The sequence below is a fragment of the Setaria viridis genome, chromosome 8, assembly GCF_005286985.2.
Source record: "Setaria viridis chromosome 8, Setaria_viridis_v4.0, whole genome shotgun sequence".
NCBI lineage: Eukaryota > Viridiplantae > Streptophyta > Magnoliopsida > Poales > Poaceae > Setaria > Setaria viridis.
In genome coordinates, this window is record NC_048270.2 from 1,492,054 (window position 1) to 1,550,183 (window position 58,130).

A 58,130-nucleotide genomic window follows, 5' to 3' on the forward strand; every position below is an offset into this window, starting at 1 on the left:
GTCGGATGCTGCTTCCTGATCAATAACTCCACAGATGTAAAGACTAACGTGGATTAGTGTTGCTTTCGAGGGTGTGCCTGTCCTGGATTTGGTTCATTTATTTGGTGGCCTGTTCGGCAGTTGCACAATTGTAATTTTTTTTCGTTTTAAATTTTTCTCTTCAGGGTAGGATAAGGATATATATGCATGTCTCGTAGGTGACTCAGGTCGTGAACCACAACAGGGCATTTCCAAAAGGACAGAAGCAGAGGAGCTTCATTACACTTCACTCATGGAAAAAATAACACATTTATTCTATTCTGTAAAGTTAACGAAACAGTGTAATTAATTATAAGCTTGGATATATATATGTGTTGTTAAACTGAAAACAAAGTATTTTATTAGCTAAAAAAATCAATAAACTGGATATATTACAACAAAGTAACATGCACTAGCAGTAGACTTTTTCTTGCTAAACTTGTGACGTCTCTATCATATAGAATTTCAGCCAACCATTACAATATTTTTATCAAAGGGAAAGACTCAGGTTGTTCTAGAATGGTACCATGCAGTTGCTTTCCTGACAAACCCAGCCGATTGAGACTAGCTAGTAGAATTTGACACAATTTACGTCGATATTTTCTTGTCAGATGCAAACAAAATTTGAAGTGGATTTGACATGTAAGGTCTTGTTTAGTTGGCTAAATTGGAAGATGCAAAATTACTGTGCCAGCACTGTAGCACACTGTAGCGTTTCGTTTGTATTTGTGAATTATTGTCCAAATATTGACTAATTAGGCTCAAAAGATTCGTCTCGCAAAGTACAACAAAACTGTGCAATTAGTTTTTAATTTCATCTACATTTAGTACTTCATGCATGTACCGCAAGTTTGATGGGATGGAGAATCTTCTTTTTACATAATGTCAAAGTTGGAAGTTGGAGGTAACTAAACATGGCCTAACATACAAAGTCATGGATGCCCCCAGACTTCCAGTGAAATAATTGGCAGATAGTTGCTGGTCCCAATCCGGCCACAGCTTCTTTTCCAACAGCATGAATTCGAAGTCACACATGTTGCTGTCAGGCATTTGACCTTAAATTGGTCCCGAGGTTTGGTTTGCATGAGTCCAGCATTTGTCACTGACTGATTCAGCACGGAAGACTTTTCTTTCCTAAACTTGTGCTGTGCTAACACGGAAGAACCGTGGCCACCTCCGATCCGCGGCCTTCCTGTGGAAGCTGCTGCTGCTAACATTGGAGCTGGTCGAAACAAATTCACAGCAGTAAGTACAGATCAAAGTAAATGAAGAATTTGGCTCAATCAATGTACCTGTTCTCCCATATTGCGAAATCGTTCTCGCTTGTGGTCACCACGAACTCTGGGCCAGAGAACAGTCTTGCTGGCATTGAAACCAAGTGTTTTAAATATCCGACTAAAGGTATTTAGCAGATGACCACTAAAATAGCTATAGCTGCTAAGTTGTACATAAACACAAATAGATTGATCAGCCTGCAAACAGCGGAGATTTCAAACCTTAGTGGTACCTAGCTCCAACCTTGGCTGCCACCTTTCCATCGATCTCCGCCATGTAGGCGTTGTCTTGAGGGAGCAGGATCTGCAGCGAGCTCGTCGGCCCGATCTTGTTCTGCGTCCAGATTTTTATCATCGTAGCTGTCTCGTCTTTCATGGTCGGACCAAAGAAATGATCGTAGAACTACACCGCCAACAAACACATTACATCCATATATCATGATAATATTATAGTAAATAAATAAATAAAAGATAAATGATTCAAGGACGTAGGATGTGAGAGGATGTAGGCGTAGCCCTGCAGGACCTTCTCCAGCACGTCTTGGACCCGGTGTCGGTGTAGGTGTGCACAAACACACCTGGGATTTGCACATAATTACTTGTAAATCAAGAGTTATATACATAAAGCCGCAACTGGGATTTGCGCATAATTAGGTGAATGAGGACGGGGAGCTCAAAAGGTACGAATCTGAGTCATATAGTCTTACAAGTACACCCGAAAACAAAAGATGCTCCACAACAAGCTCACAAGACACAAACTCAGCAACTGAACTTGCTTTTCACTGAATGAACGATTTAATATCACCACAGGTTTGAGTGCACCGTCCATGTTGATTCCATTTTAGCATCGAAGATTGATGATCATGGCATTACAGTACAGAGTTCCTTGAGATGGCTCAACTGAGAAGAAACCGTTGGTGAAAGATTTCTCTACCTGACAAATAGGTAAATACTGGTGAAAGGAACTCAAATACTGGTGAAAGGAACTCGTTCAGGTTGCTGGAAGAAGAAGCATCTTTTAATTCAACCCCTTCGATTAACATATTTTAATTCAACTCAAATACTCGTGAAGAAAGATTTGTTCTGGTAGCACTCATAGATTAGCATTTTAATTCCAGGTCAGTAGTGAAAGTCTTTCAGGGTCCAACAAAACCCATTTCAATTCGTTGCTGCAGGAACCCCATTCGATTGCAATTGATAGGAACCCAAACTGCCTACAGGTTTGGGAAAGTAAACCAGTGCTCAGAGTATGAATTGAAGGAGTTTCAACAATCCATAAAATTTTAATTATCTTTTACACTCCATTTGGATGTCAGTAATGGAGCTCGGAATTGAGAATTGGAATTGAATATGGTGAAGACCGTTGTTTGGATGTCTATGGAATTGAGAGTTGGTATTACGAATCCAATACCGTGGAATCAACCCACGACTAACATAACGCTTCATCAAAACCAAGCCTTCCCCCTTCGTATTGGGACGAATCGGCCCGATTTCTCCTCCAGATCCCCTCCAACAGCTAGCCGCACCGCCATCCCCTGCCTCCCTCCACCGGCGGGCGCACGCCATCCTCCCCTGTCTCCCGCCGCTAGCGCCCTCCTCTCCCTCCCTCCTCCGGCGGGTGCACTTCGTCCTCCCCCACCTTCCTTCGCCGATGGGCCGCCCCTCTCCTCCCTTCCTCCACCGGTGGGGGGGGGGGGGGGGAGGGGGGCGCAGCAGGAAGCACGAGCACAACAAGGAGGAGCTCTGCAGTGTGGCTCCATTTCTCCAAGCCATGCACCGCTCTTCTCCTATTCATGAGCAGCGGCAAGAGCTCCTTGGTGGAGATGAGCAGTTCCTCCTTGCTTCCTTTGCCAGCGAGTTGCGCCTGGTCGCCTTGGAGAGAAGAAGATGTGGAAAGGAGCAGTCAATTATCAATTCCAGGATATAAACTTTCAAACGTGAATTGGAATTATTTATCTCATAAAATTCCAGCTAGTCTGATTTGGTATTGTAACTCAACACCAACACTAGTCTGATTTTGTATTTGACCCAATTCAATACCAAGGTCTTCAATATCGACATCCAAACGAAGCCTTAGATAATATATGATACAAATTTGTATGGGAGCTCACATTTTGTAACATCAATGCTTTATGTAAAAGATTTCGCTGTGAATATCCTTGTCTTTCTGAGCATATTCCCCGAAGTGTGATGAGTGTGTTGGTTTGTGCACATATGTCTTAATCATGAGAAGATTGGCTCCATGAGGCCGGCACACCTATTCTACACTTTGGTTCACTCTTGAACCTGATCAAAATGATGGCACACTTTGCACTCTCTCTACTCTAGGCCTACGCTAGCACTAATCACTCTCCTAAGTTTGTGCTAAGCCTTTGATAAATCACTTACGCACTTTTAGTAACTTGATGTGTTCTTAATGAGTCTTGGTCTCCAATGTATACCAAGACACTCCAACAATCTTAAATGGGGAATGGTTGGGGTATAAATAGCCCAAAGATCCAATAGAGTCATTGCGTCGTCTTGAGGGAGCAGGATCTGCAGCGAGCTCGTCGGCCCGATCTTGTTCCACGCCCGGATTCTTATCATGGTAGCTATCTCGTCTTTCATGGTCGGATCAAAGAAATAAACGTAGAACTACACTGCCAACAAACACATTACATCCATATATCAGAATAATATTATAGTAAATAAATAAATAAAAGATAAATAATTCAAGGACGTACGATGCACGGGATGTGACTTGTGAGAGGATGTAGGCGTAGCCCTGCAGGACCTTCTCCAGCTCGTCTTGGACCCGGTGTCGTGGATGTCGACGAACGTGACGCTCTAGGCTGGGCACAGGCCAACCTGCAGCCCTGGGCGTCCTGCATCCTCCACATCTCGCTGAGGTTGAGCGCGGCCTGCAGGACGCCCTTGGTGGTGTAGTCGAACGTCGCCACGGAGCCTCTTCAATCTCGTCAGTGTTGGAGGTATGCCCTAGAGGCAATCATAGAGATGATGATATTCCATTTGTATCCATGATTTGTATGTTGTGTTCATTGAATATCCATTGAAGACTACTTGAATTGATTTGCAATTATGTGAATTGTATGTGAAACTCTTTACTTGTATGGTTATTCTAAAGTTGTCCCTAGTCGGAGTTCATGTGAGGACACACATGAATATTAGACTAGCACATGTATTAGTTGATGACTATGTTTCACAAGTCATGGACATGGAGATGTTGAACTAATAATGTGGACACATGTGGAGACATGTGCTAGGACTGACCTAACACGAGAAGTAGTTCTCTCTTTAAACAACATATACGCTTTGTCCTTAGACCTGAGATTGTCGCATGTATTCTAGATGTGGATCGACCTACTTAGGGGCTATCAAACGCTACGCCGTAACAGGGTAGTTATAAAGGTAGCTTTCGGGTTTGTCAAGAAGCATGCTATGAGACATGGTCAATCAAGATGGGATTTGCCCCTCTCTGATTGAGAGTGATATCTCTGGGCCCCTCGAGTGATCGGATCCGAAAATGCATGGCCATGCTACGTACGGTTAAGAGTTAACCTACAAAGGGATTCCGAATCACAGGATCGAGAAAGAGCGGTCGGCTTGAAGCTAGACCAAATATCGTGAGACAAAGGGAATAGCATGTATATTATGTTGTGATGGTTCGTCTGATATGATCTTCGTGTGCGTATAGGAGTTGGCACGTCTTGCTAGAGGCCGCTACCGACTATTGGGCCGAGTAGGAGTACTCGGGCCATGTCTATACGTATCCGAACCCATAGGGTCACACACTTAAGGGGCTGGAAGCCCAATTCGGATCAGATCCGAGTTGGATTAGGTTTAGAAGTACTAATGGGCCTCGGATCCAGAGGCCCATCAGGAACCTCTATAAATAGAGGGGTGGGGGCGCCCTAGGGTTCACACCCTTTTGGCGAAACACACCTGCCGCGCCTCCCACGCCCTCGCCTGTTGCAACTCGCGGATCTAGCAGTCCGGCTTGCGACGCTTCCTCCCTGCACGTGTGGATACCTTGGAGGTGTTGCGCCTGCAGCACTTGGATGAGCCGCCGCCGAGCCACGACGAGCCAACGACGAGCCGCGGTACCGGAGACGATCTTGCTGCACGTGGACGAGCTGCTGAGGAGCTGCTGGACGTGATCGACTACGTACGACTACGTTGATCGACTACGTACGACTACGTGATCGTCTTCACTGCATCGACGCATATCTACATCTTCCGCACCAGTAGTGCGTCGAGTGGTAATCCCGTGATCCTTATACGGCAGTTCTTCCTGGTTATACGCGGTAGAATTTTTGAATTGCGCTAGTGTAGCCTACCTTGTATCCCAACAGTTAGGTCATCATCACAACTCATAACTGGTGAGAGAGACGACGGCATTCATGGGAGGGAGAGTACTCGGATGTTGTGGTTGATGCCGATTTGGCGTAATCCTTTATAATCTTCTTCTGTGTCACCACAACATCCCTCATTGACATCCTTTGATGAGGTGAGCCACTCGAGCATATCAAACCTAACTCAAATATTCTGTAGCAGGCAACAGAGGGAGCATCTTGCAGCTGCAGGAGCTGGTCGTCCGCAACATGACAATCTCTGATGGAAATGATTAAAGAACCCACTGCCTAATGCTCAGATCACCAACGAACATGGGATCCGTGGGCCTCTTGCTAGTGAATACTTCAAGAAGCATGATCCCAAAGCTGAACACTTCGCTCTTGCGTGATGCTTCCCGAAGGATCCATACTCTGCTCCAGAAATTTAGAATACAAAAATGTTACAACGATTAATTGATCAGCCAGGATACACTGCATTACTGATAATATCCCATCAAAGGTATAGCGATAGTACACAAGTTGAAGTACCTGGTGCCATGTACCCAAGTGTTCCAGGCATACTAGTAGTGATCATGGAGCTGTCATCACCCAATAGCAACTTTGCAATGCCAAAGTCTGCCACATGTGCCATCATGTCGCTGTCAAATAGCGCGTTGCTAGGCTTCAGGTCACAGTGCAGAACAACCTCATAATGCTCGTGGTGCAGATATTCCATCGCCATCGACACATCTAGCATGATCTCCACCCTCTTAAGGAACCCCAAGTTCCTTCTAAATCCAGAGTTCAGGAGCTCGTCTAAGCTGCCATTGGGCATGTACCGGAGAACGAGTGCTTTGAAGTCTAGGTTGGAGCAGGTGTGAAGTACCCTTATTAGGTTGCGGTGCCGAGCCATGCGAAGCACACCACACTCAGCATCAAAGCTTCTAACGGCTTCTTCCAGCCGCATGTCTAAAACTTTTATTGCAACCACCAAACCTGTACTCAGTTGTCCCTTGAATACTTTTTCAAAGCTCCCAGTTCCCAACAGGTGGTTGTTGCTAACAGGGTGTTTAGAAGACAGGAAACTTTAGCCCCTGTCACATCGGATGTTTGGACACTAATTAGGAGTATTAAACATAGGCTAATTACAAAACTAATTGCACAACCCCTAGGCTAAATCGCGAGATGAATCTATTAAGCCTAATTAGTCCATGATTTGACAATGTGGTGCTACAGTAACCATTCGCTAATGATGGATTAATTAGGTTTAATAGATTCGTCTCGCGATTTAGCCTAGGGGTTCTAATATTAGTTTTGTAATTAGCTCATGTTTAGTCCTTCTAATTAGCATCCGAACATCTGATGTGACGGAGCTAAAGTTTAGCCCCTGGTATCCAAACGCCCCCTTAGTTGTCTGTGGCATTAACAAGGTCATGGTAAGACAGTAACCTATGGTTTATAATGTCGCTTGGATCAATGACAGAAGCTCTGACTTCTCTCTTGTTGTTCTTAAATTTCATTCTGACAGATAGGTAAAGGCACTACGGGGAACAATAGGTTTGCCGAGTGCCAGGGCACTCGTTGAAGTCTAGAGAATACTCGGCAAAGGGTTTGTCGAGTGTAACACTCGGCATCTAGCACTCGACAAAGTTTCCAATGGCAAACAAATTTTGCTGAGTGTCAAATATCGGGCACTCGGCAAACCCTTTTGCCGAGTGTCAAAAAATACTCGGCATACTTGAACCATCGGCCAAAAAGGTTTAATGGACGGACACGGTGACAGCGCATTTGCCGAGTATTACTTTGCCGAGTGTCAGGACACTCGGCAAACTAATTAAGCTTTGCCGAGTATCAGGTCCAAGACACTCGGCAAACTAGTTAAGCTTTGCCGAGTGTCAGGCCCAGACACTCGGCAAATAGGCGTTCACGGACAGAATTTTATGGGCTTTTTGCTGAGTGTTAACGCCAATACACTCAGCAAACCCTATACACTCGGCAAAAAAGTTTCAAAAATAACAGGGTTAGGTCCCTTTGCCGTGTGTTATGATCAAAACACTCAGCAAAGCTCCCCTTTGCCGAGTGTTACACTCGGCAGAGTGACCATATTGACCCTATTTTAATTGTTTTGTTACGTATAAAGGATCCCTTTCAAACAAATATCACAGAGATATATTAGGCATCACAGGCATAAATTAAGCATCACAAGCACACAAATAACATTGACACACACAAATAAGCGCCCTCATCATAATATCCGCTCACAATCGCAAGTATATGTTTAAGACAAGTAGCCCACAAGTATAGGTTCTAGTTTAACCACAAGATACAATCAAAGTTTCCAACAAGTCATTGAGGAGGTCACGATGGCCACTGCGACCAAGCTGATGGGTCTGATGGTTGATTCGATCCCGCCGACTGATTCTGCACAAAGGAGTAGAGATTGCATAAGTCACTTTTGTATTGTGTGTTCTGCAACATACATACCACGATGTTTCTAGTTTCTAGTTTGTTTCTAGGGTGATTGTACAAAAACTATAAACAGTGATTATAAGGTTGACCAGAGACTCACAGGAGTAGCTGTAGGAGGTGGAGGTGGCGGTGGAGGGAATAGGTTCTATGGCAGAGGTGGCGGAGTTTGTCCCATAATCTCAAAAACACTCTGCATGTACTGGTACATCTGCTATGTCCTCAGCCTTTCTGCCTCCCGTTCTGTCGCGATCCTTACCGCTAGGTCCTCCCGTAGCTTTCGTTCTGCTTCCACTTGGGCCTACAATATTTCATCCCAATGTTAAATTGCAAAGCAAAAGGTACATAAAAATCAACGAATGATGAACAAAACAGAAATAACTTAGAGAGCCTGCATCTGGAACTCCCTAGACACTGCAACAATTTCAAATGGGCAAGTGGTGGGGGTATAAATAGCCTCAAGAGCTCATAGAGCTGTTGCTCCAATGGCTAGTAGAAAAGCATACTGTCGGATGTATATTTTTGCCTGCATCAGAACATCCGGTGCAACTAGCCATTGGCTCCCCATGCCTGAGTTCTTCAAATATTTGTCCAACAGTCTTGTCCGATGCCACCGTCGAATCTTCCAGTGCTAGTGTCCAGGTCACATAGCCGTTGGACGTGCTGACGCCATTGCTCCGATGCTTGCTCTGACGCTTCATTCGATGGGCTGTAGGATCATCCGGTGCTGAAGGGTTTTTGCCCAAAACCTTCTTGACCTTCACAAAGTAAATATGCTTTGTCCGACGCTCCCTTCAGCCTACCATCGGATCGTACTGTGCTGCTAGGTTTTCTTGATCTCCTAATCCTTCTTCCCATAATTTGTCCGACACTACTAGAAAAGTGACCACGAATAATCCGATGGTGCCAAATTTGCCCTTTGTTTTCGTCGGTCCTTGTTTGCCTTTAATCGTGGTTGCTTCCTTGGACCTAAAACACCTTCAAGGCATGTCCTAAAATACTTTGTTAGTCCCAATGATCACATTGTCGTTGAATCACCAAAATCATGAGCAAATGGCTTAATGAGTCCATGTTCGCTACATGTATGATAAACATTCTTGGGCTCTCAGATTTGTTTTATTTACTCTAAAGATTCTGGATATGTTATTTACTCTTTCTTCGGTGTGATATGCTACATTCCTACATCAATGCTGTTGATGGCCTGGGTTGCTCTTCAACCTGAAGTTGATCTGGGACAGCGAGATGGTGCGGCCTACAATACCGATGACCTAAACTTGCAGCTGTAGTACTTGGAGTGCGCATGTCAATCTCTCAGCAGTGTCATTATTTCTGTAGGTAGGTATCTGCCTATAACAGCTTTCCTTGTGCTTTCCACTTCTAGCAGATCTCAAATGTTGACCAATCAGCAAGCACACTGCAACACTGAACGAACAAGAATCAATTTCCATGCATGCTTGATAACAAGATAGTATCCTGTTCTGAAACGTTAACGGAACACTGTAATTATAAGCTTGGATATGCATTGTTAAACAGAAAACAAAGTATTTTAGCTCAAAAAATCAATAACCTGGATTGTAAATTTGTAACAAACTAATATGCACTAGCAGTAGATGTCGTCCTATTCTGTCAGATAGTCTTTATCATTTTGTCTCTGAAGCGGTCAATTCTAAGTTTCCATATTTTCTTTTTGTTCCCTTTATCCACCACTGCTGGGAAGTTAAGATCCATATAAAGGCAATTTTCTCAGTTACAAGATGCAACAAGGAGTTCATGCTACCCACTGCTACTGGTAACTATCCAGCCAACAGCTTCGTATCCATCGTTAATTCAATAGCCACCATTCACCACGAAAACATCATTTCAACAGATCATGATATACACTATGATTTCGCAAAGAATAATTGAGAAGAAACAAATTTGCGCAGCTATGAAAGAAACATGGGGACATTCATACCCTGTGTTATGTGCATACTAATGAATACAGTTGATCGTTTCCAAAAATTAAAACAAAATGCTGGATGCTAACTGCACCATCATGGCTACACAATTACAAATTCAAAAGTTATTTCAGTTAGTGAGGCGGAAATCACAAACTAATTTTCATTTGTTGGATGCTAACTGTGCACCATCATGCAGAGTTTGGAGAGCAGAGGAAAGACATAATTAGTTTCTAATATAACATGAATGAATCAGTTCGCACGAAGTCCATTCTTTTTAAACTGCTGGAACCCATGTTCTTGATAGTGGGCAACGGATCAAGTATTTGTCCCAATAACAAATCGGCATTCCTCATCAGTGCACCTTCTAGGTAAAACATCGAACGCATGTTGTCCTGTGCAGACACGACAATAGAGCTATCTGAGGAATAGATGCCTGAGAAGAAGACGAGCAGAAATTGCCACGGGCTCTGACCACCGCGCAACCTCCCGGTCGACCGCAAAATCCATGTCATGGCAACCACAGGCCACAGCAGTGGTCTTCTGCTCTGCCTTGTGACCCTTGGCATGCAGCTCGTTGAGCAGACATTCTGTTACTGAATTTAAGAGACACGCTAGTTGGATTGCAGTATTTGAACTCCACCCATGAATCTTCAAATGCATTGGTTTACACAAAATCATATTGGGCATAGGCCAACGGGACAAAACAAGTACTGAAAAATAATTAGTGGATGGAACTGACAGAACAGTTGAATCACAGGGTAGCACTCCTCGTGATTGCTGATATTATTGATTCTGTATAATGCTTCTTAATCTTCTTCAGTGCCACCGTGACATCTCTCATTGACATCCTCTGATCAGGTGAGTCACTTGAGCAGATCAAACCCAGCTCAAATGTCGCCGTAAGAAAGTCTTTCAGATTGCCGGCAGAGGAAGGAACACCTTGCAATAGCTGGTTATCCAGAACAGAGGCAAGCTGAGCTGGAAATGCTTGATGAACCCATCGTGTAATGCTCAAATCTGCGACGAACATGGGATCTGTGGGTCTCTTTCCAGTGAAGACTTCAAGGAGCATGATTCCATAACTGAAAACATCGCTCTTGCGTGATGCCTTCCCGTAAGATCCATACTCTGCTCATGAGACCGGAAACAAAGAATTCGAATAGGACTGAATAAGCACTATGAACCAAATATATACCAACCAAAATTCAGAGTCACGGTACGGAGTATGGACGTACCTGGTGCCATGTACCCAAGTGTTCCAAGCATGCTTGCAGTGATCATAGAGCAGTCATCACCCAATAGCAACTTTGCGATTCCAAAGTCCGCTACATGTGCCGTCATGTCTTCATCAAACAGCACGTTGCTAGGCTTCAAGTCACAGTGCAGGACTACCTCGTGATGCTCATGGTGCAGATACTCCATTGCCGTTGACACATCTAGCATGATGTCCAGCCTCTTGAGGAACCCTAAGTGCTCTATGCTGTCAGATTGCAAGAGCATCTCTAAGCTACCACGGGGCATATATTGAAGCACCAATGCCTTGAACTCCACATTGGAGCAGACATTCAATATCTTTATCAAGTTCCTATGCCGAGCCATGCGAAGTGTGCTGCACTCAGCATCAAAGCTTCTAATGGCCTGCTCCTGCTGCATGTCTAGAACTTTTACTGCCACCGTGAAACCGGTACTAAGTTGACCTTTATAGACCTTTCCAAAGCTCCCAGTCCCCAACAGGTTGTCGTCACTAAAATTACTGGTGGCAAGGACAAGCTCATGGTATGACAGGTGCCCATGGTACATAACATTTCTAGGATCAATGACAGAATCTTCAACCTCTCCCTTATTTTTAATTTTCTTTCTAATGGTTTGGTAGATGAAAATAATAGTACACCCAAATGCTATGGTTACAGAAGGGAGCAGGAATCTTAGAAAGTGCGTCGTATTTGAGTGAGGTTTTTCCATACATGGAGAGAATCCTAAACGGGGTATGCCACAAAGCCCAACATTCCCAACCAAAGATTGCAACGAGATGTTAGAGAAAATACCACCCTGTGGTACCTTGCCTTGTAGATTATTAAAGGAGAGATTCAAGGTTTTCAAGAAGGTTAAATTGGCTAGGAACATGGGAATGGTACCGGAGAGATTATTGGAGGAGAGGTCCAACAACTCGAGGCTCCTCAGCTCTTTAAATGACAGGGGGATAGAATCCTCAAATGAATTGTGTGATAGATTTAGATTAGTCAGCATGCTTAGTTTGCCAAATGATTTGGGGATGCTTCCAAGCAAAAAGTTGAAAGAAAGGTCAATTATATCCACTTGTTTCAACCCACCAACGTCACTTGGTAGTGGACCAGAAAAGGAATTGATAGAAAGATCTAGAAATATAATTTTGTCAAGGCGGAACAAACTTGCCGGTATAGTTGAATTGAATTGGTTGTCAGACAACCAGACGTATTCTAGCATGGTAAGATTTCCAATGCTATCAGGTATAGTGCCATGAAATCTATTTCCATGGAGATAAAGCAATTGTAAGTTTCTGAGCATACCAATTTGTGTCGGGATAGTCCCTGACATGTCATTATTAGAGGCATGAAGCTTAACGAGATTTTGCACCCTTGTGATAGATTCTGAGATTTCTCCTGTGAGGTGGTTGTCGGCAAGATAAATAATCTCAAGACTGCTCAAGTTCGACAGTGAGGATGGAAGCCCACCTGTTAGCTTGTTGACACCAAGTCCAAGCTCAACTAATTGTGCAGACAGATTCCCCACAGTGTCAGGGATTCGTCCGGTGAAAGAATTATAATCTAGTAGAAGGTGTTGGAGTCCCATAGAGCTGGAAAGAGATGACAGGAAGTTAAGATTCCCACTCAAATTATTAGATTGCAGCTCAAGCAAGTTGAAAGTTGGTATGTTCCCAAGTGTTTGAGGTACGGATCCTGACAATATATTTTTAGACAATGCTAGGAAAGTCAGTTTTGATAAATTTCCAAGAGAAGGTGGAATTGGACCTGTTAGCAAATTCATTCCGAGATGCAAATACGAGAGTTCTTGCATGAGGCCTAATTCTTTTATAATCTCTCCAGTCAGGTTGTTGAAACCAAGATCAAGTGCAGTAAGACGGGTGAGATTGCTAAGAACAGCTGGGACAGAGCCATGTAAGGCATTAGCACCCAAGTTTAGATAGGTAAGCATGGGCAGCGAGCCTATTCCTTGGGGTATTGGACCTGATAGGCTATTGTTTGAGAGGTTGATGTGGTTGAGGGAAGGTGTGTTATTGAACAGATACAATGGTATGTTGCCACTCAACTCATTCCATGCTAGAGTAAACCACTGAAGGTTTCTCATGCTTTGCAGTAACCGTGGTGGAATCTGCCCCGAGAGGGTGTTAATACTTAGGCGAAGAAACTCGAGGCTTTTGAGGTTTCCTATGGTACTAGGAATAGCGCCGGAGAGGCCATTTCCACGAAGATCGAGGAATCTAAGTCGACGTAGCCTTCCAATTTCAGGAGGGATGAGTCCAGCGACACCAATTCTTGTGAGGTTGAGCATGGTGAGGAAGGAAAGATTACCGAGGTGTTGGCTGAGCGGTCCATGGAGGGGCACGTCCACCAAACGTAGAGCCGTGACGCGCGGCCGGTGGTGGCTGCACGAGACCCCGACCCATCGACAGAAGGACACGTTGGATGTCCAGCTGCCGGCGAGGATTCCGAGAGGATCAGAGAGCAGCGATTTGAAAGCCAACAGGGCAGTGAGGTCGGTGTAGCTGCCATTAACATTGGTGACGCTTGGGCTTGGAGATGAAGAAACGACAGCAGGCAATAGGATTGGTAGCAAGATGGCCAAAAACACTAGAGGGACCGGGTAGCTTGCAATGGCCATTGTTGTGTATTTTTGGGCTGATAGGTCATAGGTGGCAATGTTATATACTTATATGTATTTTTGGGTCATAGGTCATAGCTCACATGTCAAAGTCTTGACCCGTGTTTCCTTTATTTATTTGTCACACGGTATATTTCTATGGTGGCAAAAAAAAACAGTGTCACTGTTATCTTGACTCGTGAAGTCAGCAAAGATCTTTTATATTACTAGAAAGTAATAAACATTTAGAGACATTTTGCTAAATGTGAATCCACGATCTCGCTATCTAGCGATCGACATTTCATGAATATTGTTGCCTTTTATATTTACACACACATACAATTCACTGAACGGAGAGTGTGTGCTGTCTCATTGGACGTTGCCAGCTTGTGCGAAGACTAGAATGTTGGCGGTCGTTGCACGGCAAATTCCTGTCAGGTCATTACGGGTTAGACAAGACGTGAAGACGATGATGGGTTGAATATTCTCTAGTACCTTTGCGGCCATAGCCTCGTATAGGCTACCGTCGAATGCTACTTCCTGATCAATAACTCTACAGGCGTAAAGACTGATGTGGATTAGTGTTGGTTCATTTATACGGTGGCCTGTTCGGCAGTTGCATAAATGTAATTTTTTTTCGTTTTGAAATTTTCTCTTCAGGGTAGGATATATCGATCTCTCAGTGCAAAATTGAAGGATATATATGCATGTCTCGTAGGTGACACAGGTTATGAACCGCGACTAACAGGGTATTTCCAAAGGACAGAAGCAGAGGAGCCCATCCTGATCAATGTACAAATTAAATTAGTGACCATGCTTCATTACACTACACTCATGGAAAAAAGAACGCATTTATTCTATTATGAAAAGTTAACGAAACACTGTAATTATAAGCTTGGATATGCGTTGTTAAACTGAAAACAAAGTATTTTATTAGCTAAAAAAAATCAATAAACTGGATTATTACAAAGTAACATGCACTAGCAGTAGATGATGTTCCCATGTTTCAGATAGTCTTTTGCATTTGTCTCTGAAGCGGTCAATTCTAATTAAGTTGCCATATTTTCTTTGTGGCCCCCTTTATCCACCAAATAACTGCTAGGAAGTTGAGATCCACATGGAGGAAATTTAGTCATTTACAAGATGCAACAAGTAGTTCATACTATACCCGCTGCTGCTGGTAACTATCCAGCCAACAGCTTCGTATCCATCGTTAATTCAATAGCCACCATTCACCACGAAAACATCATTTCAACAGATCATGATATACACTATGATTTCGCAAAGAAACAAATTTGCGCAGCTGTGAAAGAAACATGGGGACATTCATACCCTGTGTTATGTGCATAGTAATGAATACAGTTGATCGTAAACAAATTGCTGGATGCTAACTGCACCATCATGGCTACACAATTACGAATTCGAAAGTTATTTCAGTTAGTGAGGCGGAAATCACAAACTATTTTTCATTCGTTGGATGCTAACTGCACCATCATGCAGAGTTTGGAGAGCAGAGTGGAAAGACATAATTAGTTTCTAATATAACATGAATGGATCAGTTCGCAACGGATCAAGTATTTGTCCCAATAATAAATCGGCATTCCTTCTAGGTAAAATATCGAACACATGGTGTCCTGTGTGTTGGAGTTGTTCCAAATTCACTCCAGGATAAAGGCCGACCTTCCCGACCCTTAACACTCAGGGTCGGGCGAGGCGGAGAATCTCCCGACCTCGGCACTCGGGGTCGGGCGAGGCGGAGCGTCTCCCGACCCCTGGACTTTGGGGTCGGGCGAGTCGGAGATCGACCCTCAAGGGGTCAGGCGCATCCGACCCCAGGCTTGAGGTCGGGCGAGGCGGAGTCCCAGGCGCATCCGACTCCAGGACGAAGGACTCAGGGTCAGACGAGGAGGAGTTCCATCCTCGCACGGGACCAAGAGTCCGTACAGCTCAATACCCCCTGTCTGGGGTTTCGGTACTATATATATATACACCCTTGCTAGGGTTTCGTGCGACAGAAGAGATAGAAGAGATAGAGATTATCAGATTCTCTTGTAAGCCGCCATAGGCGTGTAACCCTAAACTCTTGAGATAGTGAGATTGTTGCCGGCTGGTGCCCGTGGTTTTTCCCTTTCACATTGAAGGGGTTTTCCACGTAAATCGTGTGTCTTCTTTTGTGGTTTGATTCTTTACTTCATATTCCATACGCCGTTCGTAACAAGTGGTACCAGAGCTTTGGTTGCTGTTTGGATTTCATGTCGACGTCGATGAAGTTTGATCTATCGCTGCTGAACTACGACACGCGGTTCTCGCTATGGCAAGTCAAGATGAGGGGAATTCTGGCGCAAACTCATGATTATGATGAGGCGCTGGATAGCTTCGGGAAGAAGACAAAGGCCGAGTGGACTCCAGAAGAGATCCGCAAGGATCAGAAGGCGCTCGCCTTAATACAGTTGCATCTTCATAATGATATTTTGCAGGAGTGTCTGAAAGAAAAAACTACTGCAGAACTATGGCTGAAACTGGAATCGATCTGTATGTCCAAGGATCTAACCAGTAAGATGCAGATGAAGATGAAGCTGTTCACCCTGAAGATGAAGGAAGAAGATTCAGTGATGAACCACATCGCTGAATTCAAGAAGATCGTCGCCGATCTAGTATCAATGGAGGTGAAGTATGATGATGAGGACTTAGGTCTTTTACTGTTATGTTCTTTGCCAACTTCGTATGCAAATTTTCGTGACACCATACTCTTGAGCCGTGATGAACTAACCTTAAAGGAAGTTTATGAGGCTCTCCAGTCAAGGGAGAAAATGAGAGGTATGGTGCAGAATGACAGGACGTCGTCCTCCAGGGGCGATGCCTTGCTTGTGAGAGGCAGAACTGATAACAGATCCTCCAATGATGATGGAAGAAAAAACTATGAAAGGAGAGGCCGTTCAAAGTCCAAGCCGCATGGTAACAAAAAATTCTGTGTTTATTGCAAGCTAACAAATCACAATGTCGAGGATTGCAGAAAAGTACAGAATAAGGAGAAGAAGAAAAATAAGTCGGCTGGTAAGGTCTCTGTTGCTGCTGCCGTGTCTGATGAAGATTCTGGAGATAGTTTGGTGGTATTTGCCGGTTGTGTTGCTGGTCATGATGAATGGATCCTTGATTCCGCATGTTCATTCCATATTTGCATTAACAGAAATTGGTTTAGCTCGTATAAGCCTATGCAGAAAGGGGATGTTGTGCGGTTGGGAGATAATAGCCCGTGTGATATTGTGGGGATTGGATTAGTTCAGATCAAGACTCATGATGGCATGACACGCACTCTGAAAAACGTCAGGTACATACCAGGGATGTCCAGAAATCTTATCTCATTGAGCACGCTTGATGCAAAAGGTTACAAATATTCTGGTTCGGATGGTGTTCTGAAGGTATCAAGAGGTAATCTTGTCTGCTTGAAAGGTGATCTCAGTTCTGCAAAGCTATATGTCCTTAGAGGGTGTACGTTATCTGGTTCTGATTCCGCTGTTGCTGCTGTTACTAATGAGGAACCTAGTAAAACTAACCTTTGGCATATGTGTCTGGGACATATGAGTCACCATGGTATGGCAGAATTGATAAGGAGAAACCTACTGGATGACTGCACTTCGAGTAAAATGAAGTTTTGTGAGCACTGTATTTTCGGGAAGCATAAAAGGGTACGTTTCAACACTTCTGTTCACACCACTAAAGGTACTCTTGATTATATTCATGCTGATTTATGGGGTCCTTCCCGTAAGTCCTCGCTTGGTGGTGCTCGTTACATGCTCACAATTATTGATGATTACTCTAGACGGGTTTGGCCTTATTTTCTGAAACAGAAAGATGATACCTTTGCTGCTTTTAAGGACTGGAAAGTCATGATTGAAAGGCAAACTGAAAGGAAGGTGAAATTGCTTCGTACTGATAATGGTGGAGAATTTTGTTCGCGTAAATTTAATGATTATTGCAGATCAGAAGGTATTGTAAGGCATCACACCATACCCCATACTCCACAACAGAATGGTGTGGCCGAACGCATGAACAGATCCATCATATCCAAGGCCCGTTGCATGCTGTCTAATGCCAGGATGAGCAAGCGTTTTTGGGCTGAAGCTGCTAATACTGCCTGTTACTTGATCAACAGGTCACCTTCTATTCCACTAAATAAAAGAACTCCCATTGAGGTATGGTCTGGTACGCCTGCTGATTACTCACAGTTGAAAGTTTTTGGATGCACTGCATATGCTCATATTGATAATGGAAAATTAGAGCCCAGAGCTGTCAAATGTCTTTTCCTTGGTTATGGTTCGGGTGTCAAAGGCTATAAATTGTGGAACCCGGAAACAGGAAAGACCTTTATGAGCAGAAGTGTTATTTTCAATGAATCTGTGATGTTTACTGACAGCTTGTCCTCAGATCAAGTTCCAGACAAAGAACTGCAGCGCATGCGCATGCAGGTGGAGAACGCTCGTGATGATGCTGATAACCCCGACCCCTTGGTCTCGGGGTCGGATATGCCAGACCCCTTGGCTCCAGGGTCGGCTGATGCTCAAGCGCCAGACCCCTTGGCTCCGGGGTCGGATGTTGCTGCGCCAGACCCCTTGGCTCCGGGGTCGGATGTTGCTGATGCGCCAGACCCCTCAGTCTCGGGGTCGGCTGATGCTCATGATGATGTCCAGCAAACTCCAGAGGAGGATCTACCCATTGCTCAACGCAAGTCCAAAAGGACAGTTGCCCCTCCTAACCGCCTCATTGAAGGGTGTAATTTGTCTTACCATGCTTTGAGTTGTGCTGAACAGGTGGAGAATGTTCATGAGCCAGCAACCTATAACGAAGCCATTCATTGTGGCGATACTGAAAATTGGATTTCGGCTATGCATGAGGAGATGCAATCTCTTGAGAAGAACAGTACATGGGAACTTGTACCTTTGCCTAAGAATAAGAAGGCCATCCGCTGCAAATGGATCTTCAAAAGAAAGGAGGGTTTATCTCCAAGCGAGCCTCCAAAGTATAAGGCAAGGTTAGTTGCTAAAGGCTACAGCCAAATTCCGGGTGTTGACTACAATGATGTTTTCTCTCCAGTGGTAAAACACAGTTCAATTCGCACTTTCCTTAGTGTTGTTGCTTCACATGATCTTGAGCTTGAGCAGTTAGATGTGAAGACTGCGTTTTTGCATGGAGAACTCGAGGAGGACATATACATGGACCAACCAGAAGGTTTCACAGTGCCTGGCAAGGAGAAATATGTGTGCAAGTTGAAGAGATCCTTGTATGGTTTGAAACAGTCCCCTCGACAGTGGAACAAGAGGTTTGATTCATTTATGTTATCACACAGTTTTAAAAGATCTAAGTATGATAGCTGTGTTTATATCAAGCATGTTAATGGATCACCTATATACTTGCTGATATACGTTGATGATATGCTGATTGCTGCCAAGAGTAAGACTGAAATAAATAAGTTAAAGAAGCTATTGAGTAGCGGTTTTGATATGAAAGATCTTGGTAGTGCTAAGAAAATTCTTGGTATGGAAATTAGTAGAGACCGAAATTCTGGTTTGCTATTTCTTAGTCAACAAAATTATATCAAGAAAGTTCTTCAGCGTTTCAACATGCAAGATGCTAAGGCTGTAAGTACTCCTATTGCACCTCACTTCAAGTTGTCAGCTGCTCAGTGTCCTAGTACAGATGCAGAGGTCAAAGACATGTCAAAGGTTCCTTATTCTAGTGCTGTTGGGTCTTTGATGTATGCCATGGTTTGCTCTCGCCCAGATTTGTCATATGCTATGAGTCTTGTTAGTAGATATATGTCTAATCCCGGCAAAGAACATTGGAGGGCAGTTCAGTGGATTTTCAGATACCTCAAAGGCACAGCAAATTCCTGTTTAAAGTTTGGAAGAACTGATGAGGGTCTTGTTGGCTATGTGGACTCAGATTATGCTGCTGATCTGGACAGGCGAAGATCACTCACAGGCTATGTGTTTACTGTTGGCAGTTGTGCTGTGAGTTGGAAGGCTACTTTACAGTCGGTTGTTGCTTTGTCTACTACTGAAGCAGAATATATGGCGATTTGTGAAGCGTGCAAAGAATTGATTTGGCTGAAAGGTTTGTACGCCGAGCTTTGTGGAGTTGAATCTTGCATAAGTCTGCACTGTGACAGTCAAAGTGCAATTTACCTCACTAAAGATCAAATGTTCCATGAAAGAACTAAGCACATTGATATCAAGTATCATTTTGTGCGTGATGTGATTGAAGAAGGTAAGCTGAAGGTATGCAAGATCAGTACTCATGATAATCCTGCTGATATGATGACAAAGCCTGTTCCTGTTACTAAGTTTGAGCTGTGCTCAGGCTTAGTTGGTTTAATTGGATAGTCCAAGAGACTATTGTTGGCACCAGTGGTTTTTCCTGTATTTATTCTGTTCAGGATGAAGGGTTGATGATACAAGATGAATTTGTCTCAAGGTGGAGTTTGTTGGAGTTGTTCCAAATTCACTCCAGGATAAAGGCCGACCTTCCCGACCCTTAACACTCAGGGTCGGGCGAGGCGGAGAATCTCCCGACCTCGGCACTCGGGGTCGGGCGAGGCGGAGCGTCTCCCGACCCCTGGACTTTGGGGTCGGGCGAGTCGGAGATCGACCCTCAAGGGGTCAGGCGCATCCGACCCCAGGCTTGAGGTCGGGCGAGGCGGAGTCCCAGGCGCATCCGACTCCAGGACGAAGGACTCAGGGTCAGACGAGGAGGAGTTCCATCCTCGCACGGGACCAAGAGTCCGTACAGCTCAATACCCCCTGTCTGGGGTTTCGGTACTATATATACATACACCCTTGCTAGGGTTTCGTGTGACAGAAGAGATAGAAGAGATAGAGATTATCAGATTCTCTTGTAAGCCGCCATAGGCGTGTAACCCTAAACTCTTGAGATAGTGAGATTGTTGCCGGCTGGTGCCCGTGGTTTTTCCCTTTCACATTGAAGGGGTTTTCCACGTAAATCGTGTGTCTTCTTTTGTGGTTTGATTCTTTACTTCATATTCCATACGCCGTTCGTAACACTGTGCTGGCACAACAATAGAGCTATCTGAGGAACAGATGCCTTTGTCAGTAGCAGATCGAATGAGAGGAACCCAGCAGGCAGCCTGAGAAGAAGACGAGCAGAAATTGCCCCGGGCTCTAACCGTCTATGGTCGACCGCAAAATCCATGTCGTGACCGCAAAATCCACGGCAGTGGTCTTGTCCTCTGCTTTGTGAATCTTCAAATGCATTATTTGGATTGCAGTAGCCACCCATGAAGATTAACCCGGGCTCGTTCAGTTGGATTGCAGTATTTCAAAAATCATATTAGGCACAGGCCAAAGGGACAAAACAAGTAATGAAAAATAATTGGAGATGGAACAACGGACATAACAGTTGAATCACAGGGTAGCACTCGTCGTGGTTGCTGATATTATCGATTCTGTATAATCCTTTTTTATCTTCTTGAGTGCTACTGTGACATCCCTCATTGACATCCTCTGGTCAGGTGAGTTACTTGAGCAGATCAAACCCAGCTCAAATGTCGCTGTAAGAAAGTCATTCAGATTGCCGGCAGAGGAAGAAACACCTTGCAACAGCCGGTCATCAAGAATAGAGGCAAGCTGAGCTGGAAATGCTTGACGAACCCACCACCTAATGCTCAAATCTGCGACGAACATGGGATCTGTGGGTCTCTTTCCAGTGAAGACTTCAAGGAGCATGATTCCATAACTGAAAACATCGCTCTTGCGTGATGCCTTCCCGTAAGATCCATACTCTGCTCATGAGATCAGAAATAAAGAATTCGAACAGGACTAAATAAGCACTATTAACCAAATATATACCAACCAAAATTCAGAGTCACGGTACGGAGTATGGACGTACCTGGTGCCATGTACCCAAGTGTTCCAAGCATGCTTGCAGTGATCATAGAGCAGTCATCACCCAATAGCAACTTTGCGATTCCAAAGTCCGCTACATGTGCCGTCATGTCTTCATCAAACAGCACGTTGCTAGGCTTCAAGTCACAGTGCAGGACTACTTCGTGATGCTCATGGTGCAGATACTCCATTGCCGTTGACACATCTAGCATGATGTCCAGCCTCTTGAGGAACCCTAAGTGCTCTATGCTGTCAGATTGCAAGAGCATCTCTAAGCTACCACTGGGCATATATTGAAGCACCAATGCCTTGAACTCCATGTTGGAGCAGACATTCAATATCTTTATCAAGTTCCTATGCCGAGCCATGCGAAGTGTGCTGCACTCAGCATCAAAGCTTCTAATGGCCTGCTCCTGCTGCATGTCTAGAACTTTTACTGCCACCGTGAAACCGGTACCAAGTTGACCTTTATAGACTTTTCCAAAGCTCCCAGTCCCCAACAGGTTGTCGTCACTAAAATTACTTGTCACTAAAACAGGTCAGGTTGTCGTCATATTAGGCTCCTCAGCTCTTTAAATGACAGGGGGATAGAATCCTCAAATGAATTGTGTGATAGGATTAGATAGCTGAGCATTCTTAATTTCTGAAATGATTTGGGGATGCTTCCAAGCAAAAAGTTGAAAGAAAGGTCAATCGTAACCACTTGTTTCATCCCACCAACGTCACTTGGTAGTTTACCAGAAAAGGAATTGATAGAAAGATCTAGCAATATAATTTTGTCAAGGCGGAACAAACTTGCCGGTATAGTTGAATTGAATTGGTTGTCAGACAACCAGACGTATTCTAGCATGGTAAGATTTCCAATGCTATCAGGTTTCTGAGCATACCAATTTGTGTCGGGATAGTCCCTGACATGTCATTATTAGAGGCATGAAGCTTAACGAGATTTTGCACCCTCGTGATAGATTCTGAGATTTCTCCTGTGAGGTGGTTGTCGGCAAGATAAATAATCTCAAGACTGCTCAAGTTCGACAGTGAGGATGGAAGCCCACCTGTTAGCTTGTTGACACCAAGTCCTAGCTCAACTAATTGTGCAGACAGATTCCCCACAGTGTCAGGGATTCGTCCGGTGAAAGAATTATAATCTAGTAGAAGGTGTTGGAGTCCCATAGAGCTGGAAAGAGATGACAGGAAGTTAAGATTCCCACTCAAATTATTAGATTGCATGGGGTATGTTCAAAGTTCAAAGTTGGTATGTTCCCAAGTGACAGCAAGTTCAAAGTTGGTATGTTCCCAAGTGTTTGTGGTACGGATCCTGACAATATATTATTGCACAATGCTAGGAAAGACAGTTTTGATAAATTTCCAAGAGAAGGTGGAATTGGACCTGTTAGCAAATTCACTCCGAGATGCAAATACGAGAGTTCTTGCATGAGGCCTAATTCTTCTTAAAACTCTCCGGTCAGGTTGTTGAAAGAAAGGTCTAGTTCAGTAAGACGGGTGAGATTGCTAAGAACAGCTGGGAAAGAGCCATGTAAGGAATTAGTACCCAAGTATAGATAGGTAAGTTGTTGCAATTGAGCCAACCAGGTTGGCACAACATCGACAAAAAAATTGTATGACAAGAAGATCACTTGCAGGTGTTGGCACGATGCAAGACCAGATGGAATTCGACCAACAAAATTATTCCTGCTAAGGGTAATCCATTGTAGCATCGGAAGACTGAAACTTTGATTATTGTTCGGAATCGGCCCAGTTAAACTGTTTGATTTGAATGCAATTACTTGCAGCCTAGACATGTTATAGATGGTTGGGGGTACCGTGCCAGTGAGCTGATTGTATCCCAGGGACAAGTACTCAAGCATGGGTAGTGAGCCTATTCCATGGGGTATTGGACCTGATAGGCTATTCTTTCTGAGGTCGATGTTCTTGAGGGAAGGTGTGTTATTGAACAGATACAGTGGTATGTTGCCACTCAAGTCATTCCATGCTAGATAAAACCACTCAAGATTTCTCATACTCTGCAGTAACCGTTGTGGAATCTCCCCAGTCAGGTTGTTGAAAGAAAGGTCAAGTACAGTAAGACGGGTGAGATTGCTAAGAACAGCTGGGACAGAGCCATGTAAGGCATTAGCACTCAAGTTTAGATAGGTAAGCATGGGCAGTGAGCCTATTCCTTGGGGTATTGGACCTGATAGGCTATTGTTTGAGAGGTTGATGTGGTTGAGGGAAGGTGTGTTATTGAACAGATACAATGGTATGTTGCCACTCAACTCATTCCATGCTAGAGTAAACCACTGAAGGTTTCTCATGCTTTGCAGTAACCGTGGTGGAATCTGCCCCGAGAGGGTGTTGTTACTTAGGCGAAGAAACTCGAGGCTTTTGAGGTTTCCTATGGTACTAGGAATGGTGCCTGAGAGGCCATTTCCACGAAGATCGAGGAATCTAAGTCGACGTAGCCTTCCAATTTCAGGAGGGATGAGTCCAGCGACACCAATTCTTGTGAGGTTGAGCATGATGAGGAAGGAAAGATTACCGAGGTGTTGGCTGAGCGGTCCATGGAGGGGCACGTCCACCAAACGTAGAGTCGTGACGCGCGGCCGGTGGTGGCTGCACGAGACCCCGACCCATCGACAGAAGGACACGTTGGATGTCCAGCTGCCGGCGAGGATTCCGAGAGGATCAGAGAGCAGCGATTTGAAAGCCAACAGGGCTGTGAGGTCGGTGTAGCTGCCGTTAACATTGGTGACGCTTGGGCTTGGAGATGAAGAAACGACAGCAGGCAATAGGATTGGCACCAAGATGGCCAAAAACAGTATTGGCATCGGGTAGCTTGCAGTGGCCATTGTTGTGAATTGTGGTGTATTTTTGGGGTGATAGGTTACATATATAAGCGCACTGTACTGTACGTGACCCTGCAGAGAGTACTGAAGAATCGCTGTCGCAATCGCTGTCGCAGACTGGTCACCTAAGCTAGCCTCGCCACGGCTGACCATCGTCGCTTGCTAAACTTGTGGTGTGCCTATCTTCCCCCTTGTTCACTTCCCACAAAACTCCCAACTTTGGCACTATGCAAAAAGAAGATTCCCCATCACATCAAACTTGCGGTACATGTATGGAGTACTAAATGTAGACGAAATCAAAAACTAATTGCACAGTTTTGTTGTACTTTGCGAGACGAATCTTTTGAGCCTAATTAGTCAATATTTGGACAATAATTCACAAATACAAACGAAACGCTACAGTGTTGCTACAATAATTTGGCACCTCCCAAATTCCCCAAGTAAACAAGGGCTTCATCAAGTGATTAAACATGCAAGACTTTTTCTTGCTAAACTTGTGGTGTGCCTATCATCTGGCACTTTCATACAGCCGTTACTTTGCGGCACTGGCGATTTGAAAGCCAACAGGTCAGCGAGGTCAGTGTAGCTGCCGTTAACATTGGTGACGCTTGGGCTTGGAGATGAAGAAACGACAGCAGGCAATAGGATTGGTAGCAAGATGGCCAAAAACACTAGAGGGACCGGGTAGCTTGCAATGGCCATTGTTGTGTATTTTGGGGCTGATAGGTCATAGGTGGCAATGTTATATACTTATATGTATTTTTGGGTCATAGGTCACATGTCAAAGTCTTGACTCGTGTTTCCTTTATTTATTTGTCACACGGTATATTTCTATGGTGGCAAAAAAAAACAGTGTCACTATTATCTTGACTCGTGAAGTCAGCAAAGATCTTTTATATTACTATAAAGTAATAAACATTTAGAGACATTTTGCTAAATGTGAATCCACGATCTCGCTATCTAGCGATCGACATTTCATGAATATTGCTGCCTTTTATATTTACACACACATACAATTCACTGAACGGAGAGTGTGTGCTGTCTCATTGGATGTTGCCAGCTTGTGCGAAGACTATAATGTTGGCGGTCGTTGCACGGCAGGTCATTACGGGTTAGACAAGACGTGAAGACGATGATGGGTTGAATATTCTCTAGTACCTTTGCGGCCATAGCCTCGTATAGGCTACCGTCGAATGCTACTTTGGTGGTCTTGTCCTCTGCTTTGTGAATCTTCAAATGCATTATTTGGATTGCAGTAGCCACCCATGAAGATTAACCCGGGCTCGTTCAGTTGGATTGCAGTATTTCAAAAATCATATTAGGCACAGGCCAAAAGGACAAAAACAATTAATGAAAAATAATTGGAGATGGAACAACGGACAGAACAGTTGAATCACAGGGTAGCACTCGTCGTGGTTGCTGATATTATCGATTCTGTATAATCCTTTTTTATCTTCTTGAGTGCTACTGTGACATCCCTCATTGACATCCTCTAGTCAGGTGAGTCACTTGAGCAGATCAAACCCAGCTCAAATGTCGCTGTAAGAAAGTCATTCAGATTGCCGGCAGAGGAAGAAACACCTTGCAACAGCCGGTCATCAAGAACAGGGGCAAGCTGAGCTGGAAATGCTTGACGAACCCACCACCTAATGCTCAAATCTGCGACGAACATGGGATCTGTGGGTCTCTTTCCAGTGAAGACTTCAAGGAGCATGATTCCATAACTGAAAACATCGCTCTTGCGTGATGCCTTCCCGTAAGATCCATACTCTGCTCATGAGATCAGAAACAAAGAATTCGAACAGGACTGAATAAGCACTATTAACCAAATATATACCAACCAAAATTCAGAGTCACAGTACGGAGTATGGACGTACCTGGTGCCATGTACCCAAGTGTTCCAAGCATGCTTGCAGTGATCATAGAGCAGTCATCACCCAATAGCAACTTTGCGATTCCAAAGTCCGCTACATGTGCCGTCATGTCTTCATCAAACAGCACGTTGCTAGGCTTCAAGTCACAGTGCAGGACTACCTCGTGATGCTCATGGTGCAGATACTCCATTGCCGTTGACACATCTAGCATGATGTCCAGCCTCTTGAGGAACCCTAACTGCTCTATGTTGTCAGAGTGTAAGAACATATCTAAGCTTCCACTGGGAATATACTGAAGCACCAATAATGCCCTGAACTTGCCCTGAACTCCAAGTTGGAGCAGATATTCAATATCTTTATCAAGTTCCTATGCCGAGCCATGCGAAGTGTGCTGCACTCAGCATCAAAGCTTCTAATGGCCTGCTCCTGCTGCATGTCTAGAACTTTTACTGCCACCGTGAAACCAGTGCTAAGTTGACCTTCATAGACCTTTCCAAAGCTTCCGGTCCCCAACAAGTTGTCGTGGTATGACAGGTGCCCATGGTACATAACATTGCTAGGATCAATGCCAGAATCTTCAACCTCGCCCTTGTTTTTGAGTTTCTTTCTAATGGTTTGGTAAATGAAAATAAAAATACAACCAAAGGCTATGGTGACAGAAGGGAGCAGGAATCTTAGAAAGTGTGTCGTATTTGAGTGAGGTTTCTCCATACATGAAGAGAATCCTAAATGGGGTATGCCACCAAGCCCAATATTCCCAATCAAACATTGCAACGAGATGTTAGAGAAAACACCGCCCTCTGGTACCTTTCCTTGTAGATTATTAAAGGAGAGATTCAAGGTTTTCAAGAAGGTTAAATTGGCTAGGAATATGGGAATGGTACCTGAGAGAATGTTGGAGGAGAGGTCCAACAACTCGAGGCTACTCAGATCTTTAAATGACATGGGGATAGAGTCCTCAAATGAATTGTGTGATAGATCTAAATAGGTGAGCATGCTTAGTTCCCCAAATAATTTGGGAATGCTACCAAGCAAAAAGTTGAAAGAAAGGTCAATTGCATCCACTTGTTTCAACCCACCAACATCACTTGGTAGTGGACCAGAAAAGGAATTGATGGAAAGATTTAGGGAAGTAATTTTGTCAAGGTGGAACAAACAAGCCGGTATAGTTGAATTGAATTGGTTCAAGGACAACCAGACATGTTCTAGCATGGTAAGATTTCTAATACTTTCAGGTATAGAGCCATGAAATCTATTTCCATGGATACTAAGCCTTTGTAAGTTGCTGAGCATACCAATTTGTGCCGGGATAGTCCCTGACATGTCATTATTAGAGACATCAAGCCAAACGAGAGTTTGCAACCTCGTGATAGATTCTGGGATTTCTCCTGTGAGCTGGTTGTTGGCAAGATAAATCCACTCAAGACTGCTCAAGTTTGACAGTGAGGATGGAAGCCCACCTGTTAACTTATTGTTACCAAGTTCAAGCTCAACTAATTGTAGCTCAAGTTTGACACTGATTCGTCCGGTGAAAGAATTACAATGTAGCTGAAGGTATTGGAGTCGCATAGAGTTTGAAAGAGATGACAAGAAGTTAAGATTCCCACTCAAAATTATTATGTTGCAGTTCTAACCGGATTAGAGTTTGGATGCTCCCAAATATTGCTGGTACAAATCCAGACAATGAATTATTAGCCAATAATAGGTAAGACAGTTTTGATAAATTTCCAAGAGAAGGTGGAATTGGACCTGTTATTAGCATATTCTGTCCGAGATGCAAATACGAGAGTTCTTGCATGAGGCCTAATTCTTTTTGAGTCTCTCCTGTCAGGTTGTTGAAAGAAAGGTCAAGTTTAGTAAGACGCGTGAGATTGCTAAGAACAGCTGGGACAGAGCCATGTAAGGAATTAGTATCCAAGTATAGATAGGTAAGCTGTTGCAATTGAGCCAACCATGTTGGCACAACATCAACGAAAAAATTGGATTGAAAGGAGATCATTTGCAGGTGTTGGCATGATGCAAGTGTTGGATATATAAGCACTTTTAGTTTTAATTTAATCCAGAAATAAATCATGAATACGATGAACAAATAGCATATTAAACTAGACATGTCTACGCAAGTTCTACACAAATCTATCATTGCAAACAGAATCACATATTTTACCATACTATCCAGTGCTATCAGAGTGCAACAGATCATAATAGCTAGTATGGAAGACATAATTTGAGATAAGAGATCGTACGTTTCTTTCTTGATGAAGAACGGCTCCTGGACGACTACTGGGTACAACAGGCGATGATGATCAGCAGCCTAACGTTGTTCGCGACGGCGAGTGACGCCTGAGTGATGAAGAGGTAGACGAGCTGTGGTGAAGAAGTCGACGGAGAACTTGACGAAGCGGAGGAAGCGATCGAGCAGTCGCGCAGAGCACTTCCCAAAAACCTTATTCGCCCTCTCCCGTTGCAGGATCGCTGAAGACGACTGTTCCGGAGACCTGCTCTCCCAATCGCCGGTGCACACCGACGATCGAGATGGAGTAGACTATGGTGGTGGCGCAGCAGCGAGAGGAGACAAAAATCCTAGCTCGAATAGATGTATTTTGGTACAGGCCGGTAGGTCACATATATAGGAGAGCCCACGATTCTCACGTCGCGACCGTGATCTAAACCGATTAGGATTCCATATATCTCGCTGACTTAAAGACCAAGTAACAAAAAAAACGGCAAAAGGAAGCCGCGCCCCGGCAAGGCGAGGGGCCGCATTTCGGCGGACCATTCACGCTGGTGCCGCACGCCCGTCGCCCGGCCCGGCCCGGCGAGGCGTGGCGTGGCGAGCGAGCGAGCGCGTGTAGAGCTCTCCTTCTCCCCCCACACACATAGCTTGGAGGAGTGGAGACAACTTCCATATTTAAGTTTGTCATCCTTCTCCTCCACTAGCAATGTGGGACTAAAGACTTGCACCAATCCACCTCTTGCCCACATGGGCCTTTGAGATTTATTTGGAATTCTGAAATTACTATGGGCTAGGCCCATTATTTCAACAATCCCCCACCAGATCTCAAATGCCCATAAGAGGTTTTGCCTGTTTCTCACTGCTATTCATATACTAGTGTTTCAGCAAGGACTGTTAAGTTGAACTCTCACCTAGAGCTTCAAGCTACATTCTTCCACAACTTGAACAATGGACTAAGCCTTGAATTGCAAGTTTTGTGCGGACAAGTTTCACTCAAAGTCGGAACTAGTACCTGGCTTCTTGTAGCCTACCCCGTGGGTGGGGCATATAGGTCGTACTCCCTGGTCTCTTCATGAGCTTAATAGAGATCACCCAAGTCTCACAGACTGCGACCTTACAACAATCAGGCTCATATAGGTATATTTTTTCAAGATGTTCTACAGGGCAACATCTTTGCTAAATAAAACCAATAAAATATATTAAGGCAGTAGCCAGCTTGCCATGCAGTGGTTTGAGAGTGTTGCATCATTTCTCGAGTGGGTTAGTAGGATACTCTCATGCTATCCAATGGCTTGTTCTTCCCAGATCCTACTTCACGGGATCTCCGATCACATAGGTTGAGTTACCACCATGGTGTAGCTCATATGGGTCTCATACCCATCTCCTTTGATGAACTGTCTATCACATTACGTGACAGCCCCTTAGTGAACTGATCTGCCAAGTTCTTATCAGTTGAGATGTAATCCACTGATATTACTTCGGAGTTTCTCATTTTCCTGATAGATTTCAGATGTCTCTTAACGTGTCTTGATAACTTCATATTGTCCTTAGAATTGTTCACTTTGACTATCACCGTCTGATTGTCACAATTCATAAGTATTGCTGGCATAGGTTTCTCGACAATAGGAAAGTCCATCAAGAGTTCACGTAGCCAATCAGCCTCAACAGTGGCTGTATCTAATGCTGCAAGTTCTGCTTCCATACTAGACCTCATTAAGATAATCTGTTTGGATGACCTCCATGAAACAGCACCACCACCAAGAGTGAAGACGTATCCACTTGTGGTATACAGTTCATCAGCATCAGATATCCAATTTGAATCACTATAGCCTTCCAGTATCGCAGGATACCCGGAGTAGTGAATTCTGTAATCCATAGTACCAACTAAATAGCGCATGACTCGCTCAAGTGCACGCCAATGATCATCTCCCGGATTAGAGGTAAACCGACTCAGTTTGCAAACAGCATATAAGATGTCAGGCCTAGTAGCACTGGCTAAATACATAAGTGATCCAATAATTTGAGAGTATCTCAATTGGTCTCTACCAATTCTCTTGTTTTTTCGAAGTATCAAGCTCGGATCATAAGGTGTGGGAGAAGGCTTACTGTCCTTGAAGCCAAACCGGCTCAAGACCTTTTCCACATAATGAGATTGCGTGAGAGTAATCCCATTCTCTCCTTTGATCAACTTGATATTCAGAATTACATCAGCCTCTACCAGATCTTTCATGTCAAAATTTTGGCACAAAAATGACTTGACCTCTTTAATCAAGTCAAGATTTGTACCAAAGATGAGTATGTCATCGACATACAAGCACAATATAACTCCCTCACCCCCACCATGGCAGTAGTACACACATCTATCAGACTCATTGATAGAAAAACCTGCTGATATGAGTGTAGTATCAAATTTCTCATGCCACTGCTTAGGTGCTTGTTTCAGGCCATACAAAGATTTCAGCAATTTACACACCTTGTTCTCTTGACCCTTTATTACAAACCCATCAGGCTGATTTATATAAATTTCCTCATCCAACTCTCCATTAAGGAAAGCTGTCTTAACATCTATCTGATGGATGAGAAGACCATGTGAGGTAGCAAGAGAAATTAATACTCGAATACTAGTCAATCTCGCAACAGGTGAGTAGGTGTCAAAGAAATCTTCGCCTTCTTTCTGGGTATAACCCTTAGCCACAAGTCGAGCCTTGTACTTATCAATAGTACCATCAGGCCTAAGCTTCTTTTTGAACACCCACTTGCAACCCACAGGTTTACAACCATATGATCGATCAACAACCTCCCAAGTTCCATTAGAAAGAATAGAGTCCATCTCACTATGGATAGCTTCTTTCCAATCTTCTGCATCTGGAGATGCAAATGCCTCTGAAACAGTCTTAGGAGTATCGTCTACAAGATAGATAGTGAAATCATCACCAAAGTACTTTGCGGTTCTTTGTCTCTTGCTCCTCTTAGGAGCTTCACTATTAACCTCCTCATGAACTGGCTCAAGTGTTTGTTCAGCATGATCAGAAAGCACAATAGGTTCAGGAGTTGTCTCAGCAATCACATCAGAAGATAGTCTAGACATACTATGCAAATGTTTCATAGGAAATATATTCTCAAAGAAAGTAACATCACGAGACTCCATAAAGGAATTAACATGAACATGAGGCACCTCTGATTTAACAACTAAAAATCTATAGGCTATGCTATGATGAGCATATCCCAAAAAGACACAATCCACAGTTTTAGGTCCCAACTTACGTTTCTTGTTGATTGGCACACTAACTTTGGCCAAGCAACCCCAAGTGCATAAGTATGAAAGTGATGGTTTTCTTCCAATCCATTCTTCATAGGGAGTTTTCTCCTTATTCTTCATGGGTACTTTATTCAGGACATGACATGAAGTCAATACAGCCTCCCCCCACCATGCCTTAGATAATCCACTGGTGTCTAACATGGCGTTCACCAAGTTAGTCAAAGTGCGATTCTTTCTTTCGGCAATCCCGTTTGATTGGGGTGAATAGGGAGGCGTCCTCTCATGTATAATACCATATTCTTCACGGAACAAGTTGAAATCATTAGAGAAATACTCGCCACCACGATCAGACCTAATTCTAATCTTTTTCTCAAGTTGATTCTCAACTTCAGCCTTATAGATTTTAAAGTAGTTAAGAGCCTCATCTTTCATTTTCAATAAATATACATAGAAATATCTAAACGCATCATCTATCAAAGTCATGAAATATCTTTTTCCACCTTTGGTCAACACACCGTTTATTTCACATATATCAGAATGAATTAGTTCAAGTGGTGCCAAGTGTCTCTTCTCGGCCACCTTGTGAGGTTTTCGAGGTTGCTTAGATTGCACACAACTATGGCACTTAGAACCTTTGACAATGGAAAAATTCGGAATTAAACACAGGCTGGAAAGTCGAGACATAGAACCAAAATTCAGATGACATAAACGTGAATGCCAAACACTAGCATCATTAATACCATCACAAATATAGTTCACAGACTTATTGCAATAATCTGAAAGAGAAAAGCGGAACAAGCCTCCGCACTCATAGCCTTTACCAATAAATTATCCACTCTTAGACACAACAATTTTATTAGACTCAAGCACTACCTTAAAACCATCCCTACACAAAAGGGAGCCACTAACTAGATTCTTCCCTATAGAAGGGACATGCTGCACGTTCTTCAGCTACATGATCTTTCCTGAAGTAAACTTCAGATCTACCGTACCAACACCATGAACAGAAGCATGTGACCCATTCCCCATTAGGATGGAGGAATCCCGAGCGACCTGGTAAGATGAAAACAAGGAGGCATCAGCACACACATGAACATTAGCACTAGTATCAAGCCACCAAGTATTAGTAGATTGAAACACTGAAAAAACAGAAGGTAAATTACCATACCCACTATTTCTGTCTCCAGTGCTGGTCCATGCTCACAGACTTCTATTGTGGAGGTTTTCTTCCTTTGCGGTTTGGGCACTTCTTTGTCCAATGGTTAGTAGAACCGCACATGAAGCATCCCTCGTTCTCCTTGTTCTTCTTCTTCTTGAAGGTAGTGGACTGCTTAGGCTTATTGTTCTTGCCCTTTCCCTTGCCACCATTGCCATTGTGATGTGATTGGTGCACCATATTGGCACTGGTCTGACCCTCAACAGCTTTAGATCGTCCATCTTTAGCCCGAGCTTTCTCCTCAACATCAAGAGACGCAATCAAGTCTAAAACAGAAATTTCTATCCTCTTGTGTTTGAGTGAAGTGGCCAAGTCCCTCCAGGATGGAGGTAACTTGGCAATAATGCCCCCAGCCACAAACTTGTCGGATACGACAATTTTTAGCAGATCGAGTTCCTTCACCATGCACTATAATTCATGAGCCTGAGCGACTACAGATTTTCCGTCAACCATCTTGTAGTCATGATACTGCTCAATGATGTACAGTTCAGTGCCAGTATCTGAGCCATCGTAGTTGGCAGTCAGATCGTCCCACAACTCCTTTGCGACCGTGTGATGAAGGTACACATCCTACAGATGTTGTGCAAGTGCACCAATCACAGCGCCCAAGAAGATTGTGTTGGCTTTCGAATATTCTTTCTCCTTTTTAGGAGCGAGAACCCCTTCCAGCTTGCCATTGGACACCCAGAACACCTTCATGGCAGTAAGCCACAGTGTGGCTTTCACCTGCGACCTCTTGAAGTGCACACTAGCAAACGGTGTTGGCCTCAGTGCATCAAGAAATCCAGCCATAAAACTAAAGTGCCTACGATAAGGTTTTTGGATTGTTGGATACATAAGCACTTTTAGTTTTAATTTAATCTAGAAATAAACCATGAATATGATGAACAGATAGCAGATTAAACTAGACATGTCTACGCAAGTTCTAGACAAATCTATCATTGCAAACAGAATCACATATTTTACCATACTATCCAGTGCTATCAGACTGCAACAGATCATAATAGCTAGTATAGAAGACATAATTTGAGGTAAGAGATCGCACGTTTCTTTCTTGATGAAGAACGGCTCCTGGACGACTACCGGGTACAGCAGGCGACGATGATTAGCAGCCTGACGTTGTTCGCGGCAGCGAGTGACGCCCGAGTGACGAAGAGGTAGACGAGCCGTGGTGAAGAAGTCGATGGAGAACTTGACGAAGCGGAGGAAGCGATCGAGCAGTCGCGCAGAGCGCTTCCCAAAAACCTTATTCGCCCTCTCCCGTTGCAGGATCGCTGAAGACGACGGTTCCGGAGACCTGCTATCCCAATCGCTAGTGCACGCTGACGATCGAGATGGAGTAGACTACGGTGGCGGCGCAGCAACGAGAGGAGTCGCTGACTTAAAGACCAAGTAACCAAAAAATAAAATGGCAAAAGGAAGCCACGCCCCCGCAAGGCGAGGGTGCATATTTCGGCAGACCATTCACGCAGGTGCCACACGCCCTTCGCCCCGCCCGGCGAGGCGAGGCGTGGCGAGCGAGCGCGCGTGTGTGGAGCTCTCCTTCTCTCCCCACACACATAGCTTGGAGGAGTAGAGACAACTTCCATATTTAAGTTTGTCATCCTTCTCCTCCACTAGCAATGTGGGACTAAAGACTTGCACCAATCCACCTCCTGCCCACATGGGCCTTTGAGATTTATTTAGAATTCTGAAATTACTATGGACTAGGCCCATTATTTCAACAGCAAGACCAGATGGAATTTGACCTGATAGGCTATTCTTTCCTAGGTTGATGAGCTTGAGGGAAGGTGTGTTATTGAACAGATACAGCAGTATATTACCACTCAAGTCATTCCATACGAGAGATAACCACTAAAGGTTTCTCGTGCTCTGCAGTAACCGTGGTGGAATCTGCCCTGAGAGGGTGTTGTTACTTAGGCGAAGGATCTCAAGCCTTGTGAGGTTTCCTATGGTACTAGGAATGGCGTATGAGAGGTCATTTCCAGAAAGATCGAGAAACCTAAGCTGACGTAGCCTTCCAAGTTCAGCAGGGATGTGTCCCGCAACACTAATTCTTATGAGGTTGAGCATGGTGAGGAAAGAAAGATTACCAAGGTGTTAGCTGAGCGCTCCATGGAGGGGCACGTCCACCAACCGCAGAGCTGTGACGCGCGGCCGGTGGTTGCTGCACGAGACGACGACCCATTGGCAGAAGGACACATTGGGTGTCCAGCTGCCGGCGAGGATTCCTAGAGGATCAGAGAGCAGCAATTTGAAAGCCAGAAGGGCAGTGAGGTCGGTGTAGCTGCCGTTAACATTGGTCACACTTGGGCTTGGAGATGAAGAAACGACGTCAGGCAATAGGATTGGTAGCAGGATGGCCAAAAAGACTAGAGGAACCGGGTAGCTTGCAGTTACCATTGTTGTGAATTGTGGTGTATTTTTGGGCTGATAGGTTATATATATAGGCCCATTGTACTGTAAATGACCTGCAGAGAGTTACTAAAGAATCGCATGTGCAAGTTGCCAGCTTGTGCGGAGACTAGACTATTGGCGGTCGTCGCACGGCAAATTCCTGTCAGGTCACTACGTGAAGATGACGATGGGTTGATTCCTGGTCAATGACTCCACAGTACTGTCCTGGAGTTGGTTCATTTATTTGGTGGTTATATCTCTCAGTTCATAGATTATGAACCACAACAGGATTGCGAAGGTGAAGCTTGATGACATGAGCAGTCTTGTTGTTGCATTTGACACCTCTCCAGCGACAGCAATCTTGACCCTGCCAAGAGGCAGGGTGATGTGGAGCGTCACTTGTGATACCCTTCTGGAAGGAGAGCATCAAGGCGGCCCTCTCGACGGGGATGCTACCACTGCCATCGTTGCTGCCATGGGAGAGCTGGTGTGAGGAACAGGAGTTGTGCTTCCCCGGCGAGAAACAAAGTTGTGCTTCCAGTTGTGAGGAACAGGAGCAAGGGATTGTGCATGATATATGATCAACAGAGAACTGGTGACATGAAGTAATAATCTTATTAAGAACGTACCGGCCGCTCAGTGTAGTTACAGCACCCAGAGCAGCTACACTGCTACAGGTAGTTGGTCGTTGGAGTCTGAGGTCAAGTCTTCGCAATCAACAACGCTGTGTCCTTGCAATTTCGTCACTATTCACTTGACTGGCCTGGGCTGTCCACTATATATAACGACATGATAGTATTTGAATTCAATCCACAAATGTTGCAGCTACAGGCAGTTGGCCATTGGAGTCTGTGGTCAAGTTTTGCTATCAGCGCTATGTCCGTCCAAATTTGTCACTATTCATCAGTTGACTGCCCTGGTGACCATCCACTATAACGACACCGCATCCCCCGTACCCTTATCAATCCACCGAATCACCCTTATCCAACTGCCTCCCCTCCCCTCTCTCTTTCTTTCTCTCTCTCTCACTCAGTGCACACTTCTCCTTGTCCTCTGGCTCCCTCAGCTCCCTCCATTGGCCCCTACCTCCCTCTCCCTAGCCTCCCCTCTCCTCACCCCTCCGTTCGCCCCTCACCTCGTGCTTGAGGCGAGGAGCGGCGGCAAACATCGGGCAGAGGTGGCGGCCATCTTGCAGCAGCAGCGCAAGGGGGGGTGGAGGAGCGGCGTGGTGGGTGGAGGGCGACGGAGGAGGGGTGGAGGAGGCGGAGGCGGGGTGGAGGCGGAGCGAGCGGGGCAGTGGCGGTGGAGGGGGCCGGCGGCAGGTGGGGGGAGGCGGGCCGGCGGGGGGATATGCTTTTTTTAAAAACAAAATTAATACCCTTTAGGACTAGTTTTTTCAATCGGTACTAAAGGGTCCCACTCTTGTACCGAATTGCTAGTACCGGGACTAAGGGAGCTTTAGTCCTGGTTGGTGTTTCCAACTGGGACAAAACACCTCCTCGGAAGGCAATAAAACTGCCTTATCCTCTCCCCTCACCAACCTTCATCCCCCTCCCCCCTTCTCTCTCTCGGTCTCTCCACCTTATCCTCTCGGGCGAGCCAGCGGCGGGCTGCCGGCAGGTGGCCAATGCGGGAGGCTGCGGGTAATCATCTAGGAGAACTCTTTTTGTTTCGCCATCCGCACTTATTTTTATGTTCTCTTTGTCCCTCTTGGGCTCAACATTTGGCTTTTTCTTTTCTTGTTCTTCAACCTCGTTAGGGATTGTTAGGTGGTGGCCATTCTTTTATCCCAGAGTTACGCCCTTTTCTATGTTCCTGGCGGTTTGCTGGTCACCATAAACTGTGATGACTCCCTTCAAGGCTGAAATTTTCATACACAAAAATAGCTAGTGGTAGAGGCATTTCATGGAGAGACTGGGGAGGTGCAAAGTTCGCATTCTGTGAAGCTAGTTGAGCTCGAAGTCAGAATTGCGGTAAATGTTGCCATGTCATGGCGGGTTGGAAGGTTGTGAGGTTGGGGTTTGGGTAGTATGGTGGATGTGGCCAGAAGGTTGTATGGTGGATGGTTTTGGGTGCCTCAGTCGCTTTCTATTCTTCGGCTATTCTTTCAAAGGTCTTTTTGGCTTCTGGACAAAAATTAGTTGCATGGTCGATTTGTTTACCATGGAACATGCAATAAAATGGTCTTTGTTGGTTACTTTGGTTATTTGGCCTCAGAGGCCCTCTACCTCGGCCTCTTCCTCTTCCGGCATGGCCTCTTTTTGGCCACTACCAAAGTTTGGTTGATGTTGGTTGTATCAGTTCTGGTTTGGTCTATAGTTTTAGTTTTGGTTTTGTAATGAGTGTTGGTTACCCTCGATGGCCAGCACTTGCTGATTTGGGTGTGAATGGTGTTGATGTTGTTGGTTGGAGCACGAGGCTTGCCAGTTTTGATCTTTCTTGGCCTGCCTCTGTGGTTTCTTTTTGTGACCCTTCTTCTATGGTCTTCATCTGATCTATGGTATTTGTCTAGTTCTGCAAATAGGACTTCCATTGTTTTTGGCTTTTTCCCTGATAGCTTCAAGGCTGTTGACCCTAGATTGAGCCCCTTGATGCAGGCAGTTATGGCCATGCTATCCTCCACATCTGAAGTTTGTGAATTAAGTTGGACAAACCTTCTCACATAGCTTGCTAGAGGTTCTTTATCTTTTTGCACAAAATTGAACAAGTCCCCCTCATCAATCATGGTACTACGAAAGCCTTGAAAGATTTGTATTAGCTTGTTTCCAAGATCAACCCAGCTGTATACGGACTATGACATGAGTAGAGAGTACCGGTTTAGTGCTGCACCCTCACACGCAATGATAAATGACTTTGCCAATACCACATCATCTCCCTCTACTGAGCCTATGGCTGTTTCTAATGTCAATCAGTTGCTTCCTCATGATGCCTCCTTTGACATGTGTTGAAAAATGGTGTCAACAATTTCATTACTCATGAGGAACTGGCATGAGTCTGCTTGGCCATTGAACTTTTGTAATGCATCTTCTTTGTAGGTTGCAGGCCATGGGGCTATTTGCAGGCCCAAGGACAATGGGGAACTTTTGTTGATAGTTGTGTATGCGCTCGTTGCTGCTGGTTTGTTGTGTCCAATGAGGCTAGTGCTGGTGTTGAAGGTTTGAAGCGGTAAGTATTGCAACTCATCTAACTCTTGCTGCAACTCCGCTAGTTGCCTTTTGGCCTCGTTTAGTTTTGCTAGCTTCTTGGCTGCTAGTCTTTATGCCTGGAGCTCTTGTTGAGCAAATTTCTCTTTTTATTTCTTTAACACCTCTAGTTGTTTGAGTGTCGAGGCTAGCTCTTCTTCTGTTTCACTAAGGGTTGGCCTCAGGGCGCAGAGGGGGCGCAACAACCTCAGTCTGAGCTTCCTTTGGAGGGGCGTTAGCCTCGGGGACCGAGGAAGAGACCAAAGATAAGTCCACATCCAAAAAAACATCATCATCTTTATCAAATGCCTTAGCGATGTGGGACTTTCTTGCTGATTTCTTAACTTTCATACCAACAAGCGCGCCAACGGTTTCAAGCTCAGACTTGGTTGCGACCGGGTCAGCTTTGGATGCAGTTGTCGTAGAGGATTTAGAAGCCTCACTCGAAGAGACTTGACCAAGTTTTTCTTTTCTCTTCTGAGCCTCGAGGTTGGAGGTCTTTAGCTTCTCTTTTGCAGCCTCAAGTATGACGCTCGCTTGGGCATCAGCCTTCTTTGAAAGCACTGCTGCTGCCTTTGCAGCTGTGTTGTCTGCTTTCTTCCTTTTCGCTCTACTTCCGCCGCCAATCAGCTCCGAGCCAGTCACACCGACTTCTCGCATCCACTTTGAAGCCTTGCGAGGCTTCGTGCGAGGCACAACATCGACACCAAGTTCATCAAATACGTGGTTAACCGGAACTCGTGTTCAACAGTCCTTCGGGTAGACGATAGCTTGCTCTCAGTGCACAGGCCAATAATATCTATAGCGTATCTCTCTACATCCTCTGCATAAAGACCAGGGTTGGCACCCTCCAGCAACTTTATTCTGAAACAAGGGTAAGGAAGTAGGCTAGTGCACCATGAAACGTTCTTCGACACAATCTCCATTGGTTCCCATCCATCCAAAAGGGGCTAGATGTTAGTCGCCAAAAACTCCTCAACAAGATCTCACCCGGAGATCGACTTTGAGGCTGAGTAAAAAGCGTTCTCGCACTCCTTAACAACCTTGGACCTTGTAAATGGGGGAGTGGTGGAGATGTCCATAGGGAAAAAGGGGCCAGAGAAAGGATAAAAAGAACGTCTGATCCTAGACACATCAGCCATGTCAACTTTAACATAAAACCAGTATCTTAACCAATTGTCATCCCATCTATTCTTTTGTCCATGGGAAAGCTCAAACCTCATGATTTTCTGCTTTTTGTTCTTCCTCTGAGTTGCGAATGTGCAGCACACAAAATGCGCCTCCAAGATACCTTCCTCTTCATCAAATGTAACTCTCTTCCTTTGGATATGAAGCTCGAACAACCTCGCAAAACTATCAACATCAATATGACCCCCGAATGTGTGCTGGACCCAGTAAAACTTGGATAGAGCAATGAAGGCATTTGGAGTAAGATGGTGAAGCTTGGCCCTGTATCTCTCCACAATCTTATGAAGATCCTTGTCGCACGGAAATCTTAATCCAGAGGCAAAGAAGTCCTTAAAACAATATCCTCGCCTACCTTAGGTGCAGTCACAATCTCGTCACCCGAGACCCTAGCGACGCCCTTGGGAAAGTAGCTCTTGCTGATGTAAAACTTTATGCTGTTCTAAGAATCCGAGGACTTCGCGAACAGATCAGCCTCGATGCCAGCAAAAGATCCTCCCCGATGTCAGCACCAGCCTCGTTATTACTACAATCCGCGGTACCCTCGTCCCCGTCGGCCAAGTTTGCAGCATCCTCAACGGCCTGGTCTAGATTCAGGTCTTCCTCAGCCTCGGTGCCAAGCCCAGATCGTTACGTTTAGCATGTTCAAGATTTACATCACCCAACGCATGGATATCTATTGTGTGGTCAGAAGAAGCTGTGTGCACATGGTTGCTTTGCCGACCACATTCCAGTCCAGTCCACTTGGTGAGAAGATGCATGTTGCAGATAGCCCACTTGTGTGTTCCTTATCCTTGCATCTCAATATCACGGGTGCACAGAGGAGGTAGCAGCCGGGACAGATCAACAACCAAGGCGGCTGGCGGCCAACAAGGGCAAGTGTGACTTGGAAAAAAAAATTAGAAATGTGGCCATGGCATCTTTGTATTTGAAGAATAGTCTCAGGTTTTTTGTAACCTTGAAGTGTCCTTTACGATTGTGATTCATTATAATTTTCTCTGAACATATTAGTTCCTATGCCGCTATGCTAGAGCTCACGCTTTTTGTTTAGACAGGATCATCATCCATTAACTAAACTTCTGTTATAGAAAAGGCTTCCATCAACCATAAAGCCATTTGCATCAGAGAGAGATGGCGAACCTAGGATTAAACCACAAAGGGAACTGAGTATAATTAATAATTTGGTTCCCATCACTTACCAATCAGAGCATAATTTTGTTCCCATGCATACTTGCAGAATGACATCACCTTTAATTTTGTTACCATCACTTTCCAATCAGAGCACAATTAATAATGTCAAGTCAACATTATCGTGTTGGCCGGTCAGCACTTTTCGGTTTCAAAATATGTTCATATGATTGCCGATTACCAAGAGACGCATGCGTAGTTTAGTATATGATGATGTGTGTGGCTAGCTAGCATGGTCCGTGGACACTACGTTGCATCTTTTGATGTTGCTCTCCCTGTTCCAAAACGTAAGTCATTTTAGTAATTTTTATCATAAATAGTATATCTCTAACTTTGACTATGTGTATAAGCTGAAACTTCTTAAACCGGATTAAAGACTTTTAAACTCTGAAGTTAAAAAAAATAGAATCCTGAAGTTTCTGTGGAATGGCAATTGGAAGCAATTTGAATAATTCATCCAAAATTCTGGAGACGCCGAAGTTGATGCTTGTTTTGAACTTAAAAGTTATGAAGTGTACTTATTTGAAAGTTTTTGTTTCTCCTTTGTTATTAGTTAAAAGTTGATGTGAAATGTATGGGATTATGAGTTTGATCTATGTCAAATTGTTATAGATTTGACCATGTCTGTAGAAAGGAATAGTAATGTTTGCGATATCAAATGAGGATAATTATATCCATTATGAAATATATTTTTATATGGTTCATTTCTTTCATGTGATAATTGTTAATATATATACTCTTCTATATAAATTTGGTGGAACTTATAATTGTTTGTCTTAGTAAAAACTCAGGACCACTTATATTAAATAGCAATCGAACAAAAAGTACATTTTTTAGAGACACGGCCCTTTTCTTAAATAGCTATATGTTTTGGTGTTGGTATTCACGTGAATAGTTTTCTTATAGTGCAATTGAAGTTTATAATAAACTTTTTGTCAGTAATAAGTTTGAAACTGAAGATTGTGCATGACTATAACATGCGTCGACTTGGCCTGCAGATCATTCAGCAGACATTCTGTTACTGAATTTTAGAGACACGCAACTTGGATTGCAGTATTTGAACTCCACCCATGAATCTTCAAATGCATGGTTTACACAAACTTATTTCAGAAATGACAGTATACGTTGAAAAATCATATTATAGGCACAGGTCAACAGGACAAACAAAAGTACTGAAAAATAATTGGAAGATGGAACGAACAGTTGAATCACAGGGTAGCACTCATCGTGGTTGCTGATATTATTGATTTTGTATAATACTTTTTAATCTTCTTCAGTGCCACCGTGACATCTCTCATTGACATCCTCTGGTCAGGTGAGTCACTTGAGCAGATCAAACCCAGCTCAAATGTCGCCATAAGAAAGTCATTCAGATTGCCGGCAGAGGAAGAAACACCTTGCAATAGCCAGTCATCCTGAACAGAGGCAAGCTGAGTTGGAAATGCTTGACAAACCCACCGCCTAATGCTCAAATCTGCGACGAACATGGGATCTGTGGGTCTCTTTCCAGTGAAGACTTCAAGGAGCATGATTCCATAACTGAAAATATCGATCTTGCGTGATGCCTTCCCGTAACATCCATACTCTGCTCATGAGACAGGAAACAAAGAATTGAAGCAGGACTAAATCAGCACCGTTAACAAAATATATATACCAACCAAAATTTAGAGTCACAGTACAGATTATGGACGTACTTGGTGCCATGTACCTAAGTGTTCCAAGCATGCTTGCAGTGATCATGGAGCTGTCATCACCGAATAGCAACTTTGCGATTCCAAAGTCCGCTACATGAGCCACCATGTCTTCATCAAATAGCACATTGCTAGGCTTCAAGTCGCAGTGCAGGACTACCTCGTGATGCTCATGGTGAAGATACTCCGTTGCCATTGACACATCTAGCATGATGTCCAACCTCTTAAGGAAGCCCCCCTTTCCCCAAGCTGGGGATCAGCACCACCACCCCGTCCAGCGGGGAATGGGCAGACAGGATCCCGGCGAGCCGCCCGCCGCACCCAAAGTCCAGCCGGTGCAGCTCCAGGTGCAGCCAGCTGTCGGACGCCACGTCCGGCAGCAGCACGTTGTCCTCGTCCCCGACCGTGGGCTCCAGCTCCTCGCCGCCGTGCAGCGCCCCGAAGTCGATGAACGACTGGAAGTACCGGCCGTCGCGCGCACGGACGCCCGCCCGGACCAGCGCCGCCGCGCGCCAGGTCCCGCGCGCTCGTCCCGGAGCTCGCCGTGATCACGGCGTTGCCGAAGAACCCCCTGGGCAACGCGTCGGCGCCGAGCCGCGCGCGGCCGTTCACGGTCACGTTCAGCGCCGTGCGCGCGGGGTCCTCGTCGCGCCCCCGCGCCGCGGTGATCTTCCGCCAGAGGGCCTTGAGCTCCGCCACGAACTCGCCCGTGTAGTGCAGCAGCAGGTTGGCGATCTCGGAAGGGCGGACGCGGGCGGGGGGCTGCCGTGGGGCGGCGTCCGACGCCAGGAACTCGGCGCCGCGGTGCTCGAACTCGCACCGCGGCGGGCGGCGCGGGACGACGGCGCCAGGCCCGTACGGCTGCACTGGAGGGCGGTCGATGGTGGTTCGCGGCGGGGCGCCGGTGGCACCGCTGGCGCGAACGGCGTCGGCCCACGCGTGGAAGAAGGTGGACATGGAGTATCCGTCGGCGGCCTGGTGGTGCGCGGACGAGGCGATGACGAGGCCGCCGCACGCGAAGCGGTTGATCTGGAGCAGCAGCACGTGCGGCGTGTCCTTGTCGACCGGCGGGTGGAGGCGCTCGAGGTCCGACGAAGGGACGAGCGGGAGGTGGTCCGCGAGCGGGGACGACGGCACCGCGGCCTCCACGACGAGGGCGCCCGCGCCGCCCCTGCCCGTGACGAAGAGCGGGCGGTCGGCGCGGGGCCGGCGGCTCTGATCGAGGCGGCGGGCGGTAAGGAGATCGAGGGAAGCGCGGGAGGGTGGCGGCGAGCGCGTGGAGGAGCGCGGCGTTGGTGGGGTTGGGCGGGGCGTAGGCGAAGAGGACGGTGACGTGGTAGGCCGGCGCGACGAGGTCGAAGGCGGTGGGCGGCACCTCCGCCGACGGCTCCGACGGCGGCGCGGGTACGACGAACGTCCGCCGCACCTGCACGTCCATGTTCCTATGTGATATGATTCGAATGCACGCGTGCGCGCAGAGTTGATCGTGTACGTAGAAACGCTCGTGTGTATGAACCGTGCGTGGCTGGTTCGCTAGTGCAGAGCTGCCGATGGATGCTGGTCTATGTATGCGTAGCGCGCGCCGCGCAGTGTCGTTGAGACCTTTCTAGTGTACGAACGTGTTGAAACGGGTTTCAGTGCCATCGTGTCAAACTCGCCATGCATCGATCCTCGTAAAATGCGTGTGGGCAGGGAGGTGCGCTGCATGCAATGGTTGACCTTCGGAAAAGTTAGCCGAAAGGATGAGCGAGCAAGCGTCGCCTGAGGGCTCGAGTCTCAGTTCTTGCATGGTATACTTTTGGGGCCGTACGTGCCTTGGTCCACGCCTACGTACTGGAGCGCGCTAGGCAGTCTCCTTTGCACGGGGGACAAAGGCACCAACCGCTACATGGCTGCGTCCATAGGTTGCTGAGCAGAGTCGTGTCATTTGTGCGACTGCTGCGACATGGCCGTAGTTCGACGACGACCTCTGAGTAGCTGACTGAACTGGGAGGCGAGAAAAATGCTGAACAACTGAATGAAGGCCGCTGCTGACTTTTCTTCTCCGCCCATCATCGTCATCGCGGGCCGCGCACTGTATGCTCGGCGGCATCGTCAGGAAAACTAACGGACTCCGGGTGTAGTCGGCCCAATAGCACGGCGGACCACTTTTTTGCCTCTCTGTCACGGCCTGCGCAAATGAATCCGGGCCTCCAGCCTGACCACAGTTTCGAGCCCAATTGACCTTCCTTGCCCTCCAATGCAAGGTCCTATCTTGGTCAACAAGCACAAGCATCTTGCCATGTGACCATCCATGGACATGGCAGCCACACTTCTTCTGAATACTTTAGCACCATCTTCAGATCTGTACAAGTCTGGTTTGGATACCGCAATGCAGGTATATAAACCAGCAGGCACGCTCTTCCCTCTCATCCACAGGTCAAACAACAGAAGATAGCAAGTCAACGGCAATGGCCACCGTCCCAGAAATGCAAAGCTCTGCACTCTCCCTGCTCATCCTCCTGCTTCCCGTACTGTACATCTTCTACAACCTCACGAGAACCCTGACCAAGAAGAAACCCACCACGCACGGCCTCAAATCCCACCCTCTCCTCGGCTACCTCCCGGCGTTCCTCAGGAACCGCCACCGCTTCCTCGACTGGTCGACCGAGCTCATCGTCGCCAGCCCGCAGCAGCGGATGGGCTTCTGGATCCCCGGGATGCGGACGGGCATCGTCACCGGCAACCCCGCCGACGTCGAGCACGTCCTGCGCGCCAACTTCGCCAACTACATACCCCAAGGGCGAGCACGCCATCTCCATGCTCCGGGACTTCCTCGGCAACGGCCTCTTCAACTCCGACGGCGACCAGTGGCTCTGGCAGCGCAAGAACGCCAGCCTCGAGTTCACCAAGCGCTCGCTCCGCAAGTTCGTCGTCGACGTCGTGCAGGCCGAGGTCGCCGACAGGCTGCTCCCGCTGCTGCGGCGGAATGCCGGCGGCGCTGTCCTCGACTTGCAGGACGTGCTCGAGCGGTTCGCGTTCGACACCATCTGCATGGTGGCGTTCGGGCACGACCCCTGCTGCCTCGCCGACGGCGGGGTAGTGGCCGAGGCGAGGTCCGATTTCATGCACACGTTCGGCGAGGCGCAGGACCTCATCGTTCGCCGGTTCTTGGAGCCAATCGAGGTCTCATGGAAGATCAAGAAGTGGCTCAACATCGGCACGGAGCGCAGGCTCAAGAAGGCCATCGCCGACGTCCACTCGTTCGCCAAGGACATCGTCCGTGCCCGGCGCCAGAGCGCGTCACCGGACGACGACAGAGACGACGTCCTGTCACGGTTCGTGGCGAGTGCCGACCACAGCGACGAGGCGCTCAGGGACATCGTCCTCAGCTTCCTCATAGCCGGCCGCGAGACGACGTCCTCGGCGCTGACGTGGTTCTTCTGGCTCGTGTCGTCGCGGCCGGACGTCGTGTCGCGCATCGCCGACGAGGTCCGCGCGGCTCGCGAGTCCACCGGCACGCGCGCCGGCGAGCCGTTCGGATTCGACGCGCTGCGCGGCATGCACTACCTGCACGCCGCGCTCACGGAGTCGATGCGGCTGTACCCGCCGGTGCCGATCGACTCGCAGTCGTGCGCCGCCGACGACACGCTGCCCGACGGCACGCACGTCGGCGCCGGCTGGTCCGTGACGTACAGCGCCTACGCCATGGGGCGCCTCGCGGCCCTATGGGGCGAGGACTGCGCGGAGTACAGGCCGGAGCGGTGGCTCGGGGAGGACGGCGCGTTCCGGCCGGAGAGCCCGTTCCGGTACACCGTGTTCCATGCCGGGCCGAGGATGTGCCTGGGGAAGGAGATGGCCTACGTGCAGATGAAGTCCACCGTTGCGAGCGTGCTCGAAGAGTTCGCGGTCGACGTCAAGAAGGATTCCGCCGGCGGTGTGCCGGAGCACGTGCTCTCCGTGACGCTCAGAATGAAAGGGGGCTTGCCTGTGCAAGTGAGGAGAAGGGTGGTTCCTGGAGGTGCTGAATGATCAAGAACATCATCGGTTTCATACTTTCATGTCCCCTTGGGTTGACAATACCATTTGTAAATAGACTGTGTTATGTTTTTTACTCTTCTTTTTTGAGCCATCTCTTGTGAGTTGTGAATGTTAGGCTGAATTCAATCAGTAAAATGAATGTTTGATTACTTCTTAAGAGAAGTCACAAAGGAACATATTTCTCTCTTGCAAGGAGAGAACAATGCACACATCTTACATCTACAACTGAATAATCCTAGCAAAATTCCACTGCCCTACTGCATAGCAGCAAATGTGCACATGCTTAGATCAGCAATAAATATTCAAGTTATCAGCAACGGAGAAATAATCTCAGAACCGCACAAATCAGCTTAACTGCCTATCAGGTTCCTTTCCAATTGACAGTTTTGTATCAAAAGAACTGCATTTGATCATTTGAGATACATGTCTCCTACTACTAGTGGTAAGGTGACGAACAGTTGTGCAGTGCCTTTTGTATTAATAAACGGTCAGTTACTCAGTATGTTGATCAACTATATACAGATTATATTTAGGCTGATGTCCTACACTACATGGGGGAAGTATCAACTGTCATGTGTGCCTAGTTCCGTGTGATATGAAGAAGCAGACCGATTTTTTTACCTGCAAAACAATCCAAGAGTTACCAGTGTATCTTCTAAAGAGAAAAATAAAAGCAGGAGGCAAATGGGTTCATACCAAGGGCATCATAGAGTTGCTCGGAATTCATTCACCAAGGCATTTCAATGTTCTCAAGCTTATTTACCTCTGGATCCATCAGTCTCTGACTTTACATCTCAATGCCAGTCACTATGGAGCAGATGAAAGTTTTTTTAAATCAATGAAACCAATTTACAAATTATAAGATAAAAAGGATTTATTAATTGATCAGGAACCGTAACTGAGAAACGAAGACAAGATTATCACCTTTAGGAGAAGATCCCAACTGGATATCTTGTCCTGCTAATACCATTGCCAGTCTTGAAATCCAGTGCTGGAAGAAATTCTCTGTCAGCGATCATGAGTTGTGCTCATTACCCAGTTGCTGAAGTCAAATTCCAAATAGCAGCCACACCTTGTTTCCAAAAGCCAGGAAAACCATGAATCCATGAGTCAAGAACAAACAAATCTCTAGTCTGCTGGTTGTATGAACTGAAACTCCTTAGCACATAACTGCAAGACTCTATAGACCTCAAGGCTGGCTGACTTAACTACATGCTGATCAAATAATGTCTTGTACCTAAATATTATCTCGAATTCATCCTGCTGAAATTCATTAGGAAGGATGACCCTCCAGTTGCTTGGTTTTCCAACAGAACAAAAGCCATAGAGTAGGGAAAGGAAGGTCACTGGGTCCGGCGTGTAGCCTTTTTTAGCCATCTCATCTTTCAAGTTCAGTGCCTTCTCAAGCATATTATGTCTACATAGGCTAAAGATAATAGCATTGAGAGCTGAAATCCTTGGGTCTAATACATCAGAAACCATTCCCTTGAATACATCTAAAAGGGCTCTCTTGTTATTAACCTTAGCAGTGCTACTGCAGGTTAGGTTGATTATACAAGGCATACTATTCGTGAGCCCATTAACTAGATAATGTAACGTGACTTCATTAGGAGAGCAATGATTAAGCAGCATGCTTTCAAAGTATGTAGCAGCTTTGATCACTTCATCTTTTTTAAACAGACTACCAATTATAATTGTATAATGTATAACATTAGCAGATAGACCTTCAGACTGCATCTTTTCAAACAAATCTTCCGCGCTGTCCATGTCATTTATCTTGCAGTATCCACTTATCAGTGACGAGTACGTAACAACATTTGGCTTGCATCTCCGCTTCATCATATCACATAAGAACCTAAGAGCTGCACTTATGTTACCTTGTTTAGCATAGCCATCAATAAGTGTAGTATATGTAAACTCATATGGGATACACCCAACCTTTCTCATGCTGCTCATGCACATAATTGCCTCATTCATCATTCCAAACTTACAATATCCCTTAACCATAGCATTGTAACCAACAACATCAGGGCAGACACCTTTTTCTTCCATGAATTCAAATATTTTTCTCGCATCACTGAGATTCTCACTCCTAATGAAACCATCAATCAAAGTGGTATACACAAATTTATCAGGCTGCACATTTTGCTCGAGCATCTCTGCGAGAAGGTTCTTGGCTGCAGGAAGCATCTGTTTCTTGCATAAACCACTAATCAGTACATTATATATGTTAGCATCAGGCATCACCCGTCTCTCTGCCATCTTTTCCCGGACAATCAAGGCCTCACTTACTTGCCCAGCAACAACAAGGCCATGAATCAATGAACCAAATGTAACCACATCTGGAGTATGACCTCTTCCCATCATCTCCACAAGTAAATCCGATGCAACCATCACTTCTCCTCTTATGCAGAAGGCATGAATCAAGGGAGTATAGCTAACTTGATTTGGTTCCAACTCCCTCCTAATGGCCTCCCTCAAAAGCTGCAGAGCCTGTTGAACATCACCTTCCCGGCAAAATGCTGATATCAAAGTATTAAATGTCATAATATCCGGGTCACAACCACTTGCAAACAGTTGCTTCAGAACAGCCATTGCCTGCGTTGCTGACTGGCATTTGCACAATGCGTCAACCACAGTGTTATAAATCTGCACATTGGGGGGCAATCCTCTCACCCTCATCTCCCCAAGCAAACTCCCAATCTTCTCCAGATCACCTTTCCTCCCGAGCCAGTTAACAATAGAACCATATGTCACCACAGTTGGCAAGAATCCTTTCGTGTCCATATCGCCCAACAAAAGCAACGCCTTCCCAATGTCCCCGCGCCGGCACATTGTAGAACACGGCGTGCGGAATGCACTCAGCTCCCCACCTCGCCTCAATCAGCTTCATCCCCTCCTCCACCCGCCCTTCCAAGCACATCCCTCTGACCATCGCGCAGGTGCTGTAGTTATCCGCGCCGCCCTCCTCCGCAAGCATTTCGTCATACAGCTTCCGGGCATCCTCCCATCGCAGGCGCTCCACGAGAAGCCTGAGCAGGCGGTTGCAGTGCCTCGCCTCCGGGAGCGTGCTGTGCATCTCCCTGGCGCGAGCGCACGTCTCGGCGGCCTTCCCTTCCATCCCGGCGTCCGCGGGAGCGGGGTGATGCGGGGCAGGAGCGGCGGCCGCGGCGCGAGGTGTGGGAGCGTTTAGAGAAAAAGGAAAGAAAGAAAGAAGAATGGCTAGTTCAGTTGCTCGGTCCACATTGGAACTGCTGCTTCTTCTCCTTGGTAGTGCTTCTGCTAACTTTCCAAAAAAAAAATACTTCACTGAAAATAAAATAAAAGTTCACTGACAAATGAGAGCATTGTAGCCATGAAGGAACGAATTTACTATATGATACGGTAGTGTTTCTATTAACTTTCAAAAAAAATACATTTCACAAATTACAGGGTGATTGACTGAAAATAGAAGTTCTCACGGACAAATGAGCTACAATGGAGGAAGGAATGAAGGCATCACCTATGCTTTAACAGTCTGTATGAACATGAGCAGCATATTTTCGGTTACAATGTACTATGCGGGAAGCCATCTCCGATGAGGTGTCCGGCGTCCCCGAACTTCTCCAGGATCCAGCGGCCATCGGAACCGGAGATATGGACAACGCTGATTGAGGTGTTAGGAATTTTCCTGCCAACCGAGATCGTTGGATCGGCGTGCCTGCAGATTTCCTCTATGACTGCCTCATGGGAGACGACGACCACCCGCTCACCTGTTAACGCAACACGCGACAGCTTCAGTGTGCAGCTTGAAATTCATCACCAGGTGCAAGTTTTGACCACACAGAGAGCACAAGAAATTACTGCGTGAATCGGTGCTTACCCTTATGCTTCTCGGCGATTGCGTTCAAGCGGGGAACTAAGCGCTCGGAAAGTTGATCAAGACTCTCCCCACCACCCTGTTCAGAAGGAGATCATGAGTAATATATAGCAACCAACAGGGGGAAAGCATGCCTAGGCCTAGCTTTTACTTCAACTAAGACTAAGTACAACTTTGAGAGGAGAATGGAAATTAGTTACAGGTATTTCTTGGTCTCTGCCACCGCGTGCGAAAACCTTGTAAGCTTCAGATCTCTTGGCATCGTCAAAGGTCCAACCTTGGAACAATCCCCCGTGCCTTTCCGTCAGTGCCCGATCAATCACCAGCTGAAACAAACAGAAGCCGGATGATATATGGAGCACCAATAATTCGTGAAGCGAGAAAAATTAGCACAAACTAATACTAGTATTCAAAGAGTGTTCATACATCAGAATCAGATACGCAGCAATGCGCTGCGATCGTTTGCGCAGTCTCGGAAGCACGCTTCAAGTCAGAGGAGTAGACGGCAGCTGGCTTGGCTTCTTCCGACAGACGACGGGCAACCTTGAGGGTTTGAACAAAATCAGAATCACGTACATAATCTCTAAGCCATGATCTCACAAAGTATATATAGCGTACCTTGGTAGCTTGCTGCCTACCAGTTTCGTTCAGCTCCTGATCGATCCGTCCCTGTTGAAACTTAAAATAAGCCTTAACACATGTTGTATTGCATCGCAGAGGGAGAATCATATCTAAGTGATGCGATAAGTAGCAAGCTGTGACAGGACAGGATGAACAAGAAGCGACCTGAATGATGCGGGAGACGTTCCAATCCGTCTGCCCATGGCGCACCAACACCACCTCCGCGAAGTGCTCGCCGTGCGTCGATGCAGGTGCCATGATCGATCGGCCCGCGTTGCTGCTGCAGAGGGAAGGGGAGATGGATGGTCTGGAACCTCTCTGATGCTGTATGATCTAGCTGCCCTGCAGAGGGAAGGGGCGACTTTATAGAAAACGCCGCGGCGAAGACCGTGAGTTTCCCTCGACAGCACCAGGAGGCCATCTCCATGTACGATTGTTGCTTGGACTCCAATGCATCTCCACGTAGAAACAGCAGGTTCTACGTGTCAAGCCAAGCCATCCATCCGACGTGTCATAAATTAGAAGCAGCAGGTTCTACGTGGCCTGCAGCTGGTCGGCGAACCAAATTACTTTCGTCGCCGCCCACGGACGACACGCCGTGCCAGGTGACATGGCTCGATGGGCGCTAGCCGCTGCAGGGAAGAGGGGAGGGACGGATGGTCTTGCAGCTTCCGGAAGGCTCTGGAATCACAACCATTTCTACATTGTGCTATATAATTACCCCATCCACTTGTCATCTGTGTTCTTAATATCTCTCATAGTTGACTGTAATCTCGTCTTGGTTTATTTAGTTTGTGGAATCACCAGAATGCTGATGATTGCTATTCAGCCAAGCAAACGAAAAAGCTTGTTCGAACGGCTGCTGCTGCCGCTGCAGCTGCGCCGCTCTCTGCCGAGCCGCAGCAGGCAGCTGCAAAGCAGCACACGCCCAAGAAAATGGCAATGTAAAAACACGGAGATCCCTTCATCTAGCGCGAGCCTGCCGGCGACGATTGTGTTGACTCCATCTCCATGAATGAACTCATCACTGCACGCGTTACGCGGAGGCCCCATCGCCGCCAAATGAGTTCTCCAGGAAGCCATTTCCGTTGAGATGGCTAACGTCTCCACACCTCTCAAGGATCCACCGCCCAGTGACGCCGGATACACGGAAGACGTTCAATGAAGTGTTGGGAATGTTCCTGCGAATGGAGCTGTTGGGTGGATCGGTGTGCCGGCACAGCTCCAGTATGGCTGCACCGTGCGAGACCACCACAACCCGCTCCCCTGTCGATGCAGTAGCAGCATTATTAGGGTTGGAGTAGAACCAAATGCTTCAGAGTTCAGAACTACCTATGAGCAGGTATTTACAAGCAGCAGTGCGATGTGACATAGAAGGTTCAGATTTGTTTAGCCTAATTCAAAATTTCAGTTTGGTATTGTTTACCCATAGAAGAATTTGGGAGGCAAATAATTAGGAATGAGGATTGTAGATTACCTTTGTGTTCCTGGGCAACCTTATTCAAGTAGGAGACACAGCGCTCGGTTAACTGATTCAGGCTCTCTCCACCACCCTGAACATGAATACAAGTGTTGATAAGCTCTTCAGAGTGAAGTACATCATTACATAGGTTTGTCATTGAGGCAAGTAGCTAAGGGAAACTTGTGCTGTCTAACATCTTCAGTTGCAACTAGCAACAGCAGGTTGAAAATTTTGGTACAGTTATTCACATGGCTTAAGTCAATTCAAGATCTGAATAAATATACATCATGCATTGAATTTGTAAGTGAAAAGGGGAACAAAGCTATTTAGCAGATCTTCAGTACCATTTTCACAAGATTAAATGCGTACAATGATGTATGCTACTGGTTCCATGACATTATAGCACACCTGTTACCATTTAGCATAAAGCTGCAAACTTACAGGTATTTCTTGGTTTCTACTATCAGGATCAGAGCCCTCAGTAATTTTAAAAATATCGAAGCCTCTGAAAACATCTGGATTCTTATTTACAGCATCGTCCCACTTCAAGCCTTGGAGATATCCCATGTGCCTTTCTCTCAGTGCCTCATTCAGCACCAACTGAAACAAATTGTTTTTGAGAAGGACAAATATAGAATGCACTTATTCTGTGTCTTTTCAGAAAAGAAAAAAAAAGACAGAATGCCCTTACATTTGATACATCACAAACTTTTGCTATAATTTCTGCAGTCTCAGAAGCACGCTTCAAATCAGAGGAATATATGGCAGCTGGTTTGGCTTCTTTTGACAGCCGACGAGCCACCTTACAAGTTTCACCAGAATTTTTACAAAAATGTTAATGCTAGACATGGAACTGCAAGCGATAATTATTTCTGAATTGCTGTTTGAGAAAAATGAACCGTACCACAACGGCTTGCTGTCTACCGATCTCATTCAGCTCTGGGTCCATTTGTCCCTGTTGAAGGATTTCGAGTTGTGTGAGTCAGAAAATTTTGTTTCCCTGAAACAATGACAGTTAATGGAAGAATGGCTGAAAGGAACTTCGAAATCTAGAATTTCGAGTACTAGTTGATAGGAGCGCTTTGCTGCAGTTTACTGCAAAAGGGGCATCTTTTTCCTGCTTCAAAAATTCAACCAACCAAGATTCAAACATTCAAGACGAGGTTGGCATTTTCTAGGTGCAGATATGACAATGAAACATAAATCAGCTTAGATATCGAATTTTTTGTGTTCTGACTGACGAGATAATTGGCATACCAAACACGCAGTTAGAAGTTCTAACTTAGAACTAAAAGGATGGACAAATCGCCTGCAATCAGTCGTGCTAGCTCGTTGGAGACTGCATAAATCAAGTAGATTCAGGACTGCCGACCGACCTGGACGATGCGAGATGCGTTCCAGGAGGTCTCCCCGTGCCGGACCACCACCACCTCCGTGAACTCCTCGCCGCCGCCGGGCGCCGGGGTGGGCGACATGGCTCCGTAGGTCGTGGCGGCCCCTGCTCCTGCTAGCCGCAGCCGCAGCGGATAAGGAGGATACCTACCTGATATTCCTCCGGGGTCAACGGCAGCTTCCAGGAAGCCGGCACGACCCCGCTGGCGCTGGCCGCTTCTTCTACCTGATGCCGGCGGCCTTGTGGGATGCTGCGGGGGAACAGATGGATTAACTACCACTAGCATATCTCCGCTCTCTTCTCATCGTGCTTGCTGGCTGCTGCTGCTGCTGTTCCTGGCCTCCGAACTAGTCGATTTGAAACAGGCCTTTGCTCATATTCTTCAGCATGATGCAAGGGAAGGATAGTGACGTGACGTGGTTTTGGCAATGGAATTCTCAAGAGCACGAGAACCACGTTTTCCATCGGCAACATTTCTTTTGTAATGAAAAAGGAAGCTTCAACAGCAATTCGCCACAGACTGGTGTAAGTGTAACCACCAATGTAACCCGACATTGCCGCACTTTGTCCATGGATTCCATGTCATGCATGAAAGTGATCCAACAGCCGAACAGGCCAGCGCCGACCCCGCAACAGGTCATTTGCTTCGATGCACAAATTGACACGGAAATGATCGTGACAGAGTTTCTTTTTTTTTTCCAGGCGTACCCAAAGAATTCAGCTTCTTTCGATCAGTGACTACCGACTAGAGCATCAGCCACCAACTTAACCACAATGCAAGCATAAAAATCCTTAAAAGCGCAAACTTTCCCTTACAAATCGTGCTTGGTTCAGTGGTGTTTTGTTATCTCAAATGTAACATAATCTGATCACGGAAGGTACTGAATCCCATTACATATGTTTGATTGCGGTGGTTTATAATCATTTGACACTGTAATCGAATCCCTTGCTTAAATAATATCTATACAAGCTTGTTACCCCTCCTCCTCCACCATAATCAGATACAACGCCCACACTGTAATCTGATTACGTTACTATAATACAGCCAAACAAAGAGGGTAATCACTCATTCCGCCGTCAAATACACTGTAATATGATTCCTTTTACGTTTACGTTACCTTAAGACGAACCAAACACTACGTCGAGAGAAAACAACCAAATGCATGTGCACACTGAATCATCGCCTACCACGAGCACGCAAGCGTTCACACAGATTTGTTCAGCCTGATGTGGGTGCTCCAAGGGTAGCCGTTTTTTACAAAATTGTTTGGTAGAGCTCCAACTAGAGCCACAGGAGAAGCTGGAGCTGGAGGCCTGTCAAATTAACCCTTTTTGTTTTTCTAGTGTCACTGAAACTCATGATAAACTTTCAAAAAAAAACTCATGTTAAAACCTTTCGCAAAATTGAACCAATGCCAGTAAGGGGGTGTTTGGGAGGAGGGGGCTAAATTTTAGCCCCCGTCACATCGAATGTTTGGACACTAATTAGAAGTATTAAATCTAGACTAATTATAAAACTAATTACACAACCCCTAGGCTAAATCGCAAGACGAATCTATTAAGCCTAATTAGTCCATGATTTGACAATGTGGTGCTACAGTAACCATTCACTAATGATGGATTAATTAGGCTCAATAGATTCGTCTCGCAATTTAGCCTAGGGGTTCTACAATTAGTTTTGTAATTAGCTTATGTTTAGTCCTCCTAATTAGTATCCGAACATCCGATGTGACAGGGCTAAAATTTAGCCCCCTCCTTCCAAACACCCCCTAGGCAACGTCACAATCGGGGAACGCAACGTTTTTTTTTGCTTGTGGATTAGGATCATGACTCATCACTCACGGGTCACGGCTGCTGTTTTGTTTTGAGCGATGATGAGGATAAGACTGGGCCCACCAAATCGAGGCGGTGGTGACAACCCCCTGGCCCCAGCTGCCAGCGGACCACAGGTCTGGACGCCCACGGTCCTCGCAGCATCGTCTCCGTTCCCAACTCGGCCGGAGCGGAACCGACTCCGTCGGGGAACCGACGATCACCTACCGACCTGTGCTCCCTATAAAGCCACCCGACCCCCGGATCTCTTCCTCACCGTGGAATAGAATCGGTAGGCATGGTATAGGGGGGGCTTCCCCTAGTCGCTTGCTCCATCGTGTCGTGGTGAACTGGTGAACTGCCCGTATAGCGGGAGCCGAGCCAAGGCGGCAGGGGCGGCCGGAGGCGGGGGCCGAGCCCAGGCGGCAGGGGCGTCCGGCGGCGGGGGCCGAGCCTCTATACGGGCTCGGCCCCCCCCCCCCCCCCCCCCCCCCCCCCCCCCCCTATACGGGCTCGGCCGGAGGCGGGGGCCGAGCCCAGGCGGCAGGGGTGGGTTTATCGCTTATTTCCGCTAATACGCGGGATAAGCGGGTACAAACAGGGCCCTAGTCGCTTGCTCCATCGTGTCGTGGTGAACTGGTGATGGGTAAGTCGTAGGTGAGCCAGCCGCAGTTATTTTCGATCTCATGTTTGTTTTGTCGATTGGTTGATCAGGTGCGCGGGCTAGCCGGATAGATTGGGTTGCTTGTACTTTGCGGTGCTCGATCCGTTCGATTCCAGGTCTAGGTTGGATGATTCCCCTGCTTCCCCCAGGATCCCTCTGTTTGGGGAAATAGTTTTGTGTTGATTTGTGACTAATTACTATTTGTTGATATCTAAGGTTCTGCAGCTCTTTTATTTCGATTTCTGTTCAAGGTCAGATCGGTTTTAATTGGGTAGCACGGAAAATTTGGCTTGGCCGAAACAGGATAACCTGAAGGGTTTGGTCTGGATCTGTCTTTGGTTTGCATGATGATTGGTCTGATCAGGATAATTTGTTCGTACGCCTAATTTTTGTGATGGAAACTGTACCTGATACTTGTTATTGGAATATGGAGGCAAGTGGAGTGCTCAGAATTCTACGGTTTTTGCATTTGGCATGTTCCTCTCATGGTAGTCAGTCTCATCAGAAGGTTTAGTTATGATAAGATATGGCTGCGTAGGTGTGTTTGGAATTTACAAGTATATGGTGTCAATTTGCTGTTTATTTCGGCAAGCAGTATTGGTCGGCTTATTTGGTGCTGGTTGTGAGGTGTATACAGATCCATGCACTGTATGAATCATGGATTCATGGTTGCATAGCGATGCTTTATTTGGCTGTTAGAACAAGATTTTGATTCAGTACTATTGACATACTCATGAAGGTGGCTTGTTGTTCTATCATTATCAAATTGTTGTTCTATCATTATCAAATAGTCAGCTCAATTGAAAGGTTCATTTCAAGGAAATTCAGAATGTGGGTTTTATAATTGCTATATCTGTGCAGTGTAGTTTAGTGCTAGCTACATGTGAAGCCATCTGCTGGAAGATTCTTCTAAGTACTATTCTTGCTTTGAGGGCCATGGATGTATGCTCTAAGTTGTGGTTTTCTTACTGATGTGCTACTGATGTGCTACTGATGCGTGTTTATCTGGTGGTACCTTAAGGTCTTCTGTCAGATTATGGTGTAGTGCTTTGGTCTGAATCTCCTAGTCCTCTGGTGATACTTCAGTCACATTGTTTTGAATGAATCTTGGATTTGCGGACTCTACTAGATTTCAGCTTCTTATCATCTTATGTTCCTTCAGTTACTGGACCATGTGCCGGTTTCAGTGCCAGCTTCCTTCTGTTGTAACTTATGTTTGTATGTGTACTGTTAACCAAGCATCTTCTCTATGTCGGGAGTTGTATTTGTGTAATTTCAGTATAGAAGGATTTGTTGTAACCACTATGTATTATTAACATCTGGTTGTTTTGCATAATTCTTGGAGCAATAGAATTCTAACCTGAACTCTGTTTCAAAAGGTGGTGCTAGGCGGAGCAACGGCGCCTCGCCTAGCACTGTAATGAACAAACAGCGGAGATAGTGTAA

The 58,130-nt window shown here is 46.0% G+C and overlaps 7 protein-coding genes and 6 pseudogenes across 7 annotated transcripts; 1 reads left to right on the plus strand and 12 right to left on the minus strand.

The window, feature by feature from the left end:
* Window positions 1–1,152: 1,152 nt before the first annotated feature.
* Window positions 1,153–6,590, minus strand: LOC117833216 (probable LRR receptor-like serine/threonine-protein kinase At3g47570; annotated as a pseudogene).
* Window positions 6,591–10,175: 3,585 nt separating this feature from the next.
* LOC117833751 (putative receptor-like protein kinase At3g47110) lies at window positions 10,176–13,939 on the minus strand. The gene is made up of 3 exons (XM_034713349.2): window positions 13,599–13,939; window positions 11,265–11,495; window positions 10,176–11,157 (listed from the first exon to the last, which is right to left on the minus strand). Exons 1-3 carry the CDS (start codon window positions 13,906–13,908, stop codon window positions 10,781–10,783), a joined length of 918 nt encoding a protein of 305 aa, XP_034569240.1. The 5' UTR covers window positions 13,909–13,939; the 3' UTR covers window positions 10,176–10,780.
* Window positions 13,940–21,179: 7,240 nt separating this feature from the next.
* On the minus strand, window positions 21,180–22,207 carry LOC117833752 (probable LRR receptor-like serine/threonine-protein kinase At3g47570). Its single transcript, XM_034713350.2, has 2 exons — window positions 21,790–22,207; window positions 21,180–21,682 (listed from the first exon to the last, which is right to left on the minus strand). Exons 1-2 carry the CDS (start codon window positions 22,205–22,207, stop codon window positions 21,306–21,308), a joined length of 795 nt encoding a protein of 264 aa, XP_034569241.1. The 3' UTR covers window positions 21,180–21,305.
* A 128-nt stretch (window positions 22,208–22,335) lies between these two features.
* Window positions 22,336–23,012, minus strand: LOC117833753 (uncharacterized; annotated as a pseudogene).
* A 221-nt stretch (window positions 23,013–23,233) lies between these two features.
* Window positions 23,234–24,914, minus strand: LOC117833749 (uncharacterized). Its single transcript, XM_034713347.2, has one exon. It carries the CDS (start codon window positions 24,779–24,781, stop codon window positions 23,234–23,236), a length of 1,548 nt encoding a protein of 515 aa, XP_034569238.2. The 5' UTR covers window positions 24,782–24,914.
* Window positions 24,915–25,495: 581 nt separating this feature from the next.
* LOC117833754 (putative receptor-like protein kinase At3g47110) lies at window positions 25,496–27,447 on the minus strand (annotated as a pseudogene).
* Window positions 27,448–34,522: 7,075 nt separating this feature from the next.
* Window positions 34,523–35,640, minus strand: LOC117833217 (uncharacterized; annotated as a pseudogene).
* Window positions 35,641–42,370: 6,730 nt separating this feature from the next.
* On the minus strand, window positions 42,371–43,049 carry LOC140223611 (probable LRR receptor-like serine/threonine-protein kinase At3g47570). The gene is made up of 2 exons (XM_072295644.1): window positions 42,857–43,049; window positions 42,371–42,747 (listed from the first exon to the last, which is right to left on the minus strand). The coding sequence occupies exons 1-2, from the start codon at window positions 43,047–43,049 to the stop codon at window positions 42,371–42,373; spliced, it is 570 nt and encodes a 189-aa protein (XP_072151745.1).
* Window positions 42,609–44,566, minus strand: LOC117833750 (tryptamine hydroxycinnamoyltransferase 1-like; annotated as a pseudogene).
* A 703-nt stretch (window positions 44,567–45,269) lies between these two features.
* On the plus strand, window positions 45,270–47,022 carry LOC117833441 (cytochrome P450 CYP94D108-like; annotated as a pseudogene).
* Window positions 47,023–47,174: 152 nt separating this feature from the next.
* LOC117833440 (uncharacterized) lies at window positions 47,175–50,198 on the minus strand (the record flags this gene model as incomplete). The annotated part of the gene is given in 4 exon segments (XM_034712926.2): window positions 47,175–47,494; window positions 47,570–47,680; window positions 47,798–49,706; window positions 49,708–50,198. Coding segments are annotated over 2 exon segments (2,196 nt in total), but the record flags the coding sequence as incomplete, so codon positions are not given.
* A 43-nt stretch (window positions 50,199–50,241) lies between these two features.
* On the minus strand, window positions 50,242–51,976 carry LOC117833443 (phosphoglycerate mutase-like protein 4). Its single transcript, XM_034712928.2, has 6 exons — window positions 51,519–51,976; window positions 51,351–51,401; window positions 51,159–51,275; window positions 50,933–51,058; window positions 50,736–50,811; window positions 50,242–50,625 (listed from the first exon to the last, which is right to left on the minus strand). Exons 1-6 carry the CDS (start codon window positions 51,609–51,611, stop codon window positions 50,420–50,422), a joined length of 669 nt encoding a protein of 222 aa, XP_034568819.1. The 5' UTR covers window positions 51,612–51,976; the 3' UTR covers window positions 50,242–50,419.
* A 138-nt stretch (window positions 51,977–52,114) lies between these two features.
* LOC117833442 (phosphoglycerate mutase-like protein 4) lies at window positions 52,115–54,648 on the minus strand. Its single transcript, XM_034712927.2, has 6 exons — window positions 54,192–54,648; window positions 53,720–53,770; window positions 53,507–53,617; window positions 53,257–53,415; window positions 52,831–52,906; window positions 52,115–52,619 (listed from the first exon to the last, which is right to left on the minus strand). Exons 1-6 carry the CDS (start codon window positions 54,492–54,494, stop codon window positions 52,390–52,392), a joined length of 930 nt encoding a protein of 309 aa, XP_034568818.1. The 5' UTR covers window positions 54,495–54,648; the 3' UTR covers window positions 52,115–52,389.
* Window positions 54,649–58,130: the final 3,482 nt, after the last annotated feature.

Bases quoted from the DNA above. Each gene is read 5' to 3' on its own strand.
- LOC117833751 (XM_034713349.2), bottom strand. From the start codon at position 13,908: ATGGCCATTGCAAGCTACCCGGTCCCTCTAGTGTTTTTGGCCATCTTG. The intron at 11,496-13,598 runs GTAATCTTTCCT...TAGAGCACTTAG, and splicing joins ACCGCTCAGCCAACACCTCG to GGTTCCTCAAGAGGCTGGAC. The intron at 11,158-11,264 runs GTACGTCCATAC...TCTCATGAGCAG, and splicing joins ACTTGGGTACATGGCACCAG to AGTATGGATCTTACGGGAAG.
- LOC117833752 (XM_034713350.2), bottom strand. From the start codon at position 22,207: ATGCAGCAGGAGCAGGCCATTAGAAGCTTTGATGCTGAGTGCAGCACA. The intron at 21,683-21,789 runs GTACGTCCATAC...TCTCATGAGCAG, and splicing joins ACTTGGGTACATGGCACCAG to AGTATGGATCTTACGGGAAG.
- LOC117833749 (XM_034713347.2), bottom strand. From the start codon at position 24,781: ATGGTCAGCCGTGGCGAGGCTAGCTTAGGTGACCAGTCTGCGACAGCG.
- LOC140223611 (XM_072295644.1), bottom strand. From the start codon at position 43,049: ATGGCAACGGAGTATCTTCACCATGAGCATCACGAGGTAGTCCTGCAC. The intron at 42,748-42,856 runs GTACGTCCATAA...TCTCATGAGCAG, and splicing joins ACTTAGGTACATGGCACCAA to AGTATGGATGTTACGGGAAG.
- LOC117833443 (XM_034712928.2), bottom strand. From the start codon at position 51,611: ATGGCACCTGCATCGACGCACGGCGAGCACTTCGCGGAGGTGGTGTTG. The intron at 51,402-51,518 runs GTCGCTTCTTGT...AAGTTTCAACAG, and splicing joins ACGTCTCCCGCATCATTCAG to GGACGGATCGATCAGGAGCT. The intron at 51,059-51,158 runs GTATGAACACTC...TGTTTGTTTCAG, and splicing joins GCTGCGTATCTGATTCTGAT to CTGGTGATTGATCGGGCACT.
- LOC117833442 (XM_034712927.2), bottom strand. From the start codon at position 54,494: ATGCTAGTGGTAGTTAATCCATCTGTTCCCCCGCAGCATCCCACAAGG. The intron at 53,618-53,719 runs GTACGGTTCATT...GAAACTTGTAAG, and splicing joins GTAGACAGCAAGCCGTTGTG to GTGGCTCGTCGGCTGTCAAA. The intron at 52,620-52,830 runs GTAATCTACAAT...CTGCATCGACAG, and splicing joins GGTTGCCCAGGAACACAAAG to GGGAGCGGGTTGTGGTGGTC.